Raw genomic sequence first — 72,089 nt, 5'->3', positions numbered from 1 at the left:
GCTGAGATTCTGCCTCCAGCACAGATGTTGAAACCACAGATGTCCACTACACCAGACTAGAAGCATTATATTTAAAATAGTTTCTTACTTTCAAGCATCAAAATTGAAGATGTGATCACAAATAAAAACTCTTTTTTGTATAATAGTTTAAAAATGGAGAGACATTTCTGGCAAAGATGGCATTCTACATTTTGAGCATTTTTAGGGGAGATGAGAAGCAGATTGTCATTGATTATTCATAATATGTTCTTAGAGAAGAGTTTAATAAGCACAATGTTCTAGAAAACACAGCTTTGTAAGGGTCACGTTGCCTGGCCACATGTTACATATTAAGGAGAATTAATACGATTGGAGATAATTTCTGCTGTGGTGTTACTGCTGCTTGTTAAAGCAAGAGCTGGAGGGTATGTGAACTAAATGTTCCTTAGTTCATAGGGTAGTGCATGATACATTTCTTTTTAGCTCTTCACACAAAGTTTAAATTGAATGAGCTGAAAAAGAAATCCAAAGGAATTTTCAGAGCACAAGTGTTTATTGAGGGCTATTCTTGATCAAATAGCTACTTGGCTATATTATCTGAAGAGCATCACATAATCTCTAACTGCTTTAATTACTTCATAGGTCAGTTACAACTCAGTCTGTGTCTACATTGCACCATTGCAACTATTTAAAATCAGTGGACTGACTCTTAAAATGAGTTCAGCTGATTCTGTCTTTCCCTTGAGTTGACAGGTTTGTTTGGGTGCTATGTAGACAAAGCCTCATTTATCAGCAGTAAAATCCCATCCATTTAAACTACTGATACGTAATTTGTGTTGTTTTGACTTGGGTGGATCTAACGTTTATCTTAGTATGTTCTGTCAAAGATAATAAAATTAGTATGCTAATAGCATAAACTAAATGACTATAGAGGAGATTGGATCAAGATGGAGAAATGAGCACATGATCTTATTTTCTCCTCTACCTCAAGTTCCTAGATTAAACAGAGAAAATATTTAGATATTTTAAAATAATAAGTCCATAATAACACTATAGAAGAAAGAGAATGACTGTAATAAAACATGGAATCAGTTGACTAAGGAAACTATGTACCCCCCAAACTACACAATAGGATCATGCAAAGTATATGAGGCAATCCCTAAGGGGTCTCTACATTTAAGAACTTCTGATCTAAGGGACAGACAAATCCCTGGGGAAAAATAAAAGTAATTGATTGGGATGTCATAGTCGGACAAGCAGATGAATTGTTCTACAACCAAATAAGTTCCAAGCCGCTATTTTTTCCTGGGATTGTGAATGTGAGGATTGGGGTTACAGATAAGGTCTGGTCCTTGGTGGCTTGTGATATCCAGATAGGATAGAAAGCCTTCAGTTCTGGGGGTGCCTAGGTGATCCACTTGGCTAAGTGTCTGAGTCTTGATTTTGGACTCTGGTTATGATCTCAAGGTCATGAGAATGGAGCCATACATCAGGCTCCTCGCTTGGCAAGGAGTCTGCTTGGGATTCTCTCTCTCTCTCTCTCTCTCTCTCTCTCCCTCTGCTACTCCCTTCCATGTGCTTTCTCTCTCTCTCTCTCTCTCTCTCAAATAAAATCAATAAAATCTAAAACAAAACAAAAAATAAACAAAAAACTTCATTCCTATAAAATGTCTTGCTGATACTTCTTGTTGGGTAGATTGTCCTACTCCTTTACCATAATGGCAAGATACAGATCACAGTAAATAGAAATAATATTTATAAACATATGAACAAAGATAATCAAATACAACCATGTGCATAAATCTAAGAATCATCATGCATTAGTGACAGTGAACTGAATAAATAGAATACCCCAAAGAAGGAAGCCAGTAAGGTGTGTAGGAAAGTGCTTGGAAATAAGTATAAATAATACTCCCAGTGGAATGAGAAACTATATCTCATCCATGAAACAAGAAATCTTGGAGATTAAAAACAGCATAACTGAAGAGATAGGTTTAATAGCAGATCTACATGACTCAAGCAAGAATTAATGAGTTGTAAGATTAAGCAAAATAATTCCAGCATATAGCATAAGAAAGATAAATAGATGGAAAGGACGAAAAAAAAAAGTTGAGATAACCAGAAGTTAAAATATCAATGTTATAGACGTTTCTGAAAGTGAGAAATAATCAAAGAAATGATAGAAAAAATTTCCAGAGATGAAGATAAATATGAATTTTCAGATCAGCTGTGAGGGCTGAGCTAAGTGAATGAAAAAAGACCCACTGTAAATAGGTGTAATGTGGTGAAATCTCAAAACTAAGGAAAAAAATAAAATTCTAAATATTCAGAAAGTAAAAATAATGTATTTCTTATGATAAATGGAAGTTAGACTAATGTTTGATTTCTCATCAGCAACATTGGAGACCAGAAGGAAATGAAATATCTTAAGAGTTTATTTTTTAAAAGATTTTATTTATTCATGAGAGACAGAGAGAGAGAGAGGCAGAGACACAGACAGAGGGAGAAGTGGGCTCCTCACAGGGAGCCTGATGTGAAACTCGACCCCCAGACCCAGGATCATGACCTTAGCCAAAGGTGGATACTCAACCGCTGAGCTACCCAGGTGTTCCTCTTCAGAGTTTAAAAGGGAAATAGTTTTAGATACATAGTTCTATACATTCCTAAGCTAGCTTATAATATGCGGGGGTAAGTAGTTAATTTTTTTTCCAGATTTACAAAGGCTCAGAATGTTTACTAATCACAGAAACATTCTAAAAGAAGTACGGAAAGGTCATTTAAGAAAAGTGTAAGAAAAACACAGATACAAGGGAAATAAGTAGCGTATAAGAAATAATGATAATACATAATAATAAACTATGTAAAAAGTGTTAAAATTGTAGTCATACCTGCTTAAAGATTTATTTAGCACATACTATTTTTCAGGTACTTATTTATTTAGATTCATTTATGTTAGAGAGAGGGAAAAAGAGCACTAGTGGGAGAGACAGAAGGGGAAAAGGGAGACTCTTAAGCTGACTCCACGCTCAGTGCAGAGCCAGAGGTGGGACTCGATCTCACCACTCTCAGATCACAACCTAAGTCAAAATGAAGATCCAGCTGCTTAACCAACTGTTACCACTGAGGCCTCCCCTCGGTACTGTTTTAGAACTAATAATTGATAGAATGTTTAAACATTCATGTTACAAATATAAGGAGGAACACTGGTGTACTCACGGTAATATGTATATCTCCTGCATCACCAAAGGAAAAGGGTAAAATGAGAAGAATTAATCCAGCAACAACAAGAAAGGTACATGGGAAGCATCCAGAGGCATAGTTTATTAAAAAACAATAACAGAGAAAACAAGATGGAAGTAGCAAGTCCAAATATATTGAAATACATAGTCATGATCATGTTAAAGTTGTAATTGTATTCAAAGATTAAATTCTCCCATTTAAAGGTAAAGATTTAGATTTGGTTAAAAAAAAAGATCAGGTTATTTGATATATCTGACAGCCTCAGAGTTACCCAGCTGTTTCCTTCCATCTAAATACAGCACTTAGCTCTGTACTAACTCACTTCTACTGCCTTTATGGAGTCCAGAGAAAAAGAGGAATGTCTCAAAAAGAATTGTAGTGTGGCTTTTGCCACATGGAATTGAGTGTAATCCAATACACAAAGATCCATAGAGAGACCAAGAAAGTTTTGAGAGAGCTACAAAGTATCAGCATGGATTAAGAGACAGTGACACTTCAATATTTAGAAGAACCTTTTCATCTTTCAGTTTTCTACAACCTGGAAGCAGGCTTAGAAAGCACTTATCAGCTGATAATGGGATATTCCCCAATGCCTTCTTTGGATATAGCCAAGGAAGAGGGAGGATGTCCTAAGAATTGATCCCATAGCAAGGAAAATAATGGACTTGGAAGTCTACTAAGAAGCAAGACTTGGGACTAATTAAGACACATTTTCTGTAGGGGGAACTATCCAGAATGATTTAGAATAGCTATAGACCAGTGGCTGGTATTTGCCTTCCATTCTTCCCCTTTTGAAATAGTGATGCTTATTGCATTATCTTGTCCCATTCCCACCATTTGTGTTGAGTGTGTGGGGTAAGGGAGTAGATATATTGTCTTTATGGTTTCAAGGTGTATGTCCACAAAGGTTTATATTTTACTCATGCTGCCTGTCCATTGAGGATTGGCCGTGGCTTTACTTTTGGACCCAGGCTGATAGAGCAGCTTCAGTCTGAGGCATTGGTAGTCTCGTGGCTAAGGGGGAAAATGAGGATGACAGAGCATATGCTAATTCTCAAAGTTTCCAGCCAAAAGCAACCAGTGACAATACTGTTCATATTTCATTGCCATACAAGTCACATGGCTACTCCATAGTGGAGAAATGTATTATCCTCCTCTCATAAGGAAAATCAGCCATTACAGGTTAATAACAAGTTAAAAAAAAAGAAAAGAAAAGAAAACTAGATTGTTGTAGTGCCAGATGTAGTCTGTGTCATTTCTGCATAGATTCTGTAAGTTGGTATAAAAGCACGTTACTTATTATTATGATTAAAAGAGAAAACTTTTTATAGTGAGGTAACTTCAACTTTTTGGGTCCTTTGTGCGCTTGCAACATGTATAATGGCATGTTCCACGTTATGTTGAATGTTTGAGGATTGAAAGTAAAATCCTCAGTTTGCCCATTTGGCTTTTAAAATCTTTCTGAATTATTAGGATTTATCAATTGCTTGATTTCTCTGGTATAAAGAGTACCAGTTTTTGAGTGTTTAAATTCTGACTGCTTTGTTTTTCTTTTCTGTTAAGTTGTTTGAACTCTTAGAATCTGTTTTCTTAACAGCAAAATGGGAAGAATAACATTTATATTTCTTTGCATATCTGTGAGGATCAAAAAGACATACTTTGAAACATCTGCTGATTAAGGTATTCAGTAAATGGTAGCTACTTATTGTTACTGTTTTTCTTGGTGGTGTTGTTCCTATCCAGGAAATTTCTTAGATAATCAGCCCTTTGCAGGTTAATTTTTAGTTATTCTATATATATATTATATATGTACTATTCAAATAGATGACAGTAACATGAGTCTTTTTTAGTATAGTGGTTCCCAAAGCCTAAATAATGGCGGTCAGATAAAGATACTATCAACCCATTTATTATTATTGTCAACTAAATAAAGAAATTTAAAACACTTTTCAGTAAAAATAATTTTTATGGACACAATAATTTGGAAACTACGTTATCATTAGGAGAATGACATATTGGGCCAGCCATGAAATATTATCATAATTAGCCAGCATCATTCCAAGGAGTGTACTCAGATATACATCCTTCAGAAGGCAGCCTGTAATGTTTTCACAGCTGGCATATGTAAAATTTTGTCAGATTCCTTAACAGTGTTGTTACTTCTCTTTTTTTCTATTATCCGAGCTCTAGGCAATATATGCTATAGAATTCAAAATCCAGAATGTTTTTGCTCAAAAGGAACCACTAAAAACCCAGCATGCTGAATCTTCTTTGAACTCAGAGGAAGAATCACATGAACAATGCAATTTGAGAAGAACTACCTGTGTTCTAGGAAGGCAGAAGATTTGCCCAAGATTTATGAAGCTTTGCTCCTTGAGATAAGATGTGATAAAAGCCAGGTTACCTCTGGAAAGGTGTTTCATGAAATCAGCCAATGACACTCAACACTATCTTGAGAGATGTAGAGTATACAGAATTGGGAGACTTCATGGACTCCATTTTTTTTCATTAAATTGTATTTATTTATTCATGAGAGACACACAGAGAGAGGCAGGGACATAGGCAGAGGGAAAAGCAGACTCCCTGAGGGGAGTCTGTTGTGGAACTTGATCCCAGGACCCTGGGATCATGACCTGAGCAAAGGCAGATGCTCAACCACTGAACCTCCCAGGTGTCCCCATGGACTCCATCTTTAAGCAGTTACCAATGGATACTAGAAGGTAAAATAATAAATATGTAAAACTATGATGTAATATTATGTCAGATTAGGCAAATATGCTGTAAAAATTCACAGAAAGTTATAATGAAGATTTGAGAGAAATAAAGTATGAATTTAGCCTTGAAAAATAAAAATGTTACAAATTATGGGAGGATCATGAGTAATGGTAGAGGGTGGAGAAGAGCTTGCTTTGTAAAAAAGTGAGCAGATCAGAGTAATTGTTGTAGGGCTTGATCTCATGACCTAGAAATCATGACCTGAGCTGAAACCGACACCCAGCTGGCTGAGCCACCGAGGAGCCCTTTTGTTTTGCCTGTAAGTTGCTTAAAGATTAAGAATATAGGATCTTTATTTTTATGGATCTCAAAACTAGTGGCAAACACATCTATATGAAAATGATACATTCTCAAATAAGTACGTATTTAAAATTATGATAAAGTCTGAAGGACAGAAAGTGAGTTTGAAGCACAGTAAGTAGAAAAGAGCAGCATGAAACTGAGGATGAAGTCTCTGGGTGAGAATCATGGTACTATAGGGGCTTTTGTGCTAAGTGTCATGGAAAAGACATTTTCTTATACTAGCAACGGGCAATCTATTTAGTTTTGCATTTTGTTGTTTTTGTTAAAACTCCATTATTAGAGAAGTTTTAGGTTTAGGTATACCATGGTATATTTATTTACCTGCCAAAGGACATTTGGTTGCTTCCAGGTTTTGGCAATTAAGCATAAAGCTGCTACAAACATTCATGCACAGGTTTTTATGTGGACATATGTTATCAGCATTTTGGGGTATGTACCAAGGGGTGGATTGTGTGGTAAGAGTATATGTTTAGTATTTTGAGAAATTGCCAAACTTATTTCCAAAGTGTTTATACTATTTGGATTCCCACCAGCAGTGAATGAGAGTTCTTATTGTTCCTTATCTTCCCCAGCATTTGGTGACATTAGTATTTTGGATTTCGAACATTCTAATAGGTATATAGTGGTATCTCGTTGTTTTAATTTGCTTTTCTTTGAGGATATATTATGTGGAGCATCTTTTCATATGCTTACTATATGTATATTTTCTTTGGTGAGCATGTGTTCAGGTCTTTCACCCATTTTTGAATCCGGTTTGTTTTTTATTGTTGAGCTTTAAGAATTTTTGTGTATTTTGGGTAATAGTCCTTTATAAAATGTGTCTTTTGCAAAATATTTTCTCCTAGTCTATGTTTTACCTTGTCATTTGATATAATGTCTTTTGCAGAGTAGAAGTTTTTAATTTTTTTTCTTTTTTCTTTTTTTTCTCCTTTTCATAGAGAGAGAGAGAGAGGCAGAGACACAGTTAGAGGGAGAAACAGGCTCCATGCCGGGAGCCTGACATGGGACTCGATCCTGGGACTCCAGGACCACGCCCTGGGCCAAAGGCAGGCGCTAAACCACTGAGCCACCCAGGGATCTGAAGTTTTTAATTTTAATAAAGTCCTGCTTATCAATTATTTATTTCATTATCATGATCATGTTTTTGGTGTTTATTAGTTTTGCATTTTTGAAAAAGCATTCTTGTTGCTATGTGAAAAAAAAAGTTTGGAGAGAGATAAAACTGGATGCAGTAATAATAGAATGCTACTATAGGTATATAGAGGAGTTACACAGAATGGCAGAGCACAAGACCTACTTGATTCTAGTTTCCTATGACCAAGGAGAATATGAATTAATCTGCAGGCCACTAAGGCAATGTTAGATTTCTCTATGGCTTTGTTCAGTACAAAAGGCGTCTTGACAGTGTTTGGAAAAAATAAAATACATTTATTCCCATCAGGTAATATGACCTTAACTAATTATTGTGTCTCTGTTCCCTTCTCAGAAGCTTTAGCAAAGTATCAGAAACTCTTCTTTCTCTGTATTTTCATCTTTCCCCTTTATTTCCTTGGAATAATGTCATGTTTCTAAAATATAACAAAAAATAAACATGCTGGTACGAATAAAGAAGCAGACTTCCAAAGTAGGATTAGGAGTCATAGTAAATCTCACATTTTAAAAATAGAGACTCATTATCTTCAAACATGCTCTGTCATACTCACATGTGGTACCAGGCAATGGTGTGATGAGTTGTCCCATCACGTGTGCTCCAGCCGTGGTGGACACACACCAGACGCACATGACTTTTGAATCAGGGAGTAATTCAAGAGGCCCATTAGGTCATTTTGAGCATTCTGCTGCCAGGGTTGCATTGTTCCTTAGCAAAGAGCTTTAACCTCCTGGCCTAGTTGGGATTTAAACAGCTCATGTCAAATAGCTTTTCCCTCCTTTTAGGGTCTCTCTTTATCCTAACTGAAGCTTATGAAATGTTTTTTCATTCTTGATTCTTTTAGGTTAGGCTTTTTCTTTCTCAGTTTTCTTTTTCATGCTATATAAAGATATAGAATTTAATCTAATTCTTTTTTATTTTGGCATGTCTGAGGCTTAGGCAAAAACAAGCTATTGCTATTTTCAGCAAAGCATGTCAAGGGAGTTTTGCCTTTGAAATGTTCCATTTGCTAGGTAGTCATAGAATCTGGTCCATGGGATCAGTATATTATACTAGATACCTAGATAGTCCTTCAGAGCTACTCAGAAGCCTTCTGTGTCCCTCCTGTTACTTGCACACCCAGAGCAAGACTACTCAGTCACATTCTCCCTTCTGCAAATGCATCCCCTGGAACTACTCTTTGGAAATCTGTTCTATCATGGGTAGCCAAAATGACGCTATTTATAAAGTGGGGTCCGTCTCTCTATTTTTAGGTAAGTGTACACCACACACTTCAGAAATCTACAGCTTCATCCTGCCCAACTTGATTTGCTTGGATAACTTTTATATTATATTCAAAAGAGATATGTGTCTCAGAATAAAACTTCATCAGTTCATGTGTGCTAAAAAGAACATTGGTGTGATGTTTATTGTTTGTAAATCTGCCAGAATGTAAAGAATGAGATGCTGCTTTCATGTTGACCATCATTTCTATCCTTAACAGAAAAGAAAATGTCATTTCTGCTCATCAGTACCTATAATTACAGGCATTTCTGCATTTAATTTTGACTAATTATGTAATACAATGTTTTGATAGACTTATCTCTTATATATTAATATCATCACCTTATGAAAAGTATATGGACATCCTATTCTTGTGTATTCCTAAAACTTCTCTTTCAGTAAACACTGACTCTTTGAAAATATTCTTTGCATTGGACCTTTTTGAGGTCAAACATTTTAAAAAGACACAAAAACTAAAGTCTTTTCTCTCTGTGTCTCTCATGAATAAATAAATAAAATCTTAAAAAAAAAACTAAAGTCTTAACTTTACACCATTAGTGGTTTCTCTCTTAAAACTAGGAACTTTTTGTTGAGCTTGAGTTTAGATATCTGGTTCTGTGATATTTTGAGATGCTAGTCTGTGAGTTTTTGTCTTCTGCACTTTCCCCCTTCATCCCACTACCGGTAGTCCTTCCTGTGGACGGTGATTGTGTAACGCCTAACCGCTGGGAGGCCTGTGGCAAGACAAACAGTAGAAATAGTTCACAAGTCTTTAAGGACTTAATGGATTACAATTATTGGTTATAAAATAATTATGTTAAAGAATCATGAGATGAAAATTATTTCCTTCTTATATATCTTTAACATTTACTTAGAGAAGGAAAAGGGAGGGATATATGACCCCAAGAACATAGCAGAGGCTGCCTTGATTTTTCAGTGTGTATGGGCTGAGACTTTAGGGAGTAGAGGCTTCATGCGGTATCTAGTTTGGTGAGACCACGGGCAACTTTGCAGAAGCTTTCCAAGCATGGCAGAAATTATGAGGCTACTGGACATGAAGAGACTAGGTTGAGAGTCACAAGACATCTCAGTGCTAATCTGGGTGTACCAGACCACTAATTAACCTATATGCTGTAGGTAACCAGAGCTCCCCAACATCTTGGTACTACATCAGTTCTTTGGTATAGCATCTCTAAACATTGGCATGGACTACAGAATTTCTTTATGTCTGACCATAAGTTTCCCACTGGTTTATTGAGATGACAGCTTGAAATGTAAATTAAGTTGCTTTATAGAAGTGTTGATTATTTCTCCCATGTTTGGATTTGTGACCTGATATTTATATTCTCTACATATATGAATGGTGTTCTTTTAAGTCACTACTTCCATAGGAAGAATTAGCTTAAATCTTATAAATGCATATCCTAGAGTTTTCAAGGACATTGCTATCTGGGACATATGGCAAATATGTCCTCTTGGAACATCAGTCTTTAGAAGAAAGAAGAAAGCAGGCATTATTTCTAGGCCACTTTGACTTCTGAATTTTAAGAGAATTTGTTTCTTAGGAAATCATTTTTATCCATACATTCACTAAGAAAACCCATGATTTACTGATTATTTTGGTTGAACTGGCATTTCAGTATATATTTTCCAATATTTTTTTCTTTAAAATTGAATTGTGTATGTATGTATATGGCATAGCATTTTCTTTCTGGCTCTTCTCTGTTCTGTTAGCTTTAATACAAATGGAGAAAGCACAAAGGAAAAATAAAAATTGAGGGAGGGAGACAGGAATTATTGGCTTCTTTTCTACATTTAGAATGTTGACAAAATATGTACAGCTTTAGATAGGTCAAAATGTTATAATTGAGTATTTAGTGTAGGACTTTACTATGCCCAGTCAAAATTTGGGCAATTTCTGTTTATTAGTTGACAATATATGCTTGGACCTGGCTACCAATTCAGATTGCTCAGTAAGCCTTACCAAAGAAGGCCTCCCAAGTACCATCTTTTCAAGAGCTATGGTGACATAAATTAAAGAACAAAGGACCATTTTGGAAGAATTTTCTGATGGATGACATTGAAAATTATTAAAATTTTTTGAGGGACGCTTGACAGTGGTTTATCCTTCAGCCCCCCTACATTATTGTGATATGTTTGCTTCTATGTATTCATGCATATACATTTGTTTCTGTTGTAAGAAATACCCCAAAGAAATATAAAACAATAGGGAACATATGGCTGAACCATTACTGAAGAGAGAAAAACCTAGGGGAAAATGAAATAGAAGCTTTCAAAAGGATGGAGGACTATGAATTAGGATTGTTAGATTTACCAAATAAAGAATACAGTTAAATTTGAATTACAGGTAAATAATGTATATTTAAAAAATATAAGTATGTCCCAAATTTTGCATGGAATGTAGCTATAGTAAAAAGAATATTCATCATTTATTTGAATTTCAGATTTAAAGGAAACCTGTATTTTATTTGGCAACTATAGTACAAAGTAGGCATGGTTTGTGGATCACTTCCTCTTGTGGGGTGGAGGGGGAGTAGCTTCCTTAGAGAAGTCAGATGTAGGGTCTAGAAATAGTGGAACAGTCCCAGGACAAATTCAAGAAAATCCTGCATCCTGGAGAGGAGTGTGGGTGAGGCCTAGTATCCTAGTATTTCCTGCTTTGAAGGAATTCCTCTGGATTCTCATGAGAGAGAAAGAAGTCAGTGGATTGGTGAGGGGACGAGTAGTAACTGATTCTTAGAAATGACCATTTTAGAAGGGAAAGAATAATAACAACAACCAAAAGTAAAGAGTTTTGAGTGGTAAATAACCTGATGTTAAGAATGAAGCAGAAAGGGGCAGCCCTGGTGGCGATAGCACCACCTTCAGCCCAGGGCCTGAACCTGGAGACCCGGGATGGAGTCCCATGTCAGGCTCCCTGCGTGAGCCTGCTTCTCCCTCTGCCTGTGTCTCTGCCTCTCTGTCTCTGTCTCTGTCTCTCTCTCTGTGTGTCTCTCATGAATAAATAAATAAAATATTAAAAAAGAAAAGAATGAAGCAGAAATCTTGAAAATGCCCTCCTTGGTTATCACTGAATCTCCTTCTGAGCTCTCTATTCCATGTGCTTCCTTGGAGAAAAAAAAGAGATGTGGATGGGACTGGATTTCCTAAAACTCGGCAATTAAGAGTGAATAGGAGAGAGTCTGGGGTTTCTTTTTTTTTTCAATTATTTTTTTTGCATATATGTATATTTGCACTTTATACATATGTAGACTCGTATAGTAAAAAGTAGTGTAAATGTAGGTTTTTTCTTGGCGATATAAGTAATAACTCTAAGATTAGTGAACAATGCAGTATGCATCTTAAATGTAGTGTAGGCCAATATTTTGGTCATTTTTATTTCTCGTGCATTTCCTTGTTCTTTACTCTGGATTCAGCAAATGTATAATTCATAGTAATTAATTTAAATTTTCTTTTGATGTTAATCTTCGTCGGCTTTTAAAAACCAAATACTTTACACACCAGAGATTCTTGTTTTAATCCATGAATGTAATATTATGTATTTCATATTCCCCTTCATGTGCTTGCCATTAGTAAGCCTCCAAATTCTGTTCTCAATTACCACAGATATGCAAAATGTATATATAGCAGAAACTTGCTAATTTGTAACTTAAAAGCCTGGAAAACAATGGGCTTAAATTAATTGGGTATCTTTTTTTTTTTTTTTTTAATTATAAAACAACTGAATGTTAACTAGGTTGGGAAAGAGCTGTGCTTTATATCATGCACTATTTTATATGAATAGGTAATGGCTTACATGAGACTTCTGAGTTAGCTCACATCTATAACTGTAATGCATATATGTGTATGCATTTAGGTAGTGGTTGTAGGTCACTTTGCCAGAAGTCAATTTACTGAATGACCAATTCACTGAGTTACAATAAGAATTTCTTATAGTTGCACTTTTTCCTTGTTCCTGCCCTTTCTTTCCATGTAGTTATATGCAAATGGGTGTTAAATTTGTTAATTTGTTAAATTCTCTGTATGTACTTATGTTTGCTCTTGTCGCTGGTGGCAAATGGTTAAGTTGGACATTTGCATTAAAATATTAGGCTAATGGGCAGCCCCAGCGGGGTGGCGCAGCGGTTTAGTGCCGCCTGCAGCCCAGGGTGTGATCCTGGAGACCTGGAATCGAGGCCCACTCATGCTCTCTGCATGGAGCCTGCTTCTCCCTCTGCCTGTGTCTCTGCCTCTCTTTTTCTCTCTGTGTGTTTTTTCTCTATGAATTAAAAAAAAAATTAGGCTAAAATGTTAGTTTGGGCCTTTGGTACTGAGGAATGCTAAACAGAGAACTAGAAAAGAGCTTTGGTCTGATGATGAGGAGGCCTGGAATCTGGCTTTGCCATTAGGGAGCTCTGTGACCTTGAACAAACAATTCATCTTCTTAAGGCTTAGGTTTCCTGATCTCAAGGTATTATCAAGTATCTCAACTGCGAAATGGATCTACAGGAAAGAATGAAGTGGATTTGCATTGTGTATAGAATGAACTGAGGAGAGCTTGTGGTCCCCTTTACCCGTGGAGAAGTATGTTACTCATGTAAATACTACCTGTTGTGTGTGTGTGCTGGTGGATAGAGTTTGAGGACATGGTCTCAGATCCCTTCTAGCCCTGATAGTCTCTGATTTCATGATCTTCTAGGCACACGAGAACTGATGTTTTTGGTGTAGAGTTTCTGTGCCTATGATTTAAGGGAGTTTCCACTTGACAGTTCTCCAGGAGATTTACAATGTGGATTTGGATAATATGCTTAAGCTAATAGGATAGAAAAAAAACAGACACTTACAACAGTTTTATTAATAAAATAAACCTTTCTGTGTCAAAATAAAATTGTTTAACATATGTGTATATACCCTTAAGTCATTCATGCATTCAGCAAACATTTATCATGTACCTGCTATATTCTTACAGTCGATCTGGAGCATAGAGGATAACAGTTTTCACAAAGAGCTCACAATCTTTTAGGAAGATGTCATGCAACCAAGGATGCAAATGTAATAAGTGTGATAAGTCACAGTGTGATGAGTTCCTTGTGAGTTATATACAAAGTTATATTGGATATGACAAATCTTAGAGTGGTAACACTCCACAGCTTTGTGAGATTCCTTCATCATGGATCACATTTTGCTGTCCAATGGATTTGCCACTGTGGCTTTAGCTGACTTGACCTGACCCCAACACAGTTCGTCTAGAAGCTGGATGGTGGCCTGTGGAGCAGGGTGGTAGGAAAGAATAATTCAGTAGAGATCATGGTGCCTAATTGCATTGATAAATTATTCTTTTCCAAATAGTTTGAATTCAATATGTAGAAGAGATGAGGCATTTGATAATGGGAACAGAAGCTGGAATGCTGTGCTATATAATAAAGACAGAATGTGAGAAAAGGGCTTAACATATTCCTGTTTCTGAGGATAAGATGACATGTCAAGGAACTGCCTTGGGTCCTTGGTGCTATTCTATTTCCTGAGCAGCAAATGCTGTCTGCCTGAGGCCTAACTGGGTAGTTATTCTGGCTTCCCTTGGGGTCTCTTTTTCTCATTTATATTCCTGTTCTTACAACAAATGTCCATTTATTTGTAGACTGAGTCTCTGTTTTTGGCAATGTGAAGTACGGGACATAAAGTACAACGAGATGATGAAAGAGAGAGTCCTGATTCTATATCAAGAAGGACATTATAGAGGAGAATGTGTTTCATATGAAACTTGATGGACATGTAGGGTGGACCAAGGGGAGGATGGGAGACCAACTGTGCAAGTGTAAGGAGGCAAGGAGAACAAGTCAAGTTCAAGGAACAAGTAGTAGTTTAGCATGACTGGTACAGAGGAACTGGGTGGGGGTAGGGTATGAATATGAACTGCCAGATAAGGAACAAATACTGCATTTTATACTGTAGGTAGTGAGAAGTGACTTGTGGAAATTTCCAAACAAGTACCTCAGTAGCATGTGGAGGATTTATTAGATAGGAATAAATCTGGGGGATAGTGCATTGTTGTGTAGATAAGCTATAAGTACCTTAATTAGGGCAGAAACAGTGTGTGTAGGGGGTAATTCTTAAAGAGATTATATGAGCAAGAATTGGTAACTGATTGAGTGAGAAGGGACCAGGAGTTTTGGTTCAGGTGATTGGTAATGGTCAGGGTAATGGGTTTCTTGAGCAAGAGAACATGGGAGAGAAACAAATTTGGTGGAGGAAGATAATAAATCTAGTTTTAGTTCTTTTGGATTTGAGGCAAAATGTGTATTATTTTTTGATTATGAGGTCTAAACTAATGATGGAAGATTCTATAGAAATCAAGATGATACAGAAACTATTTTAGGTTCCGAGTGAATCTGGCTTTGCTCTTTTTTTTTCCTTCTTAATTATGGGGCTCTCTCAGCATAAATTTATAGTAGTGAGAGATGGTCTCTTAAAGGATTGCGGATTTTGTAGTTCTTTGCCTTCCAGGTGACTCTGGGGGGCAGCTGGTTGGGGCACACTGGTTTCAAGCCACGTCTCCCTATTGAATGCACTATTGCACTATTGCACGTCTCCCTATTGAATACACTGCACAGGGCCATATAGTGGTGGGCAGAAATGGGGGGGGGGGTGGGCAGGAAGGAGGCAAAACAACAGCAAACAAAAACTTCTTTTGGTTTGTAATTTCCTCTTGTTGCTCTCTCACTTACTCTAAAGGTAAGATGATGGCCTTTATTTTCTATCTTGTTCAGATTCTTTGACTCAGAGAGAAGTTGGGCTCCTTTCTGAAGGGAAGGATGCGTTATATAATTTTAAAGCGCTTATTACTCTTGTCCTCTCAGCTTCCTTTGTCCTCTCAATAGTTTTTAGGTTCCCTTGGTGGTTCTTTTATTATACAATGGTGAAATTGTTTACCATTAGAAGGAGTTCATTGGGTGAAATGTACCCAGGGCTTACTTAAAACTGATGCTGCATGCATGCATGAACTGCTTCCAGGGTTACTCACTCCTTTAGCTTTTGCTAAAGGATCTGTCAGTCAATGAGTAGCTGCTGACAGCAACTTTTTAAGACTCTTTTCTCTTATCCATAACACATTAAACACTTTGAAAAGAGATAAGCAAACGTTTTCTCACAGTCTGTTGTGCATGTTTCCTTGCTGCACATTTCAGTATAATGAAATTCATGTTTTACAAAGAATTTCAGTGAAATGGATCAAATTTCATTCTTTACCATTTTGCCCATATGGGTATGGTTTCCTAGAAATCCATGACATATAGAGTTAGTGTGATTATAAGTTTCCATTTTAAAGATGAAGGATCCTTATTATGTTCCACAGCTCAACTTCAGTTCTCCTTGTGAAAAATGTTATGTTTCTGTTTGGATCTATCGTCTTTTGTTTTGTTCATCTTCTCCATTAGTAGGAATCTAGCATTTTGAAACCAGGAGAGCCATTAGTAGTGGCTTTTTTTAGGGGAGTACCCTCACTGTGATGCAATACCCAAGAAACTATATGGAAATAGGCTTTATGATGATGAATTACTGTTGCAAACAAATCTCAGTGACACTGATAAATATTAAAGAGCCACTCTTGCCCCCCATGGAAACCATTTTATTTAGTAGCTTCTAAAATCTATTCTCTGTACTTCTCTTCCCTTTTGTTTATGAGATAATTTACATAACAACAGAGTCTCTGGTTCTTGGGAGTATGTGTGCCCTTGCTAGTGTTCTCTACTTTGAGTTGTCACTGTCTCTTTGCTGAGAAGATGAGTGACAATGAAGTGAGGAGTAAATGGCTACTGGTGCAGATGAACTCTGAGAAACAAAGGTCCTCTTTTCATGCAAATGTTCCTAGTAATTTAACATGAAGGAAGTAAAGAAACCAGGGTACAAGATACCAAGAGAACTAGATGGAATTCAAGGTTGTTTTCTGGAGCCTTGACATCTCTTTAAGAGTGTCATCTATCAAAGCATTTCTTTCCCTTTCATATAAAGTGAAAACACATTTCCATTTGATAGGGAAACATGGAGGAACATAAAATCTAACCTCAATCATAGGATCTGGGTGTACACTCACACCACCAGTCCCCTCAATGTCATTTATAACTTTGTCACTCATCCCTAGGTCATAAGAACCTATATGGGTATGCTAACTTATTGCCCAAGTTATCCACGCTGCCTAGGAGACCTGCTCCTTTTCCTTTCTTACTTAACTCTTGCTTAAACTTTCTATACCTTTTGAAGCTCAGCTCAAACCCTGCTCTATCATCCTTAGAGACTTTCCTGGCTCCAGACTGATCATTCCTTTTTAAGAATTTCCATTGAATTTTGAATTAGTGTCTATAACTTAATGACAGATTTCTTTCTATGAGCTAACTTTTCTCACCAAAATTTGTTGAGGAGAGTGACCATGTCTTATACTGCATTGTTCTTTATCCATATAGCTTTGGGTGTAATAGCAAATGTATAATATGTAGCTCTTAGATGGGCTAGCTGCCATTTAAGAATCATGAAACTAAAAAAGATACATTTATATGAGAGATACAGCCTCCATGATCATTTTTCTTCTAACTTTAAAATTCATGGCATCTTGTCTTAAAGATAAAACATGGCTTGGTTTTAATTAGTTGACTATTGATCCCAGAATGGCTAATCTGTACGTTTCAGTTAAAATATAGTTTTAAAGATTTTATTTATTTATTCATGACAAACACACAGAGAGAGGCAGAGACATAGGCAGAGGGAGAAGCAGGCTTTCCATGGAGAGCCTGATGCTAGACTCCATCCCTGGATCCCGGGATCACACCCTGAGCCAAAGGCAGATGCTTAACTGCTGAGCCACCCAGGCGTCCCAGTTAAAATAATTTTTAACTCAGAGATTTGATACCTACTCCGATGTTTTATTTGTTTATTTGTTTTTTTGTGGGATATAGTATAATAATAATATTTGTAATAACAAATTCACAGAGCTTTTCTTGTGTTCAGTATCACCATTTTAAGTATAATCTTATTAAATCCTCACAATAACCCTATGAGTAAGTACTATTGTTATCATCACAATTTTATAGAAAACGAAACTGAGTATTATGTAACTTGCCTGTAGTTACAGAATTTGGGCCTTAGCAGGCTGGATCTGGGGTTTGTGTTCTTAACCACTGTTATATTTTGCCTTTTTTGCTGCCATTGGATTATCCTTTCTTGTGAATGATGTCCCTCATCTTCCAAACTCAGAGACCAGAGATTCTGAGAATGTTTCTGACAAGACTTCTATTTGATATCTTAATACCATACAAAACTCAGGAATGGATTTGAGTTGGATAACGAAGTTCACTCTAAGTAAATAGTTTAAAAATTAGTGAGAATGTGGTACTAATAAAACATAAAAGCCAGTAGGTCAGGTAGTTTGATTAGAATTCTTTTTAATTACCATTTCTTTCTGTGTTAGTAATTTGTTAAATTATGGAAGGGATGAGTGATGATGAAATTATATATATAAATAAGTGCTTTATAAAGCTAAAAGAAGGAACATATAAAGCTGTTGGGAAAATATATAATATAAAGAAAATAATCCCTGGACTTATTTCTCTTCATGTTATAGGGAAAGATTTCCTAATTGAGAAGGAAAAGATTCCTCTTCACTCTGATATTTATTTATGGAGCCAAACTTGTGTTCTGGGGATGAATTACTATTGTAGTGTAGGGTATTCTTTAAGTAAATTGAAGAACAAGAGGTTTTTTTTTTTTCTTCAAATATGTGTTTCTATGCCATTTTGAGAAGGTTATAAGAGTCATTTAGACTATAGATGTATTTTCTAAAGTAATATATGGTGAAGTTAAGGCTCCAACACTGTCCTGTCATGGTAAGAGAGATGGTAAGAATTATAGGTGGGAGCATACTTTGAATCCATGTCCACAGTGCAAAAATGTGATTCCAAGGACACTCCTTGTGGAATTTCAGAGACTTTTGTTCACTATTCACTAGAGAATTAAGCCTAGTCATTCATAAATCAACCCTTGTTGGAGAAGGTGAGATGTTTTATGTCAGCCAGTATTATTGTTTTTCTAAATTTAAGTTATAGAAACCAAGCACAACCACCATGAGTCTAGAAATTATTTATTCATCTGTCATACATTTACTGGGAACCTTCTGTTTGTCAAGTACTATACTAAGTACAAGAGATAGAAAAATAATGAATCACACATTCTGTCCTTTAGGATGTCATAATCTGGGGCAGAGGAAGGAAGGAGGGGCAGGATGAGGGAAAAATTGAAAACCAATATTACAGATTGCAATAAACATATAAAGTGATGTCTAGGTTGTTCAAACATTAAAGAGCAGGACTGTAGAAAGGTTTTACACAGCAGGTACATTTTGAGCTAGCACACACACCATACACCTATCTTAGTAGAAGCATGGTAAGGAACAATTTCCCAGAGGGAACAGGTCATAGAAAGGCATCAAAGCATGACAAAGTAGGATTATGTTGAGGAACAGCAATTAGGAAACAAAAAATACAGAAATGTTCTTCCATTCTGTTATAGCCTATAGTTCTCATTAATTTAGAATGTTTGACATATTTTTCTTTCTTTCTTTAAAAGATTTTATTTATTTATTTGGGAGAGAGAGAGAGAGAGAGTGCATATGAATTGGGGCAGTGGTAGAGGGAGAAGCAGACCCCCACTGAGTGGGGAACCTGATGTGGGGCTCAGTCCCAGGACCCTGAGATCATGACCAGAGCTTAAGCAGATGCTTAATAACTTGGCCACCCAGGCACCCCTGATCTATTTTTATTAATTCATCTTTAAAACTTCCCTCTGAGAATGTGTCTTGGGAGTTCAGCATCAGGTTTGAGCTGCTATGCATGATAGGTTGGTCTTGGTGAAAGACTGGCCTGGATTTTTCTAGGGGCATATGCTGAGCACAGAGGTGCCTATGTTGTAGACAACAGATGATGAAGGAGAATGTATGTGATTGTTGGATCAGAGCTATGGCCTTTAGGGGAGCTGATGTGCTGTTCCCTGTATGTCCAGTTGCTCTTTTGCATTTCTATGCATTACATTTCCTGTTCCATCTGCTTCAGATGTCCTCCTCCCGATTTACTGCATGAGAAAATCTCATTCTTGTCTTGAAATAAAGTGAAAATTAAAGGCTAATCTGTGGAAAAATTTCTCTCCTGATCTGTGCATATTACACACATACACTTGGCTTAAGCCCTGTGTCGGAACATATATAAAGCTTTTATTTCTCATTTTATAGTGTAAAGTGTTTGTCTGAATTTATTTTAGTCATCTAAATTAGTCACGAGTCAAGACAACATCTGACTTTCAGAAACCACAGTCATCATAGTTTGGTAATAATTTCATCAGTATGAAGTGTGTGCCTGTGTGTATGTGTGGTGTGTATGTGTGTGTGTAGAGGGAAGGCATAAGACAGTGGGCTTTTCATTCACAAGTACAAAATAACCTAAAGAAAAAACATTCTGATGTTTTACTCTGCAGTTTTTTCGCCTAAAAGCCACTGTATTCCCTCAAAATCATCCTTTGTAGAATGCTTGACAGGATGCTTGGTGCCCTGCTAAAAGCATAATCACTGCAGACACATTGTCTGTGGTGGTAAGAGGCAAATATTATGGCCATAGACACGGGTTTAATCTTCAATTGACATCTGAATATAGGCAGTTGTTTTAAAGTAGTAATTAGCCAAACTCTCCAGGAATTTCTTTCCAAAATGCATACTAGTCCTTAGGTGTCTCATTATTTGCTTATGCAGGCTGTCTTGTTCATCTAAATAAATATATGTGGTCATTATCTGGTTTCTTTGGGACTTCTACATTAATGTTTTGTTTGTTTGCTTGTTTTAGAGAGCAAGTGTGTGTGCATGGATGTGCCAGTGGGCAGGGGGAGGGATGGAGGGAGAGGGTGAGAATCGCAAGCAGCCTCCACACTCACTGGGGAGCCTGACATGGGGCTCTGTCTTGTGATCCTGAAATCATGACCTGACCTAAAACTAAGAGTTGGATGCACAACTGACTGAGCCACCCAGGCACTCCCTTACTTTAATAAACTTAGGAAATGATGGCCATGCCTGTAGTCTACACAAAAGTCAAAGATATAATGTAACAATATGGAGATATTTATTTGGTTTCTGGAGTTTATTTTTAATTTAAAGAAGAAAAGAAATTCAGATATATTTTAGGTTATGATGTGCTTACACGTGAGGAGATATACTCTAGAGATGTAAATACATGCTGGCAAAAACAGAAAAGACTAATTTGAGAGTTTGGCTGACAGTGACTTCCTACTTTGATCCTATAGTGGGATTTTCCCATTCCACAATTTGCCCATTCCACAATGTCTGTCATAAGGTGATATTCTAGCCTTCAGATTTTTTTTTCACTGAACTGAACTGATTTGCTCATTCCACAATATCTGTCATAAAGTGATATTCCAGCCTTTAGATGTTTTTTTTCACTCTTGCTTAAGTAGACAGCCAAAATATTCTGATGGTATTGTTATGTTCTCTCTTCAAAGAGTATAGAACAGGGAATAAGCCTAGAAATATGTGGAAAAGCAAAACTGTTCCTTTTCCTTGTTTCTTCTTACTAATAGAAATCAGTACATACACAATTAAATGGACAATTTATAAAAATTATATGCATTTCTTCTTGAATATGAACATCTTGAACTTCCTCACTTTTTTTGAATTGTAGTGATTTTCCACTATAATATATGCTTTGTATTTTTCAGTTCTTATAAACAAAAGTACTATGGAAAATAAAAGCATTAAAGATATAATAACTTTTAAAACATTCTTTGCTCAGTTTATGGTGAGAGTCACATCAAAATGAGATAGGCTGTCCTTGAGCCATTTGGGAGTTTCCCACTCACATAATGGACATACTTCAGTGGTAAATTAGATTACTGTGTGGATAATCTGACTCATTCATTGAAGGAGTCAAATTAATTGATTCCATTGTTTGGCCTTTGTGTTCATAGGATGAATTATAAGTAGAACACATTTGCTATCCAGACTCCCTTTCCTACCATGCTAGAGACAATTCTGACCAAGCTCAGTAGAGGACAGTAGATCTCTTCGGTATCTTAACTGACTTGCCAATTCCTCGTTTTCTCTGTAAAACATACTGATTATGGTCCAGAGCATATGCAAGTGTCCTACAAGCTGGCTCCTCTGTGGTGTTCTTATGTACCTTTGTTCCTATAAATTTTAAGTTATTATAATAAAGAGTCAGTTGTTTTATTCATAATTAAGGTGCTTGGGGAGCAGATTCTGAGATGGAGATTGGCCTGCTGGAAATTTGTTAGAGTGTGCTCTTGAATTAACACCTGTAGAGGCAAGGGAAGGAAGCAGGCTTCAAGCAGAGGAAGAAGTTGTGCTACTTCAGAGTCTTAAAAAAACCTGTGGTTCACTTCCACAGAAAGGTGAATCTGGAATGGCACTTTAGAGATTTCTCAAGTTGGGGGCCAGTAGGCCCAGCCAGACCTTATTCCTCCTGTGTTGACTGGCTGTTGGCTGTGGGCTACCCCAGAAAGTGGCTTTCTCTTTAGCAGAGGCAGTTCCCAAGGAGGGCTGGCACCTAAGGGCTATTTGTACAACACTCCCAGAAACTGAAGGAATAAGGCCGTTAGTCCTGAAAGGGAGTCTGAATAGCATATTATAGATTTCACTAAACTTGTTATAGAGATTGTAGTAATTGGCAGCACATTTGTTTAGTTAAACATTTTTTATTTTTTTAAAGATAGATTTATTTATTTATTTATTTACTTACTTACTTACTTATTTACTTACTTATTTAGAGGCAGAGGGAGAAGCAGGCTCCATGCAGGGAGCCTGACATGGGACTCGATCCCGGGTGTCCAGGATCACACCCCTGGTTTAGCGGCACTAAACCGCTGCACCACCGGGGCTGCCCAAGTTAAACATTATTTAAATCTACATAAGATACATTAAAAAAATGATAATTTTTTTCTATGGGATGTAAATTGATTGTGTTTTAAAAAATAAAATAAAGTGTTAAAAATCAAATTAGTTGCAAAGTATATAAATATTACTATTTTTGTAGGTTATTGGTGAACTTTATGAAATGACCTTTTTATAGGTCAAAATGGTTCAAATTTGACAATTCTATATGGAAAACACTAATATAAATGGTTGGAATATAGAAATGAAATGAAATGGTCAGAAATATAGAAAGAGTCCACAAGCAAGTTATTTTGTGAGATTCTTCCATTTTTAATTTTATTTAACATAAAGTGAAACTGAAAATTATATAGTTTTTTGAAAAGATATAGTATACTAATCAATGATATAATCAGAGGAAATCCTATGACTTTACATCAACAAAGGGTGAAGGAGGTACCCTTAGACATTTCAAGTTAAAATGAAACTGCTGTTCCTAATCCTATGATAAGAAGAGGGCTTCTACAGTCCTAAGAGTCTCCTCTCAAGCCATCTGGTGGGGTTTGGAAGTAATCTTACTGCCCTAAAAATGGGATTATCTTTTCCCTTGGGTGACCTTGGCACCTTTACACAACAGAAATCTACATTTTTTTTGTCAGGTTAAAGGCCACTCTGAGAACCAGGAAAGGTATCCTAGTTTCTGAGACCCATGCAGCTTTCTAGAATTCTAAGCATCAGTTATTGGCTGTCTGCTTACTCTAGCCTCCTTCTAGAAACAGCCAGGAAGGCTGTTTCTTCCTGGTGTCTGTGTTATTTTCTATTCCTTTCAATTTGCTGATTGATGTTCAATTTCAAAATAGGAGTGGCTCCAGGAATAGGAATGTGCAGCCTAAAGTGCGTATAAGCTAGAGAATTCTAAGGAAAAGAATCCCAAATTACCAATAAAGAATTAGGTGTAAAGTGATTATTTACTTACAATTTAAAAAATTACAAAAAATTGCTAACTTAAAACTTATAAATAGTACAATAATAACTAAATTAAGAAATATTATATTTTTATTGTCTGTCATACCTCGATAATACTATTTTCTTACATTTTATGCTTGCATACACTTTGATTACTTTTTCAAATGAAAACAATTTTGTGGTTTTTTTGGTAGTGTTTTCACAGAGGAAAATAAAAGGGTAATTTGATCATTCCTCTAGCATGGCTGATTACGTATATATTATTGATAGTTTATTTTTTAAAATATATTTTATTTATTTAAGAGAGAGAGCAGAGGGAGAAAGAGCGAGAGCATGAGGGAGGGGGAAGAGATAGAGGGAGTGGTAAGGGGCAGAGGGAGAGGGAGAAACAGACTCCCCACCACTGAGCAGGGAACTCAACATGAGGCTTGATCCCAGGGTTCCGGGATCATGACCTGAGCAAAAGGCAGACACTTAACTGACTGAGCCACCCAGGCCCTATTACTGACAGTTTAGAAAAACTTTCATCTTTACAAATCATTTTTGGTAACCTTTTGACAATGTTTAAGGTTGCTATTAAAAAGAGGAAAACCTCTATCAAGTTTCATGTATAAACTTTCTCAGGATATAACAACTTTTTTTTTTTTCAGTATCTAATCTTCAATCCTCTGATTTCATAACCTTCATAATCAGTTTGTCACTAATGATATCACTGAAGTGTTTTACATTGTCTGAATGTTAGCAAGTATTTTTCATATATTTCATTTGATTTATAACTTTATTAGTTGAAATTATAAATCTGCATTGAAGCAGAGTTTACCTCCTGTGCTTGGCTTTTTTTCCAGTTTCTTCCTTTTTTCCTATTTTTTTCTCCTTCTGGAATTTTAGCATACCACTCAGCAGAGGACACATATAATGATAATAGAAAGCTCAAAAAACAATGAAAAACTCAAGTAGATTCAAGAAAAAGAGTACATGTTAATAGGTTAATGAGAATAAAAGTCTTCTTCCCCCTAAACCTGGTTGATTATCATAATCTGGTTTGAGATTATTTAGTGTAAGTGAACAGAGTTAATTTATTGGAAATTATTCCACAAGAATTCCAGACACCATACCTTAACATATGGATACTTTATATATTTTAGTTATTGGATGAGATGTTGGCTAAATCTATTATATGAAAGTTTCTGTTTTGCATTTCTTTGGGTTCCGATCTTCTCCATAGTTCTACTTTCCTAGTGAGGCAGACTTTAGGTTCTTCAGCATTAAATATTACTCTTGATACTACTTGCTTACCTTTTAGAACTGTTAGACAATTGGTTTATGTGGCACATATGTGGTAGAAACAATTTCATCTAGCCAGAAGTGGGCTGAGGTAAGGTAAGTTTCTATATGTTATGTTTCACACATTTTCCCTGGTGTTCTCAGCATTCTAGAAGCTATACTGAGCCCTACTGTCTAGTACATGCTCATTGATGTGTTCAGAAATTAGAGGCCATTCACTGAAATCTCACTGTAGGAATAGGAAAAATGTGAGATCCTAACAGGTGAGTGGAGAAACATAACATCATTATGAATGAAAAATGTTTTTATGTAAAATTGCGACTTACAATTGCAGTGTGATAGCCACTTTTTTCCTAATGAAATATGAGAAAATATTTGTTTATTTAAAAAAAATACTGTTCTTCAAAAACTGTTTTTAACTTTGAAAAATTGGTTTAAGATTTCTGTTCTCTGCCTTTTGAATAATTGCATCAAGCCTCCAAAGAGCTTTCCTTAAAGATACATGCCTGTTTTCAAGAAACTATGAGTCCATGATTCTCAAACTTTGGAATCTTGAATTAATCTTTTTACTTGCAAGATAGGATTTTTTCCTTTCCCCATATTTTAACAGCAGTAACAGCAAATACCAAGTATATGTGTTTATGGTGTGCAGGTCTTTCCGATGAAACTATAAAAACTGAGGCCCCACATTTCCTTGTGATTGATGATTTATTACCATAGTTGAATAGTTCTTTTCATTGGCATAAGATTTTTTTTAAGGTGTACTTGATCATGATTAATGAGCCTCACAAAATCCTAGAGTCTCCAAAATCCGAAGTGTGTGGCTTATCCTTAACAAGTGTTAATTACTTAAAGAAAATTTAATGAACCTTAGTTTTTAAAACTTTTATATAGTTGCATTCTAGAACATAGTTCTATTACATGTAGATAAAATTAAATATAATTTTATTTTATTTGAATAACTTTAAAAAATGATGAATATACAGAAATAACTTATGAGTGATGTATATGTATAGAAAATAATATGTAACAATCCATTAAATTAAATTATACTCAAGAATAAGCTTTCAAAGTAACTAGCCAATTATGCAGATTACTATATTCCAAATGATAAAAGTTTTTGGTATAATATTTCATATAACTTTTCGTGGTCCCAAATAACAGTGATTCTCAGTGGGACTTTTTTGTTTTATTTTGTCCCAAACCAAACACTGTTCTGATAGGTGTAATAACCAGAAGAGATTGAAAACTCTCAAGCAAATTTGATTATTTATAGCTAAGTTTACTTTCTGTATTTCTCTAATTATGTTAGTATGGCTGTTTCTTCATGGGAATATTTTTGTCTTGAAAGTAAGGTAAATATAGAGTACTTAAAAAAAAGAGAGAGTACTGTATCCTAAGAAATATCCCTGTGATGCTAACATACAAAACGCTTGGCTGTCTTTCACTTACTGGCCAGTTATATTAAATAATAATATATAACAAGTTATTAGTTTTGATTACAGCTATTTAATTGGACTCAATAACTGATAATCCTTACATTTTAATGCTGCTATAGTTGAAATGGCCTGCTGTAGAGTACATTTTTTTTAAAAGATTTTATTTATTTATTCATGAGAGAGAGGCAGAGAGAGAGAGAGAGAGAGAGAGAGACAGAGACACAGGCAGAGGGAGAAGCAGGCTCCATGCTGGAAGCCCGACGCGGAACTTGATCCCAGGTGTCCAGGATCGCGCCCTGGGCCAAAGGCACGCACCAAACCACTAAGCCACCCAGGGATCCCCATACATTTTGTTTAATTGAGAAGTGTTCTTTATAAAAGTGACAAATTTATAAAAATAGAATTAATTACACTTGGGAATTTATTGAAGCTTTATTTTGTTAAATTTTTATTGTAGTCCATCTGGAAAGAAACATTTTTCTGAGTTTTCAGGCTTGGTGATTCTGCTGTCCAGTGATGGAAAGCAAATGATGTACTCTGGGTGAAAAAGTTAAACTACTAAAATTAGAAGAATGGCAGCAGGTTTGACAGGATCATGAGAATATGAAGAAAGTATTTTATAAAAATCCTTAGCTGGATTACTTAAATTATTAGCCATAATTATTAATACAATTATCTGAGAAGTTGAAATTCAAATAAACATTAATTAGTACATATTTTTTGAGTTCCTATTTTGAGTATAGTGCTGAACTGGGTATTGTAGAAAAAACAAAAGTGGTATTTATTATTACATCTGTTTGTAGGAATTTAACATCCATTTAGTGAGGCAGAAATAATCCGTATAAAACAATGTAACCCACTTTTCATGGAATATATTATAAGAATACATTTTATTGCTCAGATCTTCTCACTGACACCTAATCTTTCAAAACATGAGGTCATATCAATGCAAAAAATAGTGATTACTTGAGATGCACAATGATACAATAGGAAGAATCTGGAATTAGGAATCAAAAGACTGTGTCGGATTCCTATTTGGCTCAAAGTTACCTCCTTTCAGCCTACATTCGGTGTACCCCCCCTCAATTTGTTGCTATAGCAACTAGCTGGGGCAGGAGTAACGTGACTGAACCTCACCTCACTTGCATTGAGTACCTGTCACTACGCACCTTCTCAGATGCTTCCATGTGGGAGATAAGGAAGCCCACACAACTACTGTGGTTGGTGTGCAGCCCTCAAAATGTGAGAAGCTAAAACTAAGTAGGGAACCTTTGGTCAATGGGGAATGTGAGCCAGTGAATAAATATTTGGTTCTGCTGTCCCTTGAGTATTCAATTATGAGATGCATTATTTACACTCCTCAAAGGTATCAGTGGGATGAAACCCCTGTTGTTATCATTGAAATGATCTTTATAAGGCATCCTTGAACTCGCTTTCAGCTTCTCTCCCTCACTACTATGATGTTTTCTATTCCTGTCTCTTAGGGTCTATTCCTAAAATAAATTACTTGCCCACAAACCTTCCTCTCAGGTTCTGCTTTCTTTGGGAAATACAGCGTAGATATTTACTAAGTGTGTGAACGTGGGAAAAAACCGCATTTCAAGAGGTAGCCTGGATTGCTTGGGTTCAGGCTCCAGGCTTGTTAGTGACTAGCTGTAGGACCTTAGGCAGATTACCTTAACTCTTCGTGCCCTGGCTTTCAAAATGGCAATAAAGTTAATGCCTACATTGTAAGTAAGTATTGCTGTGATGATTAGATATAATACAAATTTCTTAGCAGTACCTCATTCATGGTAAGTGAGTCTGCAATGATTTCATTCATGCTAAGCACTTAAAATAATGCCGGGCACATTAGTAGTTTAAAATAATGCACATTTATTATTTTACAGTCAGGAGGTCAAGTCCCTGAGTTCTGTGTTTCTTCTGGAGGTTCCAGGGGAGAATCCATTTCCTTGCTCTTCCAGCTTCTAGAGGTTGCCCACATTCCTCACCTCAGGGCCCCTTCCTCCAAACTATTCTATTGTCATATCTCCTCTGAGTCTGACTTTCCTGCCTCCCTTTTATTGGGTTTACCAGGATAATCCAGGATAATCTCCCCTGTCAAGATCTTTAACTTAATCACATCTACAAATTCCCTTTTGCTGTGTAAGGTGACACATTCACAAGTTCTAGGGATTAGGATATGGATATCTTTGGGGAGCAATTATTCTGTCTACTATAGTGCTCAACAAAATTGACTGGATAAATGCCTCTGAGTCCCAGTTACATCATTTATTACAATCAGAATGGTTATAATCAGAATGACATGATATGGTAAGATTAAACAAGAACAGTCTATATTTATTATATAAATTTCTATCATTACAGAATCATGCTTTAGAATTGAGCTTTCAGTAATGTCTCTTAATCCTTATACTGCTTCATAGATAGCTTTATTCCACTTCATGTTAAGTCTGAGCCTGGGTCATACTAAGAAATTCTCAGTTTCTCAAACTCCAGTGGCTCAACATTTGCCCTTACTGTGCTGTATTTTATTTTTTACTTCTTTTTCTCCCTTAGAAGGCTGTAAGCTTCTTGAGAGGCTGTGACCCATTTTTCCATGAATATCTGTGTGCCCATATCTAGAACAAAGTAATGGCCATTAATTTCTGTTGAATGATGGCATGGCTGACTGATTATGCATACAAGCTGAAAAGCCAAACAGTAGAATATTTAAAGGGTAGTTATTACATCTGAGATTGTTTATTCTAGAACTATTGAAAGAGTTGATCATAAATATTTTGCCTTTAATCCACTAAACAACAGAGAGACAATAATCAGTATTATATTACAATTGTCAAATATTTTTGTGGTAATATTTTGAATGGATATGCTAGGGAAAGTATTTTTAGGAAAGTATGTACTACAAATCAGCCTTAATCGCTATGAGCAGAACACATAAATTAAATACAAGCCAAGGTCAACTTCTCCCTCAGAAAGCAAATACAGAACTGATGATTTCAGAATTTGTGTGAAGGATGGAAAAACAAGCCCTTTGAAGCCACTTCTCTGGTAACATGCGAATGCAAGAAAGTATCACTGCTGCACGGTTTATCTCTGCAGCAAAAATATGCAGCTGCATAGGCAAATTAGGTGGTGCTTTAGGCAGTCTGGAATTTTGCCTGGAGTGCCTCAGGTGACATGAGGTTTTGACGGTGCCCTGAAACTACATGCCAGAATGCTAGGAGTTTCCAGTCTTAATTTTGTCATGAAATTAGGTGTGAATGTGATGACTGATGTAATGTATGCAGTACTATCAGATTTATACTTGACATTAATATGTTGCTTCTGGGTACAGTAGTGACTCCCAATTTTCCCTGTCCCTTGGTCTTTTGGAAGGAAGCCATAACAACAGTATGATGTCAGGCCAAGACTCTCTTTCCAATTGCTGAAATGGCATATGGTATAGGACACTGCAGTATTTTGTGTGGTCTACGGATTGCATTTCAAGCTCTAAACGTCTTTCATTTGCATTAGTAGTGTTCCTCAGTAGGATTGTGATTATTATATGGAAGGAATTTTTGTATAATTAAAATTTGATATGCTCAGATTTAAAGAATCATTGAAATTTTAAGATTTACTTAAGATTTAGAATAACAAAACCAGTTTCACTAATATTGGTTTTCTGTGATGTTCAAAGTTCCCCAAATTGGAAATTTACATGTGAGCCCCTATGATGGTTAGTTTTATGTGTCCACTTGATCAGGTTATAGGATCCAGTTGTTCAGTTAAACACTAATCAAGGCATTGCTGTGAAGGTATTTTTTTTTAGATGTGATTAACATTTATATGAATAGACTATACAGATGAGTATAGGCATAATGGGAAAAATTGTGTAGAAGTTTGGAAAATACTGGCCTTTATAACACTTGGAAGTTTTTATTTTAAAATTTCTTCCTTTCAATTTAATATTTTAAGTAATATATACAGGTTTTAAAATTTTAAAACTGTGTATAAAATAAAACTTTGAATTGAATGTCAGAGAGTTAAATATAGTTTCTGACAATAGGATGCTTTGCAAAATTACTATAAAATGTTATAGGGGTACCTGGTTGGCTCAGTTGGTCTCAGTCATAAATCTGAGCCCTGTGTTAGACATAGGGATTATTTAAAACTAAGTAAATAAGTAAACAAATAAAATATCATCTATCTGTGGCATAGCTGTGTAAAGGAATTAGTATTAGATTATGTAAGTCTCAAAGCCATTCTTATTGATTCCAGTTCGAGGGATAAACATTACCACAGATAAACACACCTACACACATACACACACATACACATACACATATAAACATATTCATTCATTGATTTATTTAATTACTCAATTGTGGGTATAAATTTACAGAGAATAGTTTAGTGGGTAATCAGGGCATTTTATTCATTTAGGTCTAGTAAGGGAAATGTTTTTAAAAGAAATGTTCTTTAGTTTTAGATGATGGAGAATAACAGGTGAATAAGCTAATTCAAGACAAAGATTGTTTAAATAGGAACTATAAACATAGATCCTTTACTGATGACCAGCAACATCTTGCTACATTTGTTGGGAATTAAAGTACAATATTTATCATTGTGTTAGCTACAGAAAAGACAGTATAATAGTTCTGTGAATGAATTTTGGAGCTAGGTTTGGATTTCAGCTCTGCAGCTTGACTCTATGGAAAGCTTTCTTAATCTCCTTATCTATAAAGTAGGGATATGTAACAGTAAATGATTCTAGAGGTTTCTAAGGATTAAAGGACCTACTATAAAAAAATAAAAGAGCTACTACTATATGTGAAGCCAATAGAATAGTGGCTAGCACCTAGTAAGTGGTCAGTAAAATAATGATTCTCTGGCACTTTCATCTTCATATAGTTTTTAACACAAAATCAATTTTTAAAAAGGCTAGGAAGGAGTTATTTTGTCTTAATATTTTTTAAGTGTGACTAAAGCTGACAGTCCCCATATATTTTGTGAAAGTCATCATTGTGCTACATTGAATAGAATGAGAATTAGAAATATCTAGAATGTGTTACATAAATCTATCTCTATTACCCCTTAAATATGATTTTGTAAGATGTTGAAATTTCATGATTTCAATTTTGGGGTACTAATCCATGTCATTGTTTTAATTTTCAAAATTAAAATCTTCAGGATGCATTACATGTCAGAGACACCTAAAATAAATCAGTTCAGAGACTGAAAAGTAGTCTGGGTGCTAATAAATACATTCTTCTTTATACTTAGCACACACGTTCTGAACCAACATTTATCTTTTCATACAATTGTATAAAGCCATGAATAGTACTACTCTGCTATAATGCTTTTTCTTGTAACATATAGAAGTCCACACAGCCTTTGAACACATGTCCCACTCAGTTCATTTTTATGAGAATTATTGCATGCAAATGAGGATGAATAATGCACATTCTGTTTTCATTTTTTGCTAGAGACCAGAATACCTTAATATAAATTACATCACAAAAAGTAAACTTTAAATATATTTTTTGCCTACTGATGACCACTTATTGGTTAGACTATTTCACTTCATGTTTCTTCTTGACCATCTTTTGAATAGACCCAGTGTTTGTAACAGAATTTCTTTGGTCACATCATCTATGCATGTATAATTCCTCACATAGGGCTTCCTGCCATCTGTTTCACATTTTATTTCCCATGTATGCCTTCTTGTTCCATCATCTGTATTAGTTTGGAACTAATTCTTGAGTAAGAGGTAATGTTCTTTCCTGAATCTGTTCTGAATTGCCAAGAGTTTGAATATGTGAAAAACCTTTATGAAAAAGCAGTGAACATTAGGGTATTTAGTGAAAATTATCCTACTTTGAATATTTTATGCAGAATTATTTTTGAGATTTAAGTTCAACTAGTCTTAGTGTTTACTAACTTGATCTAATTTATGAGGCAGTGTCTTTTTAAAAAGATACAGGAGAATTATACTATAGTGCAGTGTTTGATAGACATGGTAACAAGTTCATAGAGAGAAATTTGGAACTTGTGCATAAAGATTTCAAAAAGCATCCTGTTATATAAATAAGCTGATAACTAAGCTTTTCTTTCAGCTTTCATATAAAAGAGAAACATAGTGTATTGGTATTATCTTCTAAGTAGAGAGGTAAGTCAGTAACTGGAAGCTTCTTCACCTTTGCCTGTAGACGTTTGCATTAAGAAATTAGAGCAACCATAGTGATTAACCCTGAACATGTCGGGTACCTGGGCATTAGCAAGTCTATACTATTTATTGAATTACAGAGTATGTATTGTGTATCTGTTTAGTTATGGAAGTTTTTAGGTCAGTTTTCACAGGCTGTTCAGCCTCCAGAGAGTATTGAGGAAGTTTTAAGAGATGCTGATAAATTTAAGACTTAATGCCTTGATGTATGTCTTGTCCTGCCTGGGTAGATTAGGAAATAATGGAAGCCAAGGACAGCATTTCCTTATACTTACCAGAGGCACTGATAGCTGTATGTCCTGGGGTTTTCAGATTTAGAGAAGAAGAACATAAGTACATCCTTAGTCTTCTCTCTGAAAGGATGCCTTGGGCTTTTGAAAAGAAGATAGCTCTTCCTATGGATAATTTATTGAAGTCTTACATCCTATCACAATGAAAATTAAAGATAACGTGTTCTCCGGGAGATGTTAATTTTTACCTAAATTAAACATTCATAAAAAGGTTCTCATTAGACTGGGTCAGGTTTTTTGGGACCTGAACACAATGAGAATGTTCCACAGTGTTTAACACCCGGATAAAATGTGAGCAGTTTGATTTATTTGTGAGCCCATCTACAGCAGATAGTGCTGGGATTAGGGGTATTTTGGGGCAACAATCTGAATGCCCCCCGCAGGCATAGATTCTGAAATATAAAATCATTGCATTTTAGAGGTGGGAACAATTTAGAAATAAAAGATCTGGTCATGTCGGTTTCTATGACATATTGTGATGACTTCTGTGCCATTTTTCCCCTGATTAATTATGTGGATTTTTAAGAAAACACTAGATTATGAGGAACATATATTATGCTAAATGTCGTGGTCTTGTTCATGTAATTTACACATAGTAGAAAAGAATAAAATTATCTCTATTCTTACACTCTATAAGAATGTTTCATTAGTAAATTAACAACTCCAAGAGATGTTTAATCATTTTTCTGTTGAGTGAAGTTTGCTGTGTTACAACCTATTTCTGTATACTCGACCACTCCATTGTTGAGAAGTAATTTTTTTAAAGGTCTTTCTCTCCCTGGTGCATATTTTACTAAGCTGTTATATTAAACCTTCCCTCTGTTATATCTTTGCTGTCAGGTGATGCTAAAATAATAAAACTGCTCTGTGTAGTTCAGCAAAATGTAATCCATTTATGTTTGACTGAAGAGAAGAGTCTTTAGAATAAATCAACAAGACATGTTACATATGTAATTATTTCAGGAAACAAAGTGGCCTTAAATACTGTCCTTTCCATTTAGCCTTTCTATGATTTCAGTTGTTCCCCAGTTTCATGAACTGGCAGGAGTAAACAGTTAAGTGCCTCCCTGCAGGGTTATAGTCTGTTGGAACTCTCATAACTAATGTGTAGAGCAAGGTTCCTAACTACTTATCTGCTGGTAATGGTTGTGACCCAGTGGAGTATTTTCGTAAGGTTTATGTGTGTGTGTGTCTATATACACACATACATAATACATACATAAATACTATGTATAAAGATGTATGCATGTTTAAGCTTTGCTGAAGATATTAATGACATTTGTAATGTGATGAAGGGAGAATATACCATGTGCTGCTTTCCCTAATGGCTGAGATAAATGACTATTACTTAGTCCTCAAATGCAAACCATCCCAATCTGAAAGCAGCTCTGCAGAAGAGGAATGTGCACCTCATTTTGGGGCAAAGAATTATGCAGAATGTGTCCAAGACACCTGCAGAAAATTAAAGACTTTACTTCTCTGTATGTGAAATTCTCATGAGGTAATTACCCTCAGTGTCAGACATAATACCGCTCCCATTAGACAGAACACATTGAGGAAAAATTGAATAGACTTTTTGTAGGGAGTGCTCCTAAGGATTAATAGGGCTGTCTAAAGCAGTAATTGGGAGGTTTTCCCCCACTTTGCATGCAGCCATCCTCACTTGTGTCTTTCAGGTTTATTATTAGGCCATTGCCATTCTATTTACCATGGAGGCACAAGCATCTTCCTTGTTAACATCTCCTGCCAGCACCTTTGTTTCTTTGGAATGGGCTGCTGCCTTTAACCACTTCCCCTTTTGTACTGGCCTTGCCTTGCCTCCCTTTATTTCTCTCCTTGGTCACAGTGCCAAGAGCTGGCAGGAAAGGGGCTCCTTTTCCATGCATCGCAAAGATGAAAGTGACCAAATAGGGCTTGATCAGCTAAAGCATCTCACTTTGTTCCAGAGTCTTTCATCCTTCAGGGAACTTCCTCAGCAGGAATGGAGCTGAGAGCTAATCTTTTTGTGTTTTGGCATGTGTAACACCAATATCCAGTTTATAGATCTATACAGCAAATGGTCTCTTTATTTGGATTTTTAGTATGTCTTTAATTATTGCATGATAAGATTTCTGAACTAAAAGGAGATTCAGAAATCTGTGTCATATTATTTTTTCTGCATCTCTAACATATGGGACCATGTTAAAGGATTCATACTAAGTTGCCACAAATTATATTCTGTTTATCAGTAACAACGTTTGGTTCAGGTTAGAGTAAAAGTGGACTTTAAAGTATTAGATGTACAATCAGGATTTTGTATATCAGAACGACTGGTTCAGGTTGTGTGTATGTGTTTGTGGGTACGTATGAGTTGTCAGGAGGAGGGAGGGAGGTTGGGATGGGAAATGAAGAATATTTAAGTGGGCTAATGATTTTGAAATTCTCCTTCTTAGATATTGTACTTGAAGCAGAGATTTTTAGTTTATTACCTTTGCCTCTCAGTGTATAATTGAAGGCTTTTGTATTTAATGAAAAATATCAGAATGAAATGTTTTCTGCTGGTTATGTAGACAAATGCAGTTAATTGCACTGAAATAAATCAATGAGAATGAAGAGACACCACCTGTCCCTCATCCTTCTTTATTCCTAGGTGTCAGTTTTATGACCAAATAATGCTATTTCAACCCACTCTCAGGACAATCAGATGATTTAGAAGATTACTATTGTCGAAATGTTAATTTTAACATATTTTATGTTAAAGTATATTCTTGTCTATTAGAAGAACTTAAAGACATTGAATATTTGATATTCATTATCTTCTTTTGAATATCATTAATGATATTCTTTTGAATATCATTAATGATATTCAATATTCATTATCTTCTTTTTTTGTTCAATATTCATTATCTTCTTTTTTTGTTTTTAAGATTTATTTATTTATTCAGATTGAGAGAGAGGGAGAGAGAGAGAGAGAGAGGCAGAGAAATAAGCAGGCTCCATGCAGGAAGCCTGACGTGGGACTTGATCGCAGGACCCCAGGATCACACCTTGGGCCAAAGGCAGGCACCAAACCGCTGCGCCACCAGGGCTGCCCAATATTCATTATCTTCTACTTGTGTTTCTTATTCTTCTTTCTAGACTGTAAAGTTCTTAAGGATAATATTTTCTGATCTTACTTTTGCATATGTCCTGCTTTCATAACACAGAATATTGTCAATAAATATCTGTTAAATTGAACCTTTTAGGGTAACTGTGATGGTTTTCATAAATAATGTTATCAGCAGCTATGTAGATAACACTTTTAATTTAGAGAGGACTTTACTACTTTCCACTTTTGCAGTAAACAATGTTTTTTTCCTGATACTAAGGATAAAGAATAAAATAAAACAATGACCAAGAAAAATTTTAGTTTTAAATATTGATCTTTCAGGAATTTTTTTTACAATTTAGTGACATGATCAATCCTTATCCTTGTGGCCAATTTCATACATATGCTTATATCTATATAATTATAAATTATATAAATATAAAATAAACAATATAACATTATAGTATAACATATATAGGGGTATATAACAACCATATAATTATATATATTTTACATATATATAAAATCAGTGCAGTTTGCTCTCTCTATATAGTCAGTACAAGCATGCTCCAGTTAAGGAGAACAAAACGTGGACATTGAAACTTGTAAAACTGATAAAAAAAATTTTTTTATTATGATAAAAGAATTCAGCATAGACAGGTCTTACTATACATTTAAATACAATTCAGTATTTTAAATTTAGACACAGAAGTATAAACTGCATAACACGATGCCTCACACGTAGTAGGTGCTCACTAAAAATGGCAGCCACTATCACTCTTCTTGTTTTTGGTTCTAGGCATCCATATAATAGTGGATCCAACAGGGAAGTTTAACTTCTACTGAGAATATGTCCTGATTCAATATTACCTCTCTGAGCTTGGACAAAATTTTTACCTCTAAAAATAAATTTTTTCATCTCTTGTGATATGTGAACTCATTTGATAAATTGTAAAATTCTGTATAAGGAGGAAAGTATCGTTATTTGGGAATGTTGTTTTCTGGCCAGTTTTTAAAGACTACATCTATAGTATAACCTTGATGCTTATGAAGCACATTTACCTGCTTATCTACTATTCTAAGATTCTTCTGATCTGTGGCTGATAGATTTTTACTAGAATGTACCACAGTGAGTTGTATGAGATGTCAGATATAAAGTGTCTGGGACTGAGATTTTCAAAATGGCTGATTCAGGGACGCCTGGGTGGCTCAGTGGTTTGTGCTGCCTTCAGCCCAGGGTGTGATCCTGGGGTCCAGGGATCTAGTCCCATGTCGGGCTCTCTACATGCAGTCTGCTTCTCCCTCTGCCTGTGTCTCTGCCTCTCTCTCTCTTTCTGTATGTGTCTCTCATGAATAAATCAATAAAATCTTTTAAAAAATGGCTGATTCAGATAAAGGCTTATTCAGCAATACACCTACATTTTTAAAAAAGATTTTATATATTTATTCATGAAGACACACAGAGAGAGGCAGAGACATAGGCAGAAGGAGAAGCAGACTCCCTGCGAGGACTCTAATGTGGGACTTGATCCCAGGATCCGGGGTTCATGACCTGAGCCAAAGGCAGTCGTTCAATGGCTGAGCTACCCAGGTGCCCTTAACCTACATTTTTAAAAATTGGCAGTGCCAACTGAATGCTGTAAAGGAGCCAGACTGACAGTTCTATAATGTAATACCCCTTCTTTATTACATCGGACATACTACATTTACCAGCCAGCCTTGGCTAGGAGCCTCTGTGCCAACCTGGCTAGGACCACCACGGGCCATGAATGGGCTGTTCAGTCAAAAGACCTCCTTGATTTCTGCCCTTTCCTCCCCTGGGCAGATTTTAAGCAAAAGCCTAATTAGTGGTGGTGACACCTGCCCACCAAAGAATGATGGAAGACCATCAGCTCGTGTCTCAAAGATCACTGAATGTCTAGTAGGTTGTGAAAATATTTGGTCATGACTCATTCACCACTTGGACTAGGTTCAAAGTAGGAAAACTCATTCCTAGTTCCTTCAAGTAACCAGCTACCTCCTGTGAAGAAAATACATAATACCACCTAAGTATAATCTTACACCTTCTAGGATTTGGGCTCTTTTGCAGGTTAATAATTGTACACAGCCATATAAATAAATATTCTTTTAGTGTGGCAAATCTCTTTGCATGTGTTTGTTACATGACATTAGCTACAAAGATGATGAAATTTTTAAGTATATTCATGTTGAAATATTCTTTTTTTCCTATAATTTTCACACTGATGAAACATGACTTATGAAAACAAACAGTAAACTTTTTTCCCTCATGAATACGTACAAAGTGAAGCTAATAATTTCCCTCTGCTTTTTCTAGAAAAATAGTGATTTTATTTTTTCTGTGGTTTTTGAATCTTTAATTCTTTATATTTCTGGAGGTGACATAAATAAAGTGGCATGCAGAAAACATTGTGCAAATTTTTGTTTATACTGTGTTCAATATTTTTTAGTTCCCTGTATCCTCCTTCTACTTTACTCCATTTAGAGTCTTTTTAAAATTTTTTTTTCCTCTAGTGGCCATTATTGTTAGACTATTTTACTTTTTTCCTAGCTATTTACTACTTCCCTATTTTATGTTAAGGGATTTAAAAACAACAACAAAAAATCAATCTCAAAATGTCTATTAATTAAATTTTTTTTCTCATCAAAGATTCTATATCTTTTAATGCATAGGATATTTTCCTTAGAAACATTTAGAAAATACTTTATAAAAGGAGTATATAAATTCATATGTACAATAAAATTATGAAAATAAAAGAAACAGCCATGTATCCATCATCCAGGTTAAGAAATAAAACATGCCCATATAAACCCTCCCAGATCACAATCTTTTCCCTGTCTGTATTCTGTGTCCAACTACATGTATATAACCTAATAGTATGTTTACCTTACTGTTATTAAACTCTATGAAAGTGGAATCATAATGTATGATGTATGTTTTTTATACCTTACATCTTTTGCTCAACATTATTCGAGATTCACTTTTGTTGCTATGTATAGTACTATATCACTCATTTTCATTGCGTAGGGAATTTCAATATATGAATTCACCACACTTTATTTCTCCACTCCACATAGCACACATAACAATGTAGCAACAATAGCTTAACACATTTTGTTGAACATTTGTTTTGATAAACATTTGTGGTTTGTTTATAGGAACAATGCTGCTTTGCATGTTCTTATACAAGTCTCCCAGTATGTAGATGTAAGATTTTCTCCTAGGAGTAGAATTACAGGGCTGTAGCATGTGCGTATGTTCAACTTTAAATGCCAAATATTTTCCAAAGTGTTTGTTCCAATTTACATATGCACCAGCAGTGGCTAAGTGGACAAGTCCTCTTGTCCCACATTCTGGCACAAATGAACATTGACTCACTTTTAAATTTTTGCATAAAATTTTACCTCCATGTAGATTTAAATTATATTTCCTGATTACAAATGAGGATGAACACATTTTCATGATGCATTTGTTTCTTGTTTTGCAAAATGCCTGTTTATGCCTTTGCAATTTTTACTTTAGGTTGTCTTTTTTTTTTTTTTTTATTAATAAGAACTGTTACACATCCTAAGTACTAATCCCTGTTTACTGATGCTGCATATATCATCTTACAAGTTACAGCTAGTTTGTTTATTCTCTTCATGATGTATTTTCAGAAACAGACATTCTTGATTTTAAAGCAGCCAAATTTATCATTTTCTTTATGATTGTATCTTTTGTATCTTGTTAATGATTTGTTCCTACCCCAAGCTTGCTAATTGTCAACTTAAAGGTTTATAGATTTTTGTTTTATAAAAAGGAAGTACTTAATATATCTGGAATTTCAGATTTGTGTATAATGTGAAGAACCCTATTTTTCCTTGTTTTTTTTTTTTCCTTTTTTTTCCCTCCAGATGAATAGCAACTCTCCCAGAAGCTCTGTTGAAGAGCCCAGCCTTTGCCACCAACCTGCATTATCAGCTCAGTTAGAAGTCATTTATATATTGTGGATTCATTTCTGTTATCTCTCTATTCACTCATATTCTTTATCTTGATATTTTGTATCTGTTATATTTATGATACATTATAGTAACTCTTTGATATATGACAAGTTCAGGCATGTTTTTGTTGTCTCTGGGCCTTTTTAATGATATGAATTTTGGAATTAGTTTGTTTTATCCCATTAAAACTCTGTATTTTGACTGGAATTGCTTTTAATCTATAAATCAATTTGGAAGAATTTACATCTCCACAATTATTGATATCCCTCTCGAAAAACATGATATGTCTTCCAAATACAGACGATTTAAAAAGCAGTTACTTTCAGTGGGGATATATAAATATATTCACACACATTTTACAGATGTTTTTAGGTTTACTCTTTATGTTTCTTTTTTGGTCTTAAACATATATTTGTATATATTTTAAATTGGCAAACATTATAAATAAACAAAAAGCACACAAATTATAAAGTTCAGCTTAATTTTTTGAAATACAAACCATGACTATCCACTGGTTAAGCAACAGAATATTGGGAGTTCTCTAGAAGCCTCACTTATGTGCTTTCCTGGTCATAACTTCCTTCTAATGTTTCTCTCTAGCTGCTCATTTATCTCTCTTTTCTCCTTCATAGTTAAACATATGAAAAGCATTTTCTAAATTTGTTATTCCACTTCATTTTCTTTGTCGATTTCTCAACCATCTGCAGCATGGCTTCTGCCTCTCTCCTAACTGCTGTTACCATAATTGGCAATGACAGTAAATCTAAGGAACATATTTTAGGTTTTATCATAATTTTTTTCTCAAGAATATATGTTGCATTTGACCATTCTTTTCTTCATTAAACTTTCTCTTTTCACTCTGATTCAAAACTCAACATATATCCTCCTACCTACTTAGCCACACCTTCCTAACTTTTTAAAAAAATTTTTTCCAGAATTTGCTCTACTCTGAATTCAGTTCTGGGTTCTATTTCATTCACTTCAAATATGCAGCTTGGGTAATCTTATCCATTCCAATTCCAGTTCTCTCAATTATTCTTGATAGACTGATGGCTCATCCTCATACCCTACTGCATATGCCATAAGTCATATAAATGTTTCCCAGGTACTAAACACTCAGTATCGCAAGTTGAACTCACCATGTTTTCTACCCTGCCATCCCTCTGAAGTTCCAGTCATAGCAAATGCCGCACAACTCAGGCAGTTGTCCAAGGCAAAAGAACTTTAAGAAATAAAAAACAAATAAAATAAACTAAAAGTCTTTCTTGATTGCTTCTCTTTTTTTACTTCAGCCCCCAAATCTGGTAAATTATTATTTCCTGTTGACTTTAATGCCTTTTGAATTTCTCTACTTAATTTCATCTCTACTAACATCGCCAGAGATTAGCTTCTGTCATCTCTTCCTTGAATATCAATATGTGATTTCCAAGTGATTCCCAGCTTCCTGCAGTCTTTATTCTGTTGCATTGGTCCAGCCAGAGTAGTCTTCATGAAGAAAAATGTGATCATCCTGTCCTTTTTGAAGACTTCCAATTGCTTCCCATTTAGTCAGTTAAAATAGGCAACCAACCAAACAGACAGCAACCAAAATTCATTACACAGTCAACATGGACATGAACAATTTGGTATCCTCTCCTCTCCCCATTTCCTCCTCATTTCCTCCTTTTAAAAATTTCCTACCACCTCTATCAGAGAACACCTCTTCCCCAATTTTCTACCACATTGCTTCCCTAATGTTCTGCATATCCCCTCTCCTAGAACTCATTATATTTTAATATCTATCTACAGGTTTACTTTTCTGAATATCCTTTTCAGTAAGCTCTGTGAGTAGGATTACCAAAGTTGTTTGATTTAAATAAATTTTTATACTTTTATTTAAATTTTACCTAAATACAGTGCAATATTGATTTCTGGAGATTACCCAAGTTTTTAACAAAAATACTAACAAATGGTTTTGACTACTGTAAAAAGGAAGTTATGATGTAGAAAATATAATGACAGTAATCTATCTTATTATATTTTAAAATGATATTTTGCAGTAAAGTTGAATTATTTATCATAACATAGTAATATACTTAATCTGAGAAAAATACATTTATGAGTTTGATATTTTTCTCTTTTCTTTTTATTTAAATATAAGACCATCTTGTTTAAAATTTATACCTGACAAGGCTTTCTGTGAAAGCTGACCCATATCCATTTATTCACCGTTGTATACCATGTACCTAGCACAGGGACTGACACATACTAGGTACTTGCTAAATAATTGTTGCCTGACTGAATGAATGGAGAATGTAGGGGAACAAGAAGAAATAAGTATTGGTATTTATCTGGGGAAATTAGGAGGGCTGTTACATGTTTATTAAGATCAAACATACAGCAAAAATAGCAGGTATAGTATGTGGAGAAATATTGGGAGATATAGTGCTTCCACACTCATTACTTTGCCTTGGTCATTTTTTTTTTTAAGTAGGCTCCAAGCTTGGGGTGGAACCTAATGAAGGGCTTGAACTCAGCAGCCCTGAGATCAAGATGGTGAGCTGAGACCAAGAGTCAGACGCTTAACCGACTGAGCCACCAGATGCCCGTGTTGGTCATTTTTTACCTCCTTTTCAAAATAGCAATTCAGTGAAATCCTCACTTTTGAAAGAAATTATTTTGTTAAGGAAAATAGAACTGATCAAGCTATTTTTCCTGCAACAATATTGAAGTGAAATTTCTCTTGTATCATGCTGGGCATCTAGCAGCTCTGCTTCTACCTGCTTCTATTGATAAGAATCAATACTGAGGCAACTGTGAATATTCTCTGGATCGGTAGTAAGCAGACTTTATTTGTAAAAGACCAGATAGTAAATATTTTTAGTTTTGTGGGCCTTATCATATCTTTACAACTACTCACCTCTGACTTTGTGGTGGGAAATCAGTTATAGATGCTATGTAAATAAGTGTGTGTGGCTGTGTTCCAATAAAAATTGGTTTACAAAGCTAGTTGGGCCATAGTTTTGTAACCCCAGATCTAGAGGAAATATTGAAGGGAGATGGAAAGTTTATGAGAATAAGCCTAGATTAGAGCTCAGCTCTTTATTTAGAGTCATTTTTCTTCTTTTATAAAAGATGGGAGACAATGAACAGCAGAGTCTATGTCAGTGAGAAGAGGAGGAATGCAACTGTACCTCCAGTCCCTATTCTGGATTGACAATTTCACCAAACACATGACTTTGCTTTTCCAACCTCCTCTGTGACTCCTTTGACTTTCAGTTTGAAAAGCAACTGGTTTAGAAAAAATAGTTTCTTTGGAATAATGGTTTCAATATTTATTTTACATGAGCAAGATATGTTTGAGATAAATTTGGGCTACTTCCAAGGTAGCTCCAGGGACTTCTGTGGTAGATCTGTAAGTGTTTACAAGGCAGAGTTTGCAAATTATTTTTAAATCAGGAATAGCTTGGTAACTGAATGTTTCCTCATTGAAAGGGCACTGGATATCCCCAAGAAAAAACAAGCACACTAAGAACAGTCTGACCACTTCAACAGAATTTTAATAAGTTCCAGGATATGTGGCAAGTGTGGATATGGCAAAGAAAGCAGCCGTTTTTCTGCCATATGCATCCACCCATGTGCTATATGTGTACATCTTAATACTGTGTCATCAGTGCTATAATCTAGTTTGGGAAATAAATGTCAATAAGAAATCTAAAACTAAATTCGTATTTTTATTGTAACATATTTTTGAAAAATTCTATTCCATGATTTCTCTTGATGCAGTAAGAATTAAACTATTTCATTCAAGTCTTATGCTTGGCACCCTAGTGGGACATTTTCTCAGCATTGTTATACTCTACCCACTTGGGTTACATGATATCCTAGAGTAAGAAACTGGTCCAGTTCACAAACAGGCTTTGTAAGTCTTTAAGAGAATATCATTGGAGACTGAGGGTTGTATAGACCCAAGATTTTAAAACAGTGAAAGAAATAATAGGATGGTGGCTTTTTAAAAATAAATTAAGACTTATTTTTAGGGCAGTTTTAGCTTCAAGAACAGTGGCTTTTAAAATTTTAGGCTCACCAGGGGAGCTTGTGCAGATGCTTGGGATTTATGTCTAGAAATTATGATAGTGTATATCTGAAGAGATGCCCAGGAATCTTCATCTCTTATTCATCACCATAGATAATTCTGAGGCAGTTGGTCACACACTTCCTTTGAGAAACATTGCTCTTAAAGCTTATTTTCTTTTGTGTCTCATGGGCCTGTAGCAAATAGCTCATTGGGATAGAAATTGTATTTCACCTTTGGGTTGCCTCCAAAGTGTTCTCTGGTGTATGAAAAATTTTATGATTTGAGTTGTGCACTTCATTCAGCAAGATCCTACTGGCTCACACATTCAACAATAATACCATGGAAGCTGTACTAAAGAGGCAGATGCTTGGATCCTGCTGTTCATGTGATAGAAGTGATCATATTCAGCAGCAAAATCCAGAGAGACTGGATGAAACCTAATCAGTCAAGTCAGTTTCCAGAAATATGATCCATTCCTAAGAATGAAGAACAATAGAATCCATCCATTAAAAATCATTACATCAGTCTAGCATTTGAAGAAGAGATTTTTATGTTTCTGCCTTGTTTTATATATAGCCAGGGCTCTTAATCCTATAATTCTCTCCACTGACTGCCAAGATGACATTCTAAGAATGAATGGAAATGACATTTCATGAGTTTCACACTTGAAATGATTAAGGATTATTTGGTGGTAAAAGCGGATTTGTTAATAAACAAATAGTCTGGAGACATATACTATTATGGTTGACGAGCTATAGTTATTTCCCTAAAAGCTCCATTTTATTATTTGAATAATATCTAATAGTAAATATTTAGGAGAAATGTAACTCATCAAATTATAGTTTCAGATGCCCACTTTCCTTTCTTCCTTTCTCCTCATCCTGTCCTCCTTCATACCTTTTCTTCAAAATGTATACATTTAAGGAAAAGCTTTGTTAGATTTTGTAATGGCATGGGCTAGTGAAGTTCTTTCTCTAAAATTTTGAACCTGTTGTTGACTAAAAATTTTAAACAAATATTTTAGCTTTTTCATGACTAGCATTTCCTTTTTTTTTTTTTTTAAGAGTAAGAAGTTTTTTATTAAGATCAAGAAGATACTGGCTGCACAGCTCCGGGTACATAGGCAACTGAAATAACATAGAAACCTTAGCTTAGGGGTGCCTGGGTGGCTCAAGGGGCTAAGCATCTGCCTTCAGCTCCGGTCATGATCTCAGGGTCCTGGGATCCAGCTCCACATCAGGCTCTTTGCTCAGCAGGGTGTCTGCTTCTCCCTCTCCCTCTGCGCTGTCTCTCTCAAATAAAAAAAATCTTTTAAAAAAAGAAATCTTAGCTTATCCTACAGTACTAATAGGTAAACACAAACATTCCCATTTTCTATAAGAGATTATGTTAAAGTGATTTTTTTGAAGTTGACTTTTATAGATTTATTTAAATCACCATTATATTGCTGAGGTGGAATATAGCATGTGCCAGAGAAGAAGCCTCTTTCTGGCGCTTATATTGACTGTAATAGTGCCTGACCCTCTCTGGTGAATAACTGCTCATAAAAATATATTGTTGACATTTGTAGAGAGAATATACTCTTTCATGGCTCTGGCAAGCTCCTTAACTTATTACATCTGATCCACCTTACAACTGGGTCTCTCTTTGCTGCAATATCATAATATTGGTCAATCATTATTAGTTTTAGCTCTTAACCATATTTAGAAAATATTTAATTGTACATTATGCTGAAAGGATAGAATAATTTTGTTTTGTCAGCACAGGCATAGTTTTTGCTCATTTAGATGCAAACCATAAGAACATCTGTCAACAACTCTTTGTTAATAAGAGCCCCAGGATTTCTTTCTGATGCTCTCAGAGACCAACACACACCAGCCTCTGAACCTGCTTTGTGACTTCCATGTCCCTTCTGTAAATTTTGCTGTCCAGCCCACTGTGACATTGAAGTTCTTCGAGTAATTTACTGTCAAAAAGATATCAGGAGGAAGATAATGTTTAGATGAAGAAAACCTAGCCTATAGTAAAACAACTGAATATTGTCAGAGTCACCTTGTTGAAATTGTAATAATTTAATGAAATTAATATTATCCTGCAGGAAATAGAGCATTAGAGACTAGACCAAGAACCAAAGACCTGGCAGGGTCACTGAATGACCAAGGCAAGTAATTTAATCTATCTGAACTTCATTTTTTCTGTAATTTCAGACAGAATTTTTTTTTAAAAAGTTCAGAAAAAATTCATAAAATGAATTTTTGTAATCAAATGAGATAATCTGCTTTACAGTCCATTGTGAGCTGTGAATTACTACACAATGTATGGAGATACCTTTCTTGGTGTTGAATTCATCATATTCATTAGATTAAGAATGTTATAAATGGAAACTTTTGTCTAAAAATTTGAAATTGGAAATTTCAGTTTCCAATGAGTGAATGGTTTATAGTTTATTTAGCAAAAAGCGTTTTTTTTGTTGTTGTTCTCTAGAAAATAATTTCCACACACTTTTTTACCACCATAGAATACTGTGTAGTCTAGTAATGTGAAATACTCTATGACCGGATTGGATTATGCTGCGAATGTTCTTTTCTCTGTATGGACCAAATCCTAAGAGTGGAAACATCCAAGTCTATTTCATTTGATCCTTATGAAAGTATTTCTCTGCTCTCACACCACATTCTCAGAAAATGATTGCCCCTCTGGTAGGTTGAAATACTAGCCAGAGTAGAGCTTTGCGAGTATTAAGGATAAAGTACAGTTAGAGACCTATACACAGTGGTTAAAACACTAATTAATTAGTCTTTCGTAGAACCTGGACAAGAGATGATAAAACTAGGAGCACTCTCTTGGGATGCCTGGGTGGCTCAGCGGTTAGGCACCTGCCTTCAGCTCAGGGCGTGATCCCGGGATCCAGGATCGAGTCCCACATCATGCTCCTTGCAGGGAGCCTGTTTCTCCCTCTGCCTGTTTCTGCCTCTCTCTCAGTCTGTGTCTCTCATGAATAAATAAGTAAATCTTTAAAACAAACAGACTAACAAACAAAAACGTAGAAACACTTTTTTCCCTTCCTATCCTACTCCATGTGAAAAATGTGTAGTTTACAATTTGGGAAGTAGGATAGTAAAGAAAGGTTGTATATATTTTGAAAAAGTTCCCATGATATCATTGTGGTGACCCTCTTGTTAAGTCATTTTCCCCTCCTCCTCCTCTTTATTGTTCGTGTTTTGTGACTGTATTTGTACTTCAAAAATTTATAAAAAATAAAGTTGTGCCAGAGTTAAGGACATTCTCTTCTGTGAGAAACAGATGAGAAATTTGATAAGCATTTAAGAAACTGAAATTTGTTGAAACCGTGGTTTTAGTACAAAGATAAATAACAGGCAGATATGTTCCTTTTATTTTATTTAATTTATTTTTTTTTATGTTCCTTTTATTAAACCATATTTGTAGTTTTTATTTTGCTAGGATGAGTTGAAAGATGAGAAATGCTAATGTCTGGGTTATTTTAAAAAGCTATTAAGGAAGAGATATACAAAATATGTATTTGGGCAGGTTATTGTATATGAGAGTTTGTGAATTTGTGAAACCTGTTTATTTTAGTTATTTCCTTCCATCCCCAAACACTTGCAATCAAAAAGCAGGTAGTGTATAAGGAGAGATTTCATTGAGTACCATCATGGCCGTGTGGCCTAAATTTTGTGATCTTGAGCTATAAAAAAGAGCTTCCAAGACTAGAAGAATAAAAAAGAAAGAAGAAAAAAAAATGATACCACTATGGAAAAATAGACAAGAAATTTCTCCTTTCTGTTCATTTCATGACAAATGATATACTATGTACCTATGCCAATTTCAGTGATCAGGTTACTGTCATGAAATATGGATTCTGACAAGGATTGGGATTTTGGCACCATAATATTGTAAGCAGGATTCATTGCTGAGACATTGGGTTAGGAACTGCAGAGGCAAGGGACACTTTCTGAGTCCCTATGAAACATGGGTGTATGTGTGGGTGTTTTATAGAAAAGGACGTTTCAGAAAATTCTCAGTTTCTGTATTCATTCTATGGATTTGATGTTTGCTTTGTTGATTACAGTCTTATTTGAAACTCTTTGTAGGGATCCCTGGGTGGCGCAGCGGTTTGGTGCCTGCCTTTGGCCCAGGGCGCGATCCTGGAGACCCAGGATCGAATCCCACGTCGGGCTCCTGGTGCATGGAGCCTGCTTCTCCCTCTGCCTATGTCTCTGCCTCTCTCTCTCTCTCTCTCTCTCTCTCTGTGACTATCATAAAATAAAAAATAAATAAAAATTAAAAAAAAAAGAAACTCTTTGTATAGTCTTATTTGACACAAGAAGACAGTATTGGCTACCCTATAAATCATGTTTTCTGGATATCTCATATAAGGCCAGTATGAACTAAATCAAGATAAACTAGTGATCAGGGCTGTGATGTTTTATGGTTCAATTCTATAGGAAAGATCCAAATAGTTAATTAATTGTGCTTCCTTTATTTCAAATAATTTAAAGTTATTTAAAAACTATGGAAAATAGAACAAATTAGAATCCGATAAAAATATTTGCAAAAAAAGAAAGTTAAAACCACTGTAAGGAAATGACTTAAGATGGAGAGGGGGTTTGCAACGCACAGAAATACTTATGTCAGAAGTTACTCAGTTGCTTTGGGTGAGTACTAAATGGAGCTCTAAAATTTCTAGTAGCCAATAAGAAATGTTTATTCAATTTCAAGTGTCCATTAAACAAAACAAAAGTTCCTCAGGAGAACATTAGATTATCATAGAGAAGCAATGAAGGAGCTATTCTCTTTCCTTACATTTTTTAAAAAATAAAATACATGTTATAGAATACTAGTCTTCAAAATAGTCTAATATTCTATAATTTGGAAATCTCCAAATCCACTATATGAGGCTACAATGCCAAGACAGTAGAATGACAAACTTCAAATCAAAAACCCAGAATTTCATCCACACGTTAATTCTGGGCTCTGTAATCATCATTTATTATTTGTGAATGGCTTTGTTGTTCTGTGTTATTCTGAAGTGATAAATAAATAAAACAGTTAACATTCGTATTTGAAGAAATTGGCTTTGCTCGTCCAATGGAGGCTCATAATATTTTATAATCTCTTCCAAATGGAGAGGACATGCAATATTTTTCTTTAAAAAAAAAAAAAAACATTCAGTATTCTTCACCTGGATAGTTTTTTTCTGCCTGATACTCCATACATTCATTTATGACTCTTTGCAATGAAGGGCTGCATGACATCTGTTTCAAATCAGATTCTCCCTAATTTTTATGTATGCCCTCTTGTTCCATGATCTGCATTAAAATTCACAAGCAGACATGATCTATTCCACCCTGGATTTCATCTTCTGTACTACAGATCTATAAAACCTATCTTTACTGCCTTGTTTCACAGGTCTCTTCTGTAAGCATTTGTCTTCTTGGCATTTCTTTCTTTCACCTTTGACCTGAAATCAGACAAGTTTTGGGTTTTCCTTTTGGCATGTCAATGGCTAAAGCATCTTTCCATAAAGGAGAAGAGCTAATCAAGTTGGCAATCCAAGAGAGGTCTGTGTATTCTCACTTCTCAGATTTGTAACACCTTCTCATCATTCTTAGTGCCCTTTCTTATTTCTGTGGAGTTTTAAAAATAATTCCCCTGCACAGTGAAGACATCTGGACATTCTGAATAAGTGTCTGGTTGTACATTGTGTATGTGTTTTCCTCTAAAAGGAGGCAAATTCCAGTCCTTGTGCTTGTGTTCATTCTTATAGGATTGGTAAAATTCTTACTTTGAATGGAATCATTCTTTCCCAGCAAGGTAAAGCTTTTGGAAATTTTGTTGGAAACATCTGTGTGACATCTCCTTTATCCTGGAAAGCAGCCTGCTCCTGCAGTGCTGAGGGATTTGTTTAATTAAGAGGGACAGGAGCCTGCTTTGAATCGCCAAATGTTACAGCTCTAAATTTTCTAGTCTTCTAGTAAGAACTCTCGTCTTTGCAGCACATCATTGAGAAATAGAAGACAGGGTTTTACACTTTCAGGGAATATCCTTCCATTTGGATGAATGCATTCTGAGATAAAAACATAATGAACAACTTTATGACTTCTATATTCCATTAGAGCTAGCGGATTGAGTTTACTTGAACAATGATTTACTCAGTACCTACTATTTTTTAATTTTTGGCTAGTATACCTATATTACTCGTAGCTTATACTTAAAGAGATGGTGAATAGTACATTGCTCATGACAGTGAGTTCACAATCTAATAAGAGAGACCTCATTTAACCACTTAGAAAAAAAATGAGTTGATTGTTTTAATACTGATCTTTAGAGACCTTTAGCGCAATGGAAGAAAACTTCCATCTTCACGTAACAGTCTTTTACTTTACTTCTTTTAACTTTGTTTTCAAGTTCTGTGGTTTGAAACATGCTTTGTGGAGGAGGATTACCAAATGTTTTGCAGTATCTTTGTTGTTCTCTCCATTTGTTCAAATATCTAAAAATTCTTTTGCATTTGTAAAATCAGTAATTTATAATGCTTTGGCTTAGTCCTATTGCAAGTGGGTGGACAAATTAAAAATATTTTGGTTTGGTCTTTCATGTAGCCTCAAGCTACTGTAGTTAGCTACTGACAGTTTTCTGTTGTTCTTGCCTGGTTATAACTGGAATACCAGTTAATGATGAATTATTATGTGGAACATTCTCTTGATTGACTGGAGCTTTAAACTATGGCCTTTGGCATTGGAAGATGTATTAAATTGGGGTTTCATGCTAGTTAGGAATCATGCTATTAATTATAAATTTAGCCATCTTTCTTTCTTGGTCCACTCTTCTATATTTCTCTAATAAACATTTTTAAGAGGAGGATGTGATTAGTATTTATGCCTAATCTTCAATATGCAATTGTTCTTTTAATATGTTCCCTAAACCTTTACATATAGTTGTAATTATCTTGCTAACAGGAAATATCAGAATACACTAAATCATGTAAGTTGTAATTGGTTGGGTATTAAGAGAGCATCAGTATTAAACAGGAGTTAAAAAACCATAGGCTGTGAATCAAATCTGTTCTACCACCAGTTTTTGCAAGTGAAGTTTTATTATAATGCAGCCACACCATTTGTTTATCTGTTGCCCTTAACTGATTTTGTATGTGAAGATAGAGGCCAGGAGTTGCAGCAAAGGCTGTATGGGATGCAAAGCCTAAAATAATTATCATTTGTGTTTGCCTTGAGGATGGCTCTGTTTATCACTGCAACTGCCCAGTGCAATGGTGAAGTGAGAGTTCAATTTATTTTTCTTATAGTATCTGAACACTTAATTGTCATAGGCAGACTAGTACATATGAAAATCTCCTAATATAATTTACAAAGTCACTGATTTCACATATATAAATATATTTCAAACTCCTTATAGCTTGATGTGACAAGATGGCCTACTCTTGAGTGATTTAGTATTTTGATACTCTTAGTAGATAATGATATAATGATATAATTAAGTCATTAATTTTAATGACTTCTCAGGAAAAGGAAATAAAATTAGTTGAGTGCCTCCTATGATTTAGACTCTATGCTAGCTTCTGTCCCCAGGTGGCATTTAAAGTCTAGAAAGTAGAATATCAGCAACATAGAGAAAAAAGGCATGCTGAGGTCCAAGGGAGACACTTTACTTCTTATAGCTTCCTCCATCCAATTCTCATTTTACCAATGAGGAAATTAAATTCAGCATGGTTAAATAGCTTGACTAAAATTAGAAATTAGAAAGTGGCAGAGTTGACATCCTAATATAAGGTCTGCAGGTTTCCAAAGCCCATGCTTCTTATGCTAAACCATGTTCCTTAGTATTTTATATATAGTATATCAAGATGTAATATGTCTTCAGAAAAATCTGCTTGATTTTTGTGGCCTCTTTTTTTTTTTTTTTTAAATAGAACTAAGATCTTTCTCTAAACTACTTGCAACACCTTATTAACCCAGTATGTAAGAAAGTTGTTAGGGTTTTCCCAGATGAACGGCGGAGAAATTAAAAATGGCAGAGCCAGGCAGTAGGTTGGAGAGTGCTTTAATGGGGATCACTCCCGGGGAGGTTCCGTGATGGAGGGGCTTGAGTGAGGGAAGTCGTGCCCAGGCAAACCGCAGGGGGGTCTATAAAGAGTTTTCCGAGGGAAGATGGGGGCAGGGTGGCATTCCAATTAGGGCAAGGGTTACAAGTCTTTGTAAACTAAGTTAGGGTAGGGAGGTAAGGTGGTATTGGTGGGAAGATGGGGATAGGGCGGCATTCCAGTTAGGGCAAGGGTTACAGGTCTTTGTGTGCTAAGGTAGGGTGGCAAGGTGGCCTTATTGGGAGGTTGCTGGCCTGGGGTCGGCCGTTTTGAGGTCACCAGTCTTGCCAGCCCAACAAAAGTATCGAGCAGGTCTAATGTAATATCATTGTATAAGGGGGAAAGAAAGATACCAAAATCAGACCCACTTCAAGAAATCAACAAAGTTTTATAGGAAAAGGAACACTAGGGCTAAAAGCCCTCTCAATTGTGACTAGATATGTTATATCCCTTTGGCACATGTGGAAAAATGTTAATTTCTCTCCTAATTTCTTCTGTACAGGCCACTCTTTTCCAAAGGCTAATATTTTTATATGACAACAGCAAAGAATGATAGTGAGCCAGCAGGACAGTGAATCAATTTTCGAGCTTACTATAGGCCCCGATGTAACACAATGACCTATCCTGCCATGTCCCTTGATGCTAGTTCCTTTGGTTCCTTTTAATGGCAAACTTCTGTAAGAGTTCCTGTTGTTACTCTACTCCTTGACACTAACTTCATTTGGAGAGAAATTAGCAACTTCACAAGAACTCCAGACTTGTAGAAATATTTGTAATACTTTAGTTCTTTTGTGACAAGTCATTGGCTCTCTTTAACAAGCTGACAATGAAATGAACTTTCCTAAGTATTGCAAAATTTTCGGGGATGACATATCTGTGGATTGTCACTTTTGTCATCCTTTTTCTTCCCTTTGCAATATGGCTTTAACTTGGCTGACTGAATCAAACCCTGAAGCAATTATAAACTGGTTTATAACGATTTGAAATAAAAGTAAATCTTTTATAAATAAAAGTATATATATATATATATAGCTTTGGTTTCAAAATGGTTAAAACTAGTGAATTATAATTATAATCTTGAACTATTTTAATTGTATTTCTTTTTTTTCATATAGAATTCAGATAATGGACTATATTTATTATTTTCTTATTTATGGTAATATAAAGCACATTAGGTGAAAATAAATTAGGGAGTAAATACTTTATTTACTACTTTACATAGGTATAACAAATTCTAACTTATTTAGGGGTTCTGCTGCCAAGTGAAATCTGGTGGTCCTGGGGACAAAATAAGAGAATGGATTGTTTGGGCTCAACTTTTTGGGTAGTGCTAAGCATATAAGATTGATGGGGGAGTATACACTTTAGAGGATGTGGATAAAAAGAGCTGAAAAAATACATATAATCCACATATTCTACATGTAAAATTGTAACTATATCATAACAGAAAACATATGTGGTGCCATTAGCTTGACTTGAATTACTGGACATGCACATAGGCCCTTTTTTCCAGCATTTTAAATAAGGGCATATGATTCTAAACATTGTTTTAAGAATATATGTCAAACTAACCTGATGATTAAATAGTATCAAAAAATAAAAAAGTTTGGGAGGAAACACTGTCATACAAAATTTGGACCTTAAATTTATAAATAAAGAGATGAATTTCAATAATAATTAAGCTGGCATTTAAATACTTTTTTCTAAATGTACAAATCATGCTAATCTTGTTGTCTGGATATGATTAGCTTATTATGACAGACTGTGAGGTCATTAAGAAAATTAACATATTCCAGGTGCATTATTCTACTGGCATGATGCCATGGGGAAAATGTGTTTATTCATCTGAAACCAAGAAAAATATAATTTAATTCAGATGTGCAAGATAAAACTCAGTGCAAAACTACTAGTGGCATTTCCCCCCATTGGCACCAAAAAGCACAATCTGAGCTTTTAACAATGGTTTAGCAAATCACAAATGTATTTTACAGGCGTGTTCTCAACCCCAAATTCCATCAACATAGTGAATGAGGGATATAATACATTTTTGGGTGCTGAAATTTTTTTTGCAGAAATAATCATATATCAACTTTTATGAAAATTAGGTTAATGAACATATATACACGTAAACACTTATCTGATTTATTAACTTAGTAAAAAATCTTGAGTGCCTGCTATGTGTCATGCTCTGATTTTAGGTATTTATTAATGAGTAAAACATCTCTCAAATTAAAATACCTTTTACATTTAGTTTGGTCTGAAATAGTAATTATTTTTTGTGAATAAAAAAAATAATATTTAAAAAAATGTTTTACTTCCCAATTATTTGATTTTTTATTTAATTCCTAGTTGGTTTTGCAGTATTGGAAGAGACCCAAATATTTAAATGTAAAATATAATATTTTATTTTTCTTTTAAATATAAGAAAAAAAGGAAATACTGATATTCTTCCTAGGAAAAATAACCTAAATTAAGACTGTATATCTTGGGATGTCTGGGTGGCTCAGTGGGTGAACATCTGCCTTCAGCTCAGGGAATGATCCTAGAGTCCTGGGATGGAGTCCTACGTGGGGCTCCCTGCATGGGCCTGCTTCTCCTATGTCTCTGCCTGTGTCTCTGCCTCTCTTTCTGTCTCTTGTGAATAATTAAATAAAATCTTACAAAAAATTAAATTAAATTTAAAAAAGAATATGTATATCTTGACTTAATATGAAATCATGAGTTCCTCAAAATAATTTTAGCTTGTTAAGTTTTTTGTTTCACAACTGAATTAATATTTCATATTCAAAATGTTTTTTAAGATTCTCTTTTAACCTATTTTGTCAATTTCTCTCACACTAACAGAGAAGAAACTTGACATTTACAGAATGGTACAGTGTTACTGACTATGTAGGTATAAACCATATTTTTCTGTAACACAAATTTTCCCTAATAAATTATTCATCGGGCAGCCTGGAGGGCTCAGCAGTTTAGCACTACCTTCAGCTCAAGGCCTGATCCTGGAGACCCGGGATCAAGTCCCATGTTGGGCTCCCTGCATGGAGTCTGCTTCTCCCACTGTCTGTGTCTCTGCCTCTCTCTCTCTGTGTATCTCTCATGAATAAATAAATAAAATCTTATTTTTTTTTAAAGTATGCATTGGAATGCCAGATTTGAATACACCTAAATTATTATTATTCCCAAAAGCAAGTCTATTTTAAGTCACTTTTTTCTTAATACTAGTCTAATACTAGTAAGTTGCCTTTGTAAGAAAAGAGAAAAATATCCAGTAGGAATTCAACTTTTGGTAAGTTACATTGAGGAGTGAGGTGGGAAATTTTCTTTTTAGAAAGGAAATTGTATTAGTATTTATAAAGTAGTATTGATTAGTATAATTATCATTGATTAGTATTTTTATATCACAAGGTGTTGATACATCATACTTAAGCTTGAAAAATGTAATTTAGAACTATCATCTGGAATGGATAAAGAAGATGTGGTTTATGTATACAATGGAATATTACTCAGCAATTAGAAACGACAAATACCCACCATTTGCTTCAACGTGGATGGAACTGGAGGGTATTATGCTGAGTGAAATAAGTCAATCGGAGAAGGACAAACAGTGTATGTTCTCATTCATTTGGGGAATATGAATAATAGTGAAAGGGAATATAAAGGAAGGGAGAAGAAATGTTGGGAAATATCAGGAAGGGAGACAGAACATAAAGACTCCTAACTCGGGGAAACGAACTAGGGGTGGTGGAAGGGGAGGAGGGCGGGTGTTGGAGGGGAATGGGTGACGGGCACTGAGGGGGGCACTTGACGGGATGAGCACTGGGTGTTTTTCTGTATGTTGGTAAATTGAACACCAATAAAAATTAATTAAAAAAAAAAAAGAACTATCATCTGGGATATGTCTTTATCTGTCTCATCTTAAAATTCTTTTTTTTTTTTTTTAAGGTTTTATTTATTTATTCATGAGAGACACAGAGAGAGAGAGGCAGGGACATTGACAGAGGGAGAAGCAGGCTCCCTGCATGGAACCCAATGTGAGTGAGACTAACCCCAAGACCCCAGGATCACACCCTGAGCCCCAGGCAGATGCTCAACCACTAAGTCACCAAGGTGCCCCTCATCTTAAAATCTTGATTAAATCCTTAAATCCTATTTCTATTTCTGCTTTCAGTTTTAGGGTAAAACTGCTATTCTGTGGAATATCAGCCAAACCTAAATGTTCATAGTCCCCCTCTCCTGTTTTTTCATAAAATATGGTGAATGTGAGTGAATTCTTTTAAAAAAATTAATTTTTAATTTTTTTAAAGAAGGGTGAGAAAGAGATGGGTAGAAGGAGTAGAGGAAGAGGGAGAGAGAATCTTAAGTGGGTTCCATGCCCCAGTGATATGGGAGAGCTTGGTTCTTGTCTCAGGGAGTCAAAGAATGAATCTCAAGGACATAGGAGAGTAAATAAAGGGATTGAAGCTACTAAATAAAGATAACAGAGAAAGCTCTCAGAAGTTGAGAGGGGTCCCAGCTGGGGTTGCCGCTAAGGGCTTATAGGGTTGGTCTTTTATTGAGAGCCTAATCAGGGAAGCTAAATCCGTTTAACATATACATTGATACCACCATTGAATAAGGACTAGTGATAACATCTTTAATGGCTTACTTCCTTTTTAGAGTCTGATGATTTTTTTTCTTGGTCATAGATGACTATCATAAAAAGACACCCTCCCCACCCATACCTAGGGCAGGGTTGTCTGGCTTGTTCCCTTTTCTCTGGTATCCTTACACCTCAGCATTTTGGAGATTTTTGTGAGCCTGCTTTTGTGGCCCCCTACCTAGCTCTGCCTAGCCCCATTTATCCTTAACTCACCAGCAGAGAGCCCACTGATGACGGACTCAAGGGGCTCGATCTCACAACCCTGAGATCTTGACCTGAGCTAAAATCAAGTGTTGGATGTTTAAGCAACTGAGCCACCCAGTGAGTTCTTCAATAACAATTCCATTACAAAATAGTTTGGAAAATTGCTGACATATCTGCTCTCTAATCTAATTGACATATTTTTAACATTAAGCCTTATATACTCAAATTTTATCTTTTTTTCCCCTGATTTAATAGTCTGTGTGAAAAAAAAGTCGTTTACTTTGAATCTTCAGTGTTTTGAAGTAGAATTAAAAAGTTCTTGTGTTTGTAAAAGCCTCCAGAACTATTTAGAAAAGTATAGGCTACAAAAATCAAAGAAAACTGAAATGTTATCATGAAGATTGATAAGATTGAGAGCTAAGAAAACAGAGGACTCAATACAAGTGGTTTGAGATAAGGAGTCTTTATTCATTTATGTGGTTCTTGGTAATCAGGAAATTAAAATGAGACCAGAGGAGTCATTGCAGATTTACAGTGTCATTTCATGAGGTACAACTGCACAACTGCTAAAGCAAGCCTTTCAAAGTCTTTGAATTCTTGGGAGACAGGCTTCATGAACCCAAACACAGAAATGTACTTGAGTAATAAGCCACATTACATTGTTATCTCTACAGCTCTTAATCAGGCATATGCTAGATCTCCTTAGCTATGACCTTGGCTGTGCCTTTGGAATCTACAAATAGGCATTATTATTTTTCCATAAAAGAAAAAATGGAAACTGAACAGAGCTAATGTCTGCAGGACACTTACCATATGCCTTTGCTCTGCAAATTTTTATTCTGGCAGAAAAAGAACCTGTCTTGAGGAAACCAGGCCTTGTGGAGGCTGGTCACCACTGCTTTAACCAATGGGTCAACAAGCCTGATTGTCTAGGCTTATGAAACAAAATGCTTGTTTGGTTGAGTGTAAAGTAGATATGTGGGATTTTGTCAAATTTCAAATTGTGTCATGGGTTACCATTCTTTGCATTTTTCTTTTTTTTTTTTTTTCATTCTTTGCATTTTTCTAAAGGAGTTAATAAAATGAAAAGATATGAAAATGATAGATGTGTTTAGAGGAAAAAACAGTTATCACTCTTATTTGCTGGAGCAATTCCTCTAGGGGAAACTTTTTGTGTGTGTGTGTGAAAGATTTTATTTATTCATTCATGAGACACACAGAGAGAGGCAGAGACATAGGCAGAGGAAGAAGCAGCCTCCCTGCAGGGAGCCCTAGGGGGGACTCCATCCCAGGACTGGGATCACACCCTGAGCTGAAGGCAGATGCTAAACCAGGTGTCCCTAGAATGGTGTTCTTAGAATGGTTCCATAAATGTATTTTTGCATCTGATATAATCTAACTTTATATATTACTTTGAAAATAATCTCATGATTCTGAATTTTTCAACAGATTTCGCTTTTTCTCCTACTCATTTTAGTTATATTTTCCTCCCTCTGTCTTCACAATATTCTTGTGGAGGCCGAGAAAAATTAAGGCCATCCCACCTAAAATTTAGCATTAGCACAAGTACAGCCATCTTAGGCCCCTGTGAATAAGAGCTAAACTTTACAGGAAAAACTGCAGAATGTCCTCAGCAGGGAATCCCATATCAGAAAGACAACAGAGCTCAGAATTGCCCTAGGCAGAGAATCCCATATCAGAAAGACAACAGAGTCCACGCCCTTAGTAGAAAGTCCCATATTAGAATGAGAACAGAGCTCAATGCCCTTGAAAGCCCCATATCAGAATGTAAAGGGAACTTGAGAAATTCCTCCACCCCTTCTGAATATCCCCTAGACCAGCCTATAAAAAACCCAGCTGTCCCTGCTCCACTGTGTCTGGTATACTTGGACCCAAGCTCAAGCTTGCTAATAAACCCTAGTGTGCTTGCATCGGTGTCGGCTCCTTGGTGGTTTATCGGATTCGCAATCTTGGGCACAGCAATTCTACGATTTTTTTAACAGTATAAATAGGAGTCTTTGACCAATACTTTCTCATTGTTATGCATGGTTTACATAATTTAATTCTGGAAAAGAGACTTCATTTTCAAAACTTTTTCAATGTTCTGAACTGAAAGAAACTTGAAAAGTCATGTATTATTCCTTATGTGATAAGGGATATATATATGTCTCTTCTGGACTTGCCCTCCAAGTGGGGAAATATCATGTATTTTTTTTTAAAGGACTAGATCAACTAAAATTAAATCTTCTTATCAGAATTTTATAGAGTAAACAAATGTGAAATACGAAATAAGTCTAAAAAGACACAACTAAAGAGAGACGGATCTAAACTGAGTTGTTTTTTGTTCTGTTTTGTTTTCTGCTGCAGAGATATATGAACTTCTACACTTTTTCCTGTTTTCTAATACTAGCTAGGTTATATTCTGTCCAAAACAGACTATTTAGATATTGTCTTTTGGAGAAACTCAATTTACACTTCCTTTCTGGCTGTTATGTTGGTAAGACTAACCAACAGTGTCTCCTTACATGTTTAATATGCTTATGTTCTTATTAGAGGAAATTCTCCAGTGTTTTTTGTTTCTCAAAAAATATGACAAATAAAATAGGAAAATATTTTAATTTTAATTACAGTAGAAAAGAGACCCAATTTGACTCTGTTACAATACTTTAAGCACTTAAGGCCCAGATTATTCTTCCTGTCACTTGAAATAAAATTTAAAATTTTATATATATAATTATATATATAATTTAATCTAAGTTTAAAATTTTATATATTATATATATTTAACAAGTATATACTTCAAATGAACTGTTTTAATATGAATAATAATGAATATATGTGCCTCAACATATTAGCTATAGTATTATTTGTAATATATGAGTTATTTTATTCCCTTTTATGCATGTTTTGATTCAATATAAGTACAATTTTAATGCCTTGACTGAGAAATCAAGTTTTTTTCTTAGTGCGCATGTGTGCAGGGGTGGGGGGGTGAGGGGAGAGGCAGAGGGAGAGGGAGAGAGGGAATTCCAAGCATGGAGTGCAGAGCCAGCTGCAGGCTCAGTCTCACAACCCTGAGATCATGACCTGAGGCAAAAACCAATAGTTGGGGGCAGCCTGGGTGGTTTAGTGCCGCCTTCAGCCCAGGGTGTGATCCTGGAGACCCAGGATCGGCCCCCTGCATGGAGCCTGCTTCTCCCTCTGCCTGTGCCTCTGCCTCTCTCTCTCTCTCTCTCTCTCTCTCTCTCTGTGTGTGTGTGTCTCTCATGTACAAATAAATAAAATCTTTAAAGAAAAAAAATCAAGAGTTGGATGCTTAACTGACTAAACCACCCAGGCACCTCGAGAAATCAAGCTTTTGAATAATTAAATGATAGACTAATCATTTAAACAGATAATTTAACAATAGAACTAATATATTAACAAATTGGAAAGTGTTGCCTGTGCTCAATAAAATGAGTTTTAGAAATATCACATGCTGAATGAATACTTCTAGGTAGGTTTCTAAAGATTCTAATTACTAGAGATAATGATAATCAGACTGTTTCAGTGCTGATAAAAATTAATAGAAAGTTTTAGGATGGCATGCATATGAAACTGTGAACATAAGTCCTTTGTTGAGTAACTGTCTCACGTTTTCTATGATTCATTTAAAACTCATTATTTGATAGTGCAGTTAAATGAATTCAATTTAGTTAATGGTTTCAGAATTAATAACTATTTAAAAAGTTACGATGGAGAAGTTGAGGCTGAGAGAGGCTTGTTTGACCAAGTTCATAAAATTTGTTGTCAGGCCAGAACCAGAATGAAGGCTTAGCTACTCCTAGTGTTGTCCTTTCATAGAAAACTAGACCATACTATTTTAATGTAAATAAACTTTAGACAACCCCCTTCCACACAAGATGAATTTATCCTCATCCATGGAAACTGAACATGTTACATTACATAGCCAAGGAGAATAAAAGTTGCAGGTAGAATTAAATTTGTTAACCAGTTGCATTTAGGGAGTGTGTCCTGTGTTATCCACGTGTGCCCAGTATAATTACAAGAGCCCTTGAATATGGAAGAGGAAGGTAGAGGAGTCAGGGTCAGGATCAGGATGATGTGACATGAGAAAGATTTAATGGCCATTGCTGGCTTTGAATATTGACCATCAGGGCCAGGAGTTAAGGAATGCAGACAGCCTCTAGAAAGGTGAAAAGCCCAGAGAAAACAGATTCTCCCCAGAGCCTTAGAAAGAATGCAGCCCTGCAGACAACTTGATTTTAGCTCTGTGAGACCAATTTTGGGCCTCTGACATCCAGAAGTGTAAGATACTAAATCGCCTAAGATTTTAGGCCACTAAGTTTATATGGCACTTTGTTACAGCGGTAATAGGAAACTAATACACATTAGAAACAGAGATAGAACATTTTAAATTATAAGTAGAATTGAATGATTTCCACACATGAGGAATGAAAGATCTTGTTAAAGACCTGCTAAGTAAGAATAAAGAGGAATAGGAATGGATGCTTTCTCTCCTGTAGGGTTCACAAACAAGTTCATTCTCTCTCAGTTCTTTCACATCAGTGAGCATCGTACAGCTGGCATATTTTTATCCACAACTGGGAAATAGCACACATTTGTGCTGTTATCTCCTTTAGAAATGGTGTGGCCTGCTTTGTTAGGTGAACATCAAAGTTTCCACTCATGATTGTGCTTTAGGAAACTTTATTATTTCTTATTTTTTTTTCTTTAATATGTGGAATGGGAGTAATGCTACTCATATCCTACATAAGGTTGGGATTTTCTCTTTGAAGACCTAATGTGGTAGAAAAATTCATTTGCATGTTTATTTTTTACAATAGAGTTGGCTAGTCTATACCACAATCCTGATGCTTTGATCTTGTTCATTGACAAACTGGTTTTCAAAAACTACATTGTTTTCTTTTCCTTTGTTTTTGTTCACACAGTTAAATTTGCTTTATTTGGGATTATTTGGGTTCACTGCTATTTTCATGACAGTTGAAGGACTGTGGTAGTGACCTTCTGCTTCCACTGTGGCTATAATAGCTTCCATCTTTTGTTTTTTAGGTCCCTCTCAGCAGTCATGCTGAAAGCAGTATTATTAAGACCAGGCAGATTTGATTTCTTGGAAAGAATCCTGGGAACATTGTCATATGAACATTACTAAAGTTTGTATCTGATAAACAAGGATCTTACTCAGACTCAAGCAAGAGGGTTAGTAAGCTGGCATAGCTGGGAAACAGGTCAGCATCACACAACAGTATGTTCTCTAGTTATTAGCCCTTCACAGTGGTTGATTCATTTTCTTGCAGGAGTTATACTAAATGGTGTTACTAGACTAAGGATTAAGGACCCAGTGGTGCCTTGCAATTGCAATTTTTGTCTTTAAGGTATTGTGGTGTGCAATTTTGAAAATCAAAGCTTAATTTTAGTCAAACTAGGCACCTGGCTTCTTTTTCTATTGACATGAGGAATAGACACCTTAAAAACTATAGAGTCATTACTCTTACACTAATGGATAGATTTAAAATTGATAGATTCTGGTGAGAATTGGTACATGGACATATGACATTATTTATAAAAACTGTATATATAAATTTGTTAATGGCTAGGAAATACTACTACATATCAATAACTTTATTTGTATGCCTTTAAAGATGGTTGAACAATTTAATTTAATGCTAGTATTGTAAAATAAAGTGTTTGGCTGACCTTAGGTTCTGGAATTTCCCAAACTCTAGGATTGTCTTTGTTATATCTGGGATCACACCTGAGTTTATGCTAACTCATGGTGGGCCCTAGATAATTTCAGCATGGCGGCTGATTAGCTGGCTGGGGCTTTGAACCATATGATAAGACTTGAATAAGACTGGACTCCTGACCTTGAGGGTGAGAAGAGAGCGGGAGATTAAATTCAATGACTCAATCATTTATGCCTAAATCATTTCATTTAGGTAATGAAATTCCAATAAAACTCTGGACATCTGAAACTTGAATTAACTTTCTGTTTGGTGATATACATCAGTGTGCTAGGATTATGATGTGTCCTGAGGACACAGAATTTTTGCATTTAGGACCCTTCTGGATCTCATCCTATGTATCTTTTCATTTTGATGGTCCTTATTCATATCAATTATAATAAAACTGTAATTATAAGTATAGTGTTTTCCTAAATTCTGTGAATTGTCTTAGCCAATTATTGAACTTGATGAAGTAGTGAGAACTCCTGAATTTGTAGCCAAATGGTCAGAAGTGCAGGTAACCTGGGAACCCCAGGGCTTGATTGGTATCTGAAGTGACAGATGTCTTGTTAGGATTGTTAGGATTGTTAACCTATCAAATTTGACTTAACTCCAGGTAATTAGTGGCGTAATTGCAGTATAGCCAATTAGAACTTTCTTCATACATAGAAACACATATATAGTTATGTATGTCTGTATCATTGGGCTAATTTTGCTGTTTCAATTTGGAATTTTGATATTTATTTATTTTTGTCTTGATGCATAGTATATGGAACTAACATGCTTTAGAATCATTTTTTAATTCAGTGAATTTACATAGCTCTTCAGAGATGAGGCATGGGGAAAGGAATTATCCTAGTCTTTTTGATGAAACTAAAATTATTTGTACTTTAATTATTATCATTATTTTTAAAGATTTAAAAAACTTATTTGTTTTTTTTTTTTTTTTAATTTTTTTTTAAAATTTATTTATGATAGTCACAGAGAGAGAGAGAGAGGCAGAGACACAGGCGGAGGGAGAAGCAGGCTCCATGCACCGGGAGCCTGATGTGGGATTCGATCCCGGGTCTCCAGGATCGCGCCCTGGGCCAAAGGCAGGCGCCAAACCGCTGCGCCACCCAGGGATCCCCCTTAAAAAACTTATTTGACAGAGAGAGAGTACAAGCATACATGGGGATAAGCAGGGAGAGAGGGAGAAGCACATTCCCCACTGAGCAGGGAGCTCAACATGGGGCTCTATCCCAGGACCCCAGGATCATGACCTAAGCTGAAGGCAGATGCTTAGCTGACTGAACCACCCAGGTGCCCCTGTTCTTTGATTATTAAAATGCCTGCTCCATTCACTACTAAACTGGGCTTAGGGAAGGCTGGGATGGTTGCTTGATAATCCAAATAAGGCACTGATATGCATAGTGTTGGTAGGTTAAGGGTTAACTGATCATACCTTAAATAGTATCTATATCTTAGACACAGTACTGTTATGGGGACAAATATCTCCTTTGATCATTATCCAAATGCATGCTGCCATTCATTATAATTGTTAGAATTAAGCATTAAAAACTTGCCTAATACTCTTTAATTGAAATAAAATGGTCATATATTAGTTTTTTTATTTCAATTAATACTACCTTTATTACCAATGGCAAAACTGAAACATGGGAAGTCCATGTAAACTGTGAAAGTTACATAAGTTGTGAGTGGCAGAGCCAGTATCAGTTTCAGTCAGCCATGCCCTTGTCCTTGACCACTGAACCATTCATTGGCCAAGTGTGTTCACACCTCACATTCACAGTGTTGATTTTCAAACACTGTTATAATTAAAATATAATTAGATATATTAAATTCAGTGTCAGTGATTCATTTATTAGTAGCATTTACAGAGCACCTATCCTATGTCAGGTACTGGGTGGTTACCAGAGATATAACTCAAAACAGAATTGTTTCACTTTATTTCAGGGTAGGGACATCTGGGACCATTGCACCAGGTGTTCCTCTCAGCCCCAACCTCCTCCAGCATACTCATGGAGGACATCCTGGGCTTGGCTGCTTCTGTGTCCTTTCCTGTGGAAGAAAGGCATAAAGTGTTACAAGGAAAAGATGAAAAGAGCAAAATCAATTCAATCAGACTAGGAGAATACAGTAAAAGAACTGCATACAACTGATTTTTTTTTTTTGTCTACATTTTCATATCCTTTTATTTTTAGTCCTTTTCATTAGAAAATCTACTTAAATTTAAATGGGATTTTACAGTTCTGAGGTTAGGTTATCAGAACATTTTCATTTTGAAGAATCCTAAATATTAGTTGCCCTTATGTATTTCTTTCTATTTAACTTTTCTTTCACTTGACATTTTGAGATCACTCAGGTCCCCAATTCTGGTTCTTCCATTACCCCAATTTTCCTAGTAACTATAATGTATTAGTTTTGACTTTCTCTCCCTCCCTGTCTGTCTCTCTTTTTAACACACACACACACACACACGCGCACACACACACACACACACACGCCATTAAGGAGAAATGAATTTAAAATATAATACTGTTTCATACATAAATTGCCTTTGAGTCTTTATAGGGATTCAAGTCAAATTTCTGTCATAGGAAGACTAGAAAATAAAGCCATACAGTATTTAGCTAAATTACATTATAAATTATATGTAAGTATTTGGGGCAGTGTTATGTATATTTTTAAATTTTGTGCCTTTATTTGAGATTGGAGGTTCTTTTTAATCTGAATGTAGTATTTATGTGTGTCAAAGTGATTATTATACACATTTAACTAATGGGCTCATTAGATTTTGCATTTTTTAAAAAATGTGCAGTTGCTCTATGTTGGCATACAGGCAATTAAAAAAACAAATTTTATGTCATTTGTTTCAAGAACTGTTAAGGTATTTCAAGATACTGTTTAGCTGGAATCTGCATATTTTACTGAAGTGGATAATTGAGATTATTACTTGAATTATTCCAGAAAAACTGTCTTTCAATCAACTGTATCATCTTCTGATTTTTTTTGCCAGTTTAATCCAATTATATTTTCAGTTTTTAACATCAAGTTCTATATACATAAACATGCCAACATATTTTTTTTACATCATGTGGGACTGCAATTAAGAATTATTGTTAAATAATAGAATAAACAAAATGGATATTATCTCAAAGCCAAAAGGCAAATATAAAGTGCTTTAGGAATAGTTCACTTAGGGCAGCCAGGGTGGCTCAGCCGTATAGTGCTGCCTTCAGCCCAGGGGTGATCCTGGAGACCCCGGATGGAGTCCCACGTCAGGCTCCCTGCATGGAGCCTGCTTCTCCCTCTGCCTGTGTCTCTGCCTCTCTGTGTGTCTCTCATGAATAAATAAATAAAATCTTTTTAAAAAAAGAAATAGTTCACTTAATAAAATTAATATTATATCATAAGCTAAAAGATAAATCTGTAAGGTTTTAGCAATGTTTCATATAAGCTTCCTTCTCTACATGTTCATTTAAAAAAAAAAGCGTAGGAGATTAAAGAAAGCTGTGTCTCTTGTTTCTACTCCCTTCAGCCTTCTCAGGTCAGTAAAACACAGGTGTGTGTGTGGGTGTTCTGGGCATTTTGATGGAAGTTAGGTCTGCTCACTGCAGTATATCTGGGAAGAGACACATTGGTTCAAGGTGATGGCAATATGCTATTTCATGATCTATGTAGTACATACAAAACTGTTCACTATTTCCTTTTTCCTTACATTATGTATTTATATATTGTTTACTTTTGTCTTGGTGCATTATATTCCATAATTTTAAAAAGAAAGCAAAAATGCAGTCTTATTAAAGGATATAAAACATAAACTAGGCAAATTGAGAGAGCTATGGTGCTGGGTAGAAAAACAATATAAGCCTAGCAGTTCTTTTGATTTATATATTTCATGCAATTGTAGGCAGAATAGCATGTGTTCTCAAAAATTAGATAAAATTAGTTGCAAATATATATGAAAAGAAGGATGAGTAAAAGAATTTTATGTAGAAACTTGCCTTGGCTTACTACCAAATCATTGGAATTAAAAGGCATGGCATCGGCGCTGTAATAGAAGAGCAGATTACTTTAACACAATAGGAAACCAGATGTAAAATCAAGGGCATAAAGAGATTTAAAATAATGTGGAGATGATATTACAGTTTAGTGGAAACAGAACAAGTTATATAATTAAAGATGTTGACGTAGTTGATTATCCACCTAGCAAAGACTTTAACAAAGCTGAGATTTTAGAGGATCAAAGGTAAAAATCCAATAAGAAATATGTCATTACTAGCCCAATATAGGAGATTTGTCTAAACAAGATAGGAAACTCAGAAAAGATAAATATATTTGATTTGAGAAGGAAGAGTAAAAAGTTTGAATGACAAGACTATATTAAACTCAAAAGGCAAACTGTTGTCGAGGAAGAAGAACATTATCTGTGACAGTCTGATGGTATTTCTAATTGGCACAAGACTTGTAAATTGAAAATATAAAAATGTATTTGAAAAAATGGGTATGGAGTATTATGCATAGTATTTTGTCTGTATTAAGAATTTTCCAAAAATTATTTGCCATATTGGAAATCACATCACAATTTATGGTTTTGAATTCATTAACACAACACATCTACATATGCATTTGTTTATGACAAAATATATTTATTGTTTTTATTTTCTTATTTTCTTTTTTTTTGAGGTATAATTGATAGATATATTAGTTTCAGGTATACAACAGCCTTTTGGGTTTTGTGGGTTGAGTCCTGTTGGCTTCAAAGCCAGAGGTTTTAGGGGTTCATATCACCAATGTACATCTTAAGTGTTGGGGTGGAGAACAAACCCTTTGCTCCTCAAAGAGAAGCTCTAATTCGTAGGTTCCTTCCAGATTGTGGATTCCTGCACCAGGGTGGGGTTTATGGTGATGAGACCCTGTCTCAGCTGCATCTACCCACCTGGATATGGCCCTCTTCTCATTTAATGTTAGGGAGCTGTTCAGGTAATTCTCAGGTCTTTTTCTTCTTTTTCTTTCTTTCTTTTCTTTTTTTTTTTTTGGATATTTTTTTATTGGAGTTCGATTTGCCAACATATAGTATAACACCCAATGCTCATTCCGTCAAGTGCCCCCCCTCAGTGCCCGTATGTAGCCATAGATTTGGTGTGTCTGTGGAAGGAGCTCGAGTTCAGGATTTCGTCACCATCTTGGAACACCTCTCTTCATTTGTCTATTATTTTAAAATGTCATATATTGAGAAAAAGTATTGATGGTATTTCAGCTGAATATTTATACTGGATTTTATGACATGTCCCACAAATGAACAGGTAGGTATTGAATGCTTACCCTGCCAATGCACTGTTTTCCTAATAAAGCAACGAAGTAGTCAAGATTTCGAGGCAGATGGAACTGGAGGGTATTACGCTGAGTGAAATAAGTCAATCGGAGAAGGACAATCATTATATGATTTCTCTCATAGGTGGAATATAAGAAATAGTGAAAGGGATTTTAAGGGAAAGGAGGGGAACTGAGTGAGAAAAATTAGAGAGGGAGACAAACCATGAAAGACCCCTAACTCTGGAAAACAAACAGAGTTGTGGAAGGGGAGGTGGGTAGGGGGATGGGTTAACTGGGTGACAGGCACTGAAGAGGGCACTAGATGGGATGAGCACTGGGCGTTATACTATATGCTGGCAAATTGAATTTAAATTAAAAAATATAATTTAAAAAAGATTAGGTGAAAGTTTTAGTACCAAGTATATTGATAAAATGATGATATATAAGCCATTTCATTTATCAGTGGGTTAAAGATTATTCTTGGAATGTTTTAAAAAAATCATCTGATCAGAAGGATGAACACTGTGTTTCTTAATGAAATAGCTCAAAGAATTGCAAAATGCTTTAATGAAATTGAAGGGAAAAAATAACCTTTCTACAAATTGACCAAAATCTAAGTACCTTATCTGTTTGGTTTGAGTGAGATTTGAGTAATATTGTCAAGATGGTGAGAAATGTTGAAATTTATGTAATGAACCGGACTCAAGTGAATTTTCATCTTGATAATGAAGTTTTACTTTTGGCATATAAAAGGTTCATACAGAATAGTCATAGACTATATGTGCTGCTGAAGCAAGCATGAAATAGTCATAGTGTAAACATTACTTTCAAAATCACTGATGATGGCTATATAGGGTTGTTAATACAAGTATTTATAAGTTATTTCACAGAAAAAAAATTCTTTTATCCAATGTCATTGTTACACCAAAGGTGTAGCACAAGCTATGATTACTCACTGTACAAGTTTTCAGTCTATTTTAGAAACTAGCACCAGATGTTGTAGGAGTTCTTTTTTTTTTTTTTTAAGATTTCATTTATTTATTCATGAGAGAGAGAGAGAGAGAGAAGCAGAGACACAGGGAGAGGGAGAAGCAGGCTGCATGCAGGGAGCCTGATGTGGGACTTGATCCCAGGTCTCCAGCATCATGCCCTAGGCCAAAGGCAGGCGCCATACCGCTAAGCCACCCAGGGATCCCCAGGAATTCTTTACCTTATACTTTGACAGCTCTTAATCTAAAGAGTGTAAGTGAAAGACTCAACAAATTAATGAATCTCGTTTTTAATTCTATTAAAAAATGTATGATTGGCCACTTGATTAATAGATGATTTCATATATTGTAGAACGGTCTCGTTCTACACACAGTAGATGACTCTCCAAAGTTAATAGTTTAACATTTAGAAATATTCCATAGTTTTATCTTTGTTATTCAATCAATAAAAAATAAACATCATAATTAAGTAGGGCACTTGGGTGGTATAGCCGATTGAGTGTCTGACTCTTGGTTTCAAACCATGTCGTGGTCTCTGGGAGGTAAGATTGAGACCTACATCAGGCTCAACACTCAGCATAGAGTGTGCTTGAGGTTCTCTTTCCTTCTCTGTCTGTCCCTCCCTGCTGCTTTCTCTCTCCCTCTCTCTTTCTAAAGTAAGTAAATATATCAGAAAGGGAGACAGAAAATGAGAGACTCCTAAATCTGGTAAACGAACAAGGGGTGGTGGAAAGGGAGGTGGGCAGAGTGTGGGAGTGACTGGGTGACGGGCACTGAGGGGGGCACTTGATGGTATGAGCACTGGGTGTTATGCTATATGTTGGCAAATTGAACTCCGATAAAAAAAATAAAGTAAATAAGTCTTTAAAAGAAATAAGCATCATAATTGGTATTAGTGAAATTGTAAAAATGGTATGATAGCTTTTGAATGGGTTTGCAAATTCTCAAGGATGTGGGATTAATTTCATTAGGTGTAGGGAAATTTATAAATTCCCCTTATAAATTATAAATAAGCTTATTTTAAGCAAAAAAAAACTTACTAAAATTTTTTCATTTCCTATTTGCAGCCATTTATTTAATTTATTTAGGATAGTTTTTTTTTTTAATTTTATTTATTTATTCATAGACACAGTTTTAAAGACTGACTTGAAAATACTGCTTTTACTTGAAAGCTCATTAAAAAGGTTTAATGGGTCAGATTTAAAAAATCTCCACCTCAGTCTTTTCCAACTCAGGTGGTGGTAACTTCATCTTTCTAACCCAAAAGCTCTGGAGCCATTCTTAATACATCTTTTTCTTTCAAGCCCCATGCCTGATACTTCAAGAGATCTTATTGGCTGTCTATTCAGAATCCGACCACTGCTCACCACCTGCATGGCCACTACTCTGTTCTTTTGGGTTAGCTACAATAGACTCCTAACTGGTCTCCATGCTTCTATTCTTGTGTCTGACCCTCTCTCCTTAAAATAGGAGACGAAATTACCTGGCTCCTATGTTAAGGTTTTTTTTTTTTTTTTTTTGTTTTGTTTTTTATTTAAAATTAGCAATGCTAGCATTTATTTCCTTGACATTTGTCTTCCGAAGAATTCACAGTGCTTCAGTGTCAGTTGAAACAGGGGAAGAATCTGAGGGAAGAATCCTTCACATAATAATAGGACCATTGGTGATAATGTCTCTCACTTCTTTCCAAATCCATAAAGGTGCATTTCCTGATGAGTGACTGAGCTGTGAAGAAAGAGATGAGAAACCCTCATCCCTCTGATTACTTGTGTCAGAATATTTTAACCATAGTACTATGGATAGAAAATTATACTAATTTACAGGAAATGCATCTCAGATTGTAATCTGAGTAATCAGATGGGCAGGGAAAAAACGCTTTGACTCGCTCTTCATCTTTTAAAGGCAAAGGAGAGGGATCCCTGGATGGCGCAGCGGTTTGGCGCCTGCCTTTGGCCCAGGGCGCCGATCCTGGAGACCCGGGATCGAATCCCACGTCGGGCTCCCGGTGCATGGAGCCTGCTTCTCCCTCTGCCTATGTCTCTGCCTCTCTCTCTCTCTCTGTATGACTATCATAAATAAATAATAATAATAAAAAAATTTAAAGGCAAAGGAGAGCATTTCTATGTACAGAGTCATTTGTCAAGATAGCCTTAAGGAATAAGAGTCTGCAGCATCTAATCCTCCTGCACAGCCAGGACGCCCGCGCTCCAGGTCTTCCTGATCCCAAATCCCTGGGCCTGTTCCCCAACATAGGCTGTCACGCTGAGGTCTTTTGCAATTGCTCCCTTAGGAGCTCCGGGGAAGGGGGAAGGAGCTAGATAGGATGGGACAGGATGCGTGGAGGCCGAGAAAATAAAGGCCATTCGACTTCAAGTTCAGCGTTACCACACGGCCGGCCATCCCAGGCACCGCGGGGTCCAAGTCCCTGCTCCGCTGTGTCGGGTATACTTGGACACAACCTCGAGCTTGTAAAAAAAAACCTCGTGTGTTTGCATGGGTGTCGGCTTCTCGGTGGTTTCTCAGATTCGCTATCTTGGGTAAAACAGTTGCCACCACGTTGTCGGACCACAGAGGCTGTGCATTTATTTCCTTGACATTTGTCTTCCAAAGAGTTCACAGTGCTGCAGGGTCAGTTGAAACAGGGGAAGGATCTCAGGGAAGAATCCTTCACATCATAATAGGACCATTGGTGATAATGTAAATTGGATAATGTAAATTGGATCTTTCTTCTGTTGAAAACTCTGTGTGGTTTCTGGTTTCACCCAGGAGCAAAAATCCAAAGTCCCTGTGTGACCTATGTGATCTTGCTCCTCAGTGTCAATTCTCTCTGCTTCTATCTCCTTCTTTCCTCTTGTTCACACTAGAGCAGCCACAGTAGCTTTCTTGCTGTTTCTCCAATGAGCCTGATAAGCTCTTACCCTAGTGCCTTTCTTTGCTCTAGATATTACCTTTCCCTGGATAAAAATCTTTCTCCATGTAAAGCTTCAACTTACTTCCTTATCTCCATCAAGTCTTTGGTTAATAAGTCCTATCCATACCACTTTATTTTATTAGAGCAATCTCTCCTCCTTCCTCCTTTACAGTTGTTGTTTTTTCTGTGCATTTATTGCCCTATAACATAC

This window comes from Vulpes lagopus, chromosome 6, assembly GCF_018345385.1.
Source record: "Vulpes lagopus strain Blue_001 chromosome 6, ASM1834538v1, whole genome shotgun sequence".
Taxonomy (NCBI): Eukaryota; Metazoa; Chordata; class Mammalia; order Carnivora; family Canidae; genus Vulpes; species Vulpes lagopus.
This window is presented reverse-complemented; position numbering follows the sequence as displayed.